Source organism: Telopea speciosissima, chromosome 7 (assembly GCF_018873765.1).
Source record: "Telopea speciosissima isolate NSW1024214 ecotype Mountain lineage chromosome 7, Tspe_v1, whole genome shotgun sequence".
Taxonomy (NCBI): Eukaryota; Viridiplantae; Streptophyta; class Magnoliopsida; order Proteales; family Proteaceae; genus Telopea; species Telopea speciosissima.
The window spans coordinates 17,987,636-18,059,724 of record NC_057922.1 but is presented as its reverse complement, the minus strand read 5'-3'; the positions used below and the strand labels follow the sequence as shown (position 1 = coordinate 18,059,724).

The window sequence follows — 72,089 nt, the reverse complement described above, 5'->3', positions numbered from 1 at the left end:
TCAAGCCATGTTTTATTTTTTCTCTATTGTTTCTCAAGTTTTAAGAAGAAAATTCAGAAATCGAAGAAGAAATCGAAGAGGGAAAGAAGAAATCGAAAGAAATCGAAGAGGGAAAGAAGACAGGAAGAAGAAATCGAAGAGGGAAAGAAGACAGGAAGAAGAAATCGAAGAAGAAATCGAAAGAAATTGAAGAGGGAAAGAAGAAATCGAAGAGGGAAGAAGAAATCGAAGACGGGAAGAAGAAATCGAAGAGGGAAAGAGAGTCGGAGGAAGAAATCAAAGAGGGTCGCCATGGCGTAGGTCGCCATGCAGCCCTCTCCAGCGCCAGGACGCCATGACAACTATGGTAATACCTTATAGTCCGTGAGAGTCATAGCAACAAACTCATTAGGTAAAGACACAATAAGGAAACCATGAAGATCAAAAGAGCAACTCATGTTTTGAAGTGTTTTGCCAAGAGAGCGAGGGCACCCTTCTGGGGTGGGGTGTCTCTTTTCAAATGACAATTGCCTCTTCCTGCTGTGTGGGCGTTTCAGAAGCATGACAAAAAATTAAGTGTATCATCAGTAAAAAGCAAATGTGAATTTCATTAATTCATACATTAGTAAAAACTTTCAAGAGATTTAATAATAAGTTCTACTTGTCTCAAAGAACTACATATGTAAAGCAAACTATCACTACAAATAAGTTCTACTTGTCTCTAGAGGTAGACATGTTTCTTGGGGGCTGCCATATGAACTTTTAGATATGTAATGATAATGAGTTTCCACAGAACAGTTTTAGCAAATCCATGTAATGATAATGAATTTCCACAGAACAGTTTTAGCAAATCCATTGGTTTGAATTTTGAAGAATGTGAATTCAGGATTCCTTATTCACAGTTACTTCACTATCACTATCAACGTCAATGGTTACCGAATCTCCATCTTTGATCTCCTCTGCTAGTATCTTGTCAGCCAAGTTATCTTCCAGAAGCCTCACTATGGACCTTCTCAGTGTCCTACCTCCATATGTTGGACTATAACCATTCATATGTTGGACTATAACCATTCTCAATCACTTTATCAATGAAGGTATCTGTCACCTTGAGATAAATATTCTTCTTCTCAAGTCTTGCAATCACCTCCCCAAGCATTATTTCTGCAATCTTCCTCACCACTTCTTTTGTCAGCTGTTGGAATACGATCACGTCATCCAACCTGTTTAAGAACTCCAGCCTGAAAAACTTTTTAAGTTCCTCCACAACTTTGGCATTTACCTGGCGTGAATTAATTTGCTGCCCACCCTTCACAACTGCAGAACTCCCAATATTAGATGTCATTATGATAACTGTATTACAGAAATCAGTTGTTTTCCCCTTGCTATCTGCGAGTCTGCCATCTTCCAAAATTTGAAGCATTATATTGAAAATATCACGATGTGCCTTCTCTATTTCATCAAAAAGGACAATAGTAAAGGGATGTCGACGAACAGCTTCATCAGTAAGTTTTCCACCTTCTGTATAGTCAACATAACCTGGGGGCGAACCAATGAGCTTTGATACCGAGTGCATCTCCATGAATTCACTCATGTCAAACCTTATCATGGCTTCCTTAGAACCAGGTACTCAGCAGCCAACACTTTTGCCAATTGTGTTTTTCCTACGCCAGTTGAGCCAGCAAAGAGGAGGCTGGCAATTGGTCTGTCAGGATCACTTATGCCAACACGGGCACGACGGATAGCCCGACAAATAGCCTTCACAGCAGCTTCTTGACCAATGACATGTTTACAAAGAGACTCCTCCATCTTCAGAAGGTATTTGGATTCACTGGTGGAAACCTTCCTGACAGGTATTCCAGTCCAAGAAGAAACAGCATGTTGTGTGTCCACTTCTGTAACAACTAGGTTCGAACCGTTTGCATTGATTCCCTTTATCCATTTTGTCGTCGATCTTTAAGATCTTAGTTTTGATGTTTTTTTCCTGAAAACTTAAGGATTGTACCTGTAAAGAGCTTTGAACTGTAAGAAAACAGAAGGGAAGTGAAAGTATATTACATAGATTTGGTCACACCAATGCATTAATGTTTAATACCTTCGAAGAGTTTTGGTTACGGATAGCCTCAGCTTTTTCCTCTGTGATCTTTCGAAGATCTTTGTAAAGCTCCTTGGTTTCCTCAGGAAGCTAAAACAAGCAAAGCATTTCACATTCAGTTCTATAGGTTTAGTGAATATGGAAATAGTGATGACAGCAAGAATTATTTATTTATTTGGAGAGGGTGGGGAACTGGGGAACCCTACCTGAGGTTGATGAATTCGAACAAAATCGCCAGCTTCATCTGTCAAATCAATGGCTTTGTCACATTATAGAAAGTTAATCAAGTGTAAACTCTCAGCGTCGTAAAAAATGGAAGCAAGACAATCGATAAGAAAAATATTAAGCAATGAAACCAAAGACTGATGTTTGGAAGAAAAAAAAATAACAGAAGCATTTGTTTGGTAACAGGGAGATCATTTTCAATTTAACAAACCTGATAAGTTGTTTTGACAATTCTACAGAGGCAACTAGAGCTTCATTAGTATAATGGAGCTTATGAAAAATCTCATAACGTGGAGAAATCTGTTTCAGAATCTGTATTGCCTCACTAATGGATGGTTCATGTGCCTTTACTGGTTGAAATCGCCTTTCTAGAGCTCGGTCTTCCTGAATGTACTCCCTGTATTCATCTTGTGCTGTAGCACCAATACACAAGATTTGCAAAGTAGATGTAAGCCTCAAATGTTTTAAGTTATTCTTAGATGGATAAAGATTAATAAATCAAGAATTAAGAAAATAATGATAGAGGACAAATTAAATACCTGGAGTTCTCCTCGAGCAAGGGCTGGTTTCAAGATGCTTGCAGCTCCTGTTATCATTAACATATGCACCTCGTCAATGAAGAGTAGTATCTCACCATTACTTTTCCTTTTCCTGAAACATCCCACGATGTTTTGTACCAGCCACAAGCCGTCCCACATCCAGGGAAATCACCTGATCAATCACATTAAAATTTTTATAATCAATGCCTCTAAAACCAATTTTGCAGAGAAAGCAATACAGCAAAGTGTAGTGATCCTTAAATTTGAATTTTTTTCTACTTTCTTCCGCCTTTAATGGTTCTGGGACATCACCACTGACAATAAGCTGAGCAAGCCCTTCAACGATGGCTGTCTTCCCAACTCAAACTTAAACCAACTCCCTCCCTATTTTCAGGAAATATTCAAAATCTCACACCTCTCTCCCTATCTCCCTTCGTCTCCCTCCCTCACATTTAGTTTAGCAGCACTTCCCAAAAGCATTCTTGTCCAATTAATCATAACAAACTCTCTTATAACTAAAGAAAGGTTTTGAATGAGGAAATGAAGTAACAATCCATGCATTCCTTTAATGGCGCCCTTCTCAAAGATTGTTGGGACGAAAAAATAAATTAATTAAGGTCGAGCTTTCTTCATCCAAGGTAAATCAAGAGTCTCTTTACTCACTATTTTTATTATTGTAGAATGAGACTCCTAGAAGTAAGTATAGGGGCATTTCGGATGTCGTACCAAGGCCTAAGGGAGGAGTAATTATTGTAAGGGTATTTATGTAATATCCCTTCATATGTTCTAATATAATCCTACTTGTATTAATACTCAGGCTGTGAGGGGCAATCTAGTAATTAGCCCATTTGACCTAAACCCTAGTTTTCCTATAAATACTAGCTGGAGGTAGCAGCCTGGGTATTCCAAACTAGATACTCAGGGTGTAATGCTTTAAGCAACCTTGTGCTTAAACCCTAAACCCTAATAATCTTAAAGCATTAAGGATTTTTAATTTTCTCTCTTCGTTCGTACAATCGATTTTTTATTTTTAGATTCATAATTCTGTTTTGGAGATCGCATACGGTTGGAAGATCGATTCTTGATTCGGCTTTGCATAACCATCCCTGTAGATATGACACTCTTAAGGTTTGGGACTGTATAGCTTATGTTAGGATATAAGATCCTAGGAGACCTAAGGTGGGAACTAGAACAAACACTTGTGTATATCTAGGTTGTGCAGAAACAGTGCTGCAGACCGATTTTTGGATCTATCAACCAATGTGATGATAGAATCTAGGGATGCTATATTCTTTGAAAATAAAACCCTCAGAGATAATGGCCTGACCTTGCCTAGTCTGACAGAAATGGTTACAAAATCACCTTTGGATTCTGAACCAATTGTTTCTGACACTACTCCCACAATACTCCCTAAATCAGAACCTAGAAGAATATCTATTAGAGATAGAGTACCCACGAATTTTGGTGAGGATTTTGTGACCTACCATCTAGAGGCCGATCCATCCATCTATAACGAAGCGATGAGATCTAGGGACTCACTGCTATGGAAAGAAGCCATTGATGAGGAAATGAGCTCTTTAATGCAAAATGAGACCTGACACCTTGTTGAACTGCCTAGAGGGGCTAAGACAATAGGATGTAAGTGGGTACTGAAGAAGAAACTTAATCCAGATGGATCTATAGCCAGGTATAAAGCACGGTTAGTAACTAAGGGCTATACCCAGGTAAGAGGGATAGATTATTTTGACATCTACTCCCCGGTCTGGCATTTGGCAACAATAAGGATTCTTCTTACCATAGCATCTATTGAGTACTATGTTGTGCATCAAATGGATGTAAAAGCGGCTTTCCTTAATGGAGACCTAACAGAATAAATCTACATGAACCAACCTGAAGGGTTTGTCATGGAAGGTTCTGAAAAAAGAGTTTGTAAATTAAACAAATCTCTCTATGGTCTTAAACAAGCACCTAAATTGTGGCATGAGAAGTTTGACAAGACTGTAAAGAGCCTTGGTTTTCAAACCAGCAACTCAGATAAGTGCCTTTATTTTTTGTCTGAGTCAAACAAGGTCGCGATTATTTGCTTGTATGTAGACGACATGTTGATTCTAGGTTCTGATATCTCCGTAGTGAGTGACATTAAATAAACCTTATTCAAAGAATTCGACATGAAAGATCTTGGTGTGGTAGACACCATTATTGGAATGAGAATAAGCTTCGATGAGCAAGGGATCACCCTTAGTCAGTCTCATTACATTGAGAAGCTACTTTCTAGTTGGGGATACAGTGATTGTAAATCGATTGAGCTACCCTATGACTATAACAAACGATTGAAACCTAACACAGGCGACACCGTGAATCAGTTAGAATATTCTAAACTAGTTGGTAGTCTCATATATGCAATGAGTTGCACTAGGCCAGACATAGTCTTTACGGTAGGCATGCTGAGTCGTTTCACCAGTAATCCTGGAAAAGAGCATTGGGATGCCCTGACGAGGCTGATGAGATACCTTAAGTGTTATACCCGTACCCCGGGATATAATTAAATATCATTTCTTCTCGTGACGTGTAGATACCGCTGCCATGTATGCTGGTGACCTGTTCTCCATGATGGTCAAACCTAGCTACAAAATCGTTGACCACAAGACGGGTTTGCCTGTGGAGGAAAGATTCCTCAACCGCCAGTGGGGAAAGTTCGTTGACGGCGACTTCGTCGATTACCCTCCAAGTACCAGCCCGGGAAGCGAGGAGTTCAGGAGAGAGCATCCTGGACCGTCACCTCAGTTGGATATTTCGTTCGGTGATAAGCTTAGCATTGCCGTGGCGAAGCTGTTCGGGGTCATGGGTAATAAACCATGACAGGGGGAAAGGTAAGTTCTAGCCTCAAGACTTATTAATTATTAGTGCGGGTCCGGGCTTGAACCGCTCGAGCTATTTCATGAGAGAAGGGAATAATTTAAGTTTGGGTCCCACGTACCTTTAGGGAGTACATTGGGGACTTATACCCATCTCATTTGAGCCCATCTAAGAATGGGCTTTTCCCTAATTGAGGTTGTGGGCAGGCCCATTTAACCTATTGACCCAATGATGGGTTATTCCATCCACTTACCCACCTAGGACTAATGGGTTGACCCATTAGGCCTCATGACCCATTTGACTAGAGGTACCCCAAATACCCATTTATTATAAATGAGTCCAAGAGGGAGAGAGAGAACATTACTTCTCCTTCATCATTCTCTTCTACCCTAAATCGTGGAGGAGAGAAAGAGGAGAGAAAGAGGAGAGAAAGAGAAAGAGGAAGGAGAGAGAGGCTTGGAGGAAGGTGGAGACCCCATCTCTTGGGCCATAAATCGTGGAGCTCTCTCATCTTGGGGGTAGGTAAGCTATTGAACCTTCTTCCTTCTTCTATTTTGGATTTTAAAAGGGGTTGGGTAATGGGAGAGATTGACCTAGATCTCTCTTGGAACCTAGGGAGTCGATGGAGCTTTAAAGCCAAGCTATGGTGGAGTTATTTCACTCCATTATGAGCCCTAATGTGAGGGTTCTCATTGCCATTTGAGAGATTTAAGGTTGGACCCTAATGAGCTTAGGATGGAGTTTCCTAGAAGTCCTTGAACTTTAAAATCACTTGAAATGGGGTCCTTGGAGGGAATCCTTCGGATTTTGGACCGAAGGTGTGAGGGTTTACATGTGGGTTCGCACTGCAAGAAACCACCCAAATTACCTTCCCGAGAAGGATTCTGTGGAAGGTCGGATTTACACTCGGTTTCGCTTTCAAACCACATCTCGCATCCGACCTTGACCAAAATTGTCCTGAGTCCCCGTGAAGGTCGGACTTACACTCGTTTCGCTTTACGAAACCACATCCAGCATCCGACCTTGACTACAACTCGTCCCGAACCCCGGTTTCCTAGGATTTACATGTGGTTGCGACTGGCATGAAACCACTCCCGCAACCACTTCGCTTCTCGAAACCTTATACTTAAGTGTTTATGGGAGCCCTTTTGGGGATCCGTTCCTTCGCTCGTTTAACCTTATTTCACTCTTTGTATAGGTTAAAATATTCACTTTTGTGGCTTTTTGCTTGATCGAGGCGACAACTGATAATCTTGGTGCTTGGCGTATACGTAGTGAGTGGGTTTGGTTGTTTGGGCTTGTTATTATTATTGCACTCGTATATTATGTACTCATTATAATTAATAAGCATGTTTGCGCATATTGCATAATTTTATATCCATTTGTTATAATGTTGATTGGTAATGTTGTACCTTAATGGGTCTCGGTGCGGTGGGTACCGGTGCTAAACCCGAACACTATATACATTTATGAAGAAATTTTGTTGAATGTCATGTTGAATCGTATGCGCCGTGCCGGTAACCGGGCACTAAACCGATGAAAAGTTGATGCGCCGGATTACCTCTCGGGACGATAGGACTTGCATGTAGTATATTTGTGGCTAGGATTTCACACCCTTATGCTACGACCCTTACCAACAGGGGTTTAGGTGTTGGGTAATCAGTACACCGGATTCGTGGAGGTGGGAGAGGCCACCATGGTAGTATTGGTTATCGGGTCCGCCACCGAGTGGTCTTGGAGGCTTCGATCGGCGTAGGTCCCACGTGACAATTGAAGTTTCATTGTGGCGATAAGTTAAGTGACCCACGTTGTCTCCCGAGTTGTCACGAGAGCATATGCCATTGACTTAGTTGTTTGATAGATGGAAAAATGGACTTAACATGTGCATGCATCATTGGACTATGTGAATTGCGTGTTTGTGCATTCCCATCCCCTCACTAGCTCAGTGGAGCTAACCCCCCGTGTGCACACTTTTTAGATTATGGTGCGTGTGACGGATATCTCGCGGGACTTGGAGTTCAGCCCTCGGGATACGATGAGATCGGTGAGGAGGAACCGGAGGCCGTGTTTGAGGAACATGGCGACGGGTGTCCTTGCGATGATTGTGCCTACGGGCCGTGAGGATATTCGGGACTCGATCCCTTTTTGATCACTTTTGAGGCTAAGGCCTATGGTGAAATACTTACTCGTAATACCATTTTTGATAGTTATTAGATGGTCATTGGAAATGTAACTAATTCTGTATTTATCATCTAGTTTTGAACATCTTGTAACTATTCGATTTATACGCTCCGCAATACTCATCGATCCTTGGAATGTAATATTCCTCTTTCTCGCATTCTAATATTATATTGTGTTAATATTGGTTATGATCGGCGCTGGGACACCGTGTCGTGATCCGGGCGGTTTAGTAGGATGACATGCGTCGTCCTAGTCACCCTTTATATGATATTATATTCCTTGTCTGGAATAGGGGCGTGACATTAAGGGTACTCTTGGTAATGCTCTATGTTATACTGGATATCCTCCAACTTTAGAAAGATATTCTGATGCACCTTGGTGCTTAGATTTAGGGGACAGCAGATCCACCAGTGATTATGTATTTACACTAGGAGAAGTAGCTGTAGCATGGAAATCCAAGAGACAGACTGGTATTGCTTTGTCATCTATGGAATCGAAACTTTATGGTCTAGCTTCTGCAGGAGATGAAGCAGAGTGGATAAAGGATCTGATCATGGATATTCTATTGAGGAGTTTCAAGTTAAACTCTATATCTATATTCTGTGATAATCAAGCAACAAAGGCGATAATGAATAACTCATTCTTTAATGGTAAGAGGAGGCACATCAGGCTGAAACAGGTCATGCTGAATTATCGAACAGAACAAAGAATTATCACTTTAATTGATGTGAGATCGAAGGATAATATGGCAGATGCCCTTACAAAGGGATTGAACAAAAATCGAACATTCAAAACTACAGGGGAGATGGGGTTAAAGACCATTTAGTCAGGTCTTAACCTAACCCAGTATTATTTTGAATTATTCGAATCTCATCTAGCCTTAGAAAGCATTCGGAACAGTTTACATGTTTCAGATAACTTAGTTAGGTTACTAAGTATAGGGGTTTGTGAAACCATTCCAAACTTGATGGTGTAGCAAGTTTTCATGTAAAATTTCCTTACTTTGTTATTCCACAAAGGAATATGAAAAATGTCTAATATGTTTCAATGATATTGTGCTAGTCTTTATGTCATTCCAAATTTGATGGCATGTCTTTCATAGTATGGTGTACTATTCCAAATTTGATGATACAACATAAATCTATGACTGATATAACGAACAGAGTATTCCAAATGGAAACATGGTATGGTCCTTATGATAGAGACTATATAGGATCGAGTTCTTGTAAAGAAACTTGATGATGATGCTTATTGTTTTTTATTAACCTTCAGACATATATGGAATATACTAAGTTCTTATTGTTGAACTAGATATTATTGTACAAATGATTGAATTCATATTATCTTATTAAATTTATATTTGACAAATTACAGAGAATGGCGAAGATGGAGGAGAACGGTTGAATCTGGATCTCGATGATGATGACTTACTTGATGAGTAAAGTCGCATGGATTACAAAGACTTTACTTGTTTATTATTTCTTTTGGTTTAGCCACTTGCATGTGGAACTTCGGATTTATTGTTGGGTTTAGTTTTGATCTAAAACCCTAGTTTTATTTCTGAAAGTTTACTTATTTGATTTATTGGATTATTGACATTCAACTTATTCAATTTATATTGATTCAATTACTGATTGAACAATGGTTTCTATACATGTGTGATGGATATATGTAGAACATAGGAGGAGATTGTAAGGGTATTTATGTAATATTCCTTCATATGTTCTAATATAATCCTACTTGTATTAATACTCAGGCTGTGAGGGGTAATCTAATAATTAGCCTATCTGACCTAAACCCTAGTTTTCCTATAAATACTAGCTGGAGGCAACAACCTGGGTATTCCAAACTAGATACTCAAGGTATAATGCTTTAAGCAACCTTGTGCTTAAACCCTAAACCCTAACAATTCTGACATTCATTTTAACTTCCTTTTTAGGCGCTTCATGTATTTGCCGATGGCTGAAACTTGAACACTAAGATATTTTTTAAACAATAAGATGGATACCACCCTATCAAATGGATCCACCAATGTTTGCCATTTGACAAGAAAAAAAATCCACAAACTTGTGAATTAAAAATTTAAAACTTAATTAATTTTTTAATCTCTCACACCCTTTTTTCAAATCCATTTTAAAAGTTGGGCAAGAGATCGTTATTTGGTCGTGTAGTGCTTGTACCAGTGTGGGCAATGAGAGTGCACTCAGGAGCATCAACATAGATACGATTTTTTTTTATTTCATGGGGACAAGGCAATATTTTCACGCACTTCTATGTGTTGGCGCAGGAGCCATGGGACCACGTCGTGTTCTTTTTCTCCTTAAAATGTTTTACCAAACATGGTTCTTTTCAATATTACCTTCTAGTTCAAAGTTCAAGGAGTTCAACAATGAATTGACATAAAGAAATGTGCAAGATATCGTTGTTCGGTCGTGTAGTCCTTGCACCAGTGCAAGGGTCAATGAGAGCGCATGCAACAACATCAACATGAGTGGAATTTTTTATTTCATGGAGGGTGGGATGGTAATTTCACCCGCTACTGCGTCAATGCACAGGGGCAACATGACCAAATTTTGTTTTTGTTTTCCTTAAAAAAATATTGGATCAGAAGTCAGTCCAATTGGATGGTTTAAGATTTGCATTTCATAATATAAATCATTTTGAAATAAAACAGGGTTTGGACATTTCAGCAAATTTTGCCTAAAAAACCCAAAATTCCATGTGGGCTGTGCATAACATTTGTAAACAAGGCGACTCCAACCACTCTCTATTGTAAAGTAATGCATCAACAAAAAAAAAATGATTTAATATATGAATGTTTTATTTTTTATTTTTAATGGGATTGAGTTCTCTATGTATCATATGCTAGCACAGAGTTATCTCTCTCCTCCCACAACAGAAGGACAGATATGTCATCTCATAATGGGAGAAGAGAGAGATAGACATAGGGAGGCACTAACAGACTCTACGCTCTTGAATAAAGTTTTTTTTTTCCCTTTTTCTATACATAATATGTAAATTCTAATATTTTATTATATATATATGCACCCAATGCTACTATGTTAGACATATTTTTGTGAATGAAATGCCCAATTTATATTTCAGTAAATATTTTGAGTTATTCTTTACATTCACAATAATTCTTTCGTGGTTTTTAGACAAATCTTGTAAAAATTTTCATCGAAACAAATGGAGCCTTACTGCCTAACAAATACTTTTAATTTTTTCTATTTGTTTTAATGAAAATATATTACAAGAATTATCCAGATGGCAAAAAGGAAATTGTACATGTTTTAGTGCTATGGAACTTTTATGGAAATGCAGAAAATAAGTTCAAATTTTATTTTTTGGATGTTACTTTTCAACAAAAAAAAAAAGTGGGAATACCTTTGACTAAGATACAATTTCAACCAGGCTTAAGTGGTGGGGGTGGGATTATCCGCAATCAGGAGGGTAACCTGGTCATGGCATTTTTTCAATTATTATGGCCATTGTTCTAATACTGAAGCTGAATTGAGGGCGATGCTGGATGGGTTGCGCCTATGTGATAGGTTGGGATTACAGGGCTGCCTTGTCAACTCGGACTCCAAGGCTATAGTGCAGTATATATGTTCGAAGAGGTGCGAGGTGTGGAAGTGCTGGTACTGGTTTGAAGAGGTAATACAGCTGGTGGAGGCATTAGGTGCCAATGTGGCGTTCTCTTTTAGAGAGAGTAATCGTGCGTCAGACTATTTAGCAAATTGGGCCTGTGTTACTCAAGGAAATAGTGTTTTTCTGACACATGGTGAACTCCCACCTAACCTCTCTCGTACTGTTAGAGAGGATAAGACTGGGCTGTCTGTGTTTCGTTTGTAGTTTGTTTGGGTGGGGTTTCTTTCTTTGCTGGAGCGGTCGAGTGAGTGATGTGTTATGTATCTTGGGTTTGGGGTAAGGTGGGCTATGTCCCCCCGTGTAATGTTTGGTTTTGGTTATTCTAATAAAATCCTAGGGGCCGGCCCGGGTCTTAGAGAATTTTCGGGTTTAAAAAAAAATAAAAAAAATACAATTTCAACCCCATAGAATATGCCACCCCATCATAAGGAAATTGTACAGATTTCAATGGTGCCTTTTTCATCCATGACATAATTCGCACCTATAGAGGACATCAACCCCATCACATAGTTTGGTTCTTTCTTGATTCATCCATGCCTACCTATATTTCTTGTCAGTTCATAAAAGGACAAATGGCAACAACAAAATAAAACCACTTCAAGCAAATTTCTACAAAATTTTTTCCTTTGCAACAAATGGATATTAGTGAAAATTTATTTTGAGAGATAAATCAAGAGTCCTATTTAAGTGCCGGCAAGCAAATTAGATTCTCCAAATTGGATCTCCATCATTCATTTTGGAGCGAGTTATCCAATAATCAAAGCCTATGTTTTGGTTGTCTACCCACTTCTCTAGATTAACTTATGCTGAGTGCCTGTTTGAAGGACCTTATTAGGCTTCTGCTTACGGGCTTTTGGAAGCTAGCTTCTAGGAGGCAAAGAGGTGGATCCAACCAGGTGAATCAGTTTAGAATCTTTACAGCCTCCAGCTTGAGAGGCCCAAAAGCTCTTCCCCCCCGCCCCCCACCCACCCAACAGCTTCTTGGTGGACAAGAATCCAAACTGACACACCAATCAGATCCACTTTCTTGCATCTTAGAAGCTGGCTTCTGGAAGCCCATAAGTTGAAACATTATAAGCTTAGCCAAATATGCCTCAAGTCCTCATAACATGACTTGGTCTTTGCTAAACCACTGGAGAACAGATGGGGTGATTATCCTTTAATTCTCATTCTTATTATTCACTTAGCTCATACTTCTTCTGCAGGAAATAACAAAAATTAAGGGTACAGCATGTCCATGTTGCAGCAACACTTGATATGAACCTGCTAGTTAACACCAGGCTTGGAAAGAAACCAAGGATGTAAACAACCAATGGGAGCTGTGTTGTGTATCTGAAATACTCTGCGTTGATAATGTTTCTGTGACCATTTAATACCACCACACCAAGATTAATTAGGGTGCCTGAACTGTAAACATGTAGTTGTTGATACGACTCACAGCATGTTAGCATTCTGGCCAGTATACTCATGAAACAGACCTTGCATTCTCATGTGATCACCTCTTTCATTCATTAGGAAGTATTTGGGTTTGATAAGATCCAAGATATTGAGAAGTAAACTGCCCACTATGGGGGTTAAACAGATGTTCTTATCCCTTTAATTAAGCAACAAATAGGACAGGTTCTTGTCATCAATATGTGAAAATCCTAGGACTGCCATCCAAGCTCAAGCCATGAACTTGAGTAAGCACCAGCAGCAAACAATGCAATGATCAGACCGACCGAGTGCCATAGCCAAACATATATAAGTTGGTAGCCTGTCCCAGTATAGAGTTCTATAATAGCATCTCTGTCGCAAAATTCTGGAAGACGAGAAAACTGAGTCTTGGATAATTTTTTGTTGTCTGGTGAGTAACCAAAGAACAGTGAACTAAATCAGAGTATGGTAGCCATCCAAACCACCACATCTATATTTCCTGTCTAATCCATCCTCATCCTTGCTTGTCATTGTGATTTAGGAGCTGACATCTGAAATTTGTTCAGCCTACGGAAGCCAATGCCACTTTAAAGAAAGAGGCAAAATAGAAGAAGAAAAAATGTCATCACCAGTAATCTCTGCATGAACAGGAGCCATCTCTGAAAGAATGAAACCGACTTCGGTCCCTCACAACAATTTCCCGTCCGTACACCTTTGATATCAGCTTCATCACAATATGGCAGTCCTTGCATACCCTCAAATTCTTCACGATTCTAATGACGCTTTCCTGACAGAGTCTTGAAATCCCAAAAGCAACTGCAAGTTTCTCACTGTGCCTAGAAACTGCATCTTCTTTTTCTTCATCTTCTATATCATGCAAAACACTCCCAACCTCCGGGATGTAACCTCCTTCAACCTTGAGTCTCAGCATTATCTCCCCAAGCTTCTCATAAGCCTCCTTTGTAACCTCATTTAGTCCTTCCCCCACCATGAAACTGTACATGACCTTGTCAACCTCAATCATGCTCCAACCAGGTGCCTTCTTAATATTACGATCAGCCATTGACCTTCTTACCATGATGACATCCTTCCATTTCCCTGCAACAGCATAGATGTTTGACAAAAGAACATGATCACCAGAGTTGTCAGGTTCAAGTTCAAAAAGTCTCTCCTTCACTTTCTCAGCCAATCTGACATTCCCATGGATACTGCATGCCCCAAGAAGGGTTCGCCAAATAACTGCGGTTGCTTCGATTGGCATTCCATTTATAAATTTGTAAGCCTCATGAAGAAGACCAGCCCGGCCATATAGGTCGACCATGCATCCATAATGTTCTATGGATGGTTCTATCCCATATGTCTCCTCCATTTTGTTAAAATACCTACATCCTTGTTCAATCATTCCAGCATGGCTACAAGCATACAAGATTGAAATGAAAGAAATTCCATCAGGCCTGATTCCAGACTCCTCCATCTCGTGAAAGAGTTGTATTGCTTCCTCACCATAACCATGCATTGCAAACCCAGCCATCATTGAAGTCCACGAAACAATACTCTTTTCAATCATCCGATCAAATAACAAACGAGCCATTTTTACATGCCCACATTTCGCATATGTATCTAAGAGTGCATTACTCACTGAAACAATCCAATTATAGCCTACCTTCTCTATGTACCCATGCAAGATCTTCCCAAACTCAAAAGCACCTGCCTGTGCACATGCAGAGAGGACCCCAGTCAGGCTCACCTCATTAGGCCTCATCCCCAATCGCCACAGCTCTCTGAAAGACCTAAAAGCCTCATCTAAACAACCATTATGAGCAAACCCAATAATCATGGTACTCCAAGAGACTGAATCTTTCACAGGCATGTCAGCAAAAGTACTTCTCGCAAGGTCCAGCTCGCCCGCTTTCATGTACCCAGCAAGCATGACATTCCATGACGTCAAATTCTGGAACGGCATCTGCTTAAAGGTAATCTCTGCACCCTTTATGTCTGAGCACCTAAAACAAGCAGTAACAATTGCATTCCAAGCAACAATATTTGGTTGGTGCAATTCATCGATACAATGCATCCACATTCTGCGTACATACTGATGAGGGTTGTTCGAACGAAGAGGTGGGTATCGAGGCCATGGATTAAAGATTGACAATGGAGTTGAACTCCGGCAGTGAGGGACTTGTAATTCGCAGTGGCTTTAAGAATGAAAGCGAAGGTGAAGCTATCAGGGGTTGTCGTCCTTCTCCGACACATATTGATGTATGTAAGGAGGGAACTCTGAGGGGTCTCGGATTCAGAGAGTCCTCTGATAAAGGTGTTGTACATGAAAACATCTGGTGAAGGGATATGAAGTAGGAGACGGCGAGCGTAATCGAGAGCATTGGAGATGGAGACAGAAGAGAGGAGGAGAAACTTCCCAGCAATAAAAGGGTCCCTTTCTAGTCCAGTTTTAAAAGCGAAGGCGTGAATCTGCTTGAGGCCGTTCAGGGTTCTGCAATCTCTCAATAAGGCTAGACAGAGCTGTTCGCTCATAGCTTCTGCTCGTTCTTGCTCAACCGTTTTAACTTCCTCTGTAATGGGTGAACGTGAATCTGTTCGCTCTCTCCTGATAAAACGGCCGGACCATCAACCGGTCGTTCATCAGGCCAAAACGGTCAGACCTCCGGTTTGAGTTTGAACACTTCAATTTAAGCCGACCCAAGGTGCACCGCTTTCAAGTTTCAACTCTGCTAGGCCAAAGCATCTCTCGAGGAGATCACCCCTTGCTTAAATCAGAGCTTATGGGAATGGACGAAGCCAACACCGCCCATCAACCAGAACACGAGGCGACGACGCCTGATAACGTGGAGGCATTGCTTGAGGTACAGTTACACATAAAGACTTGTTTTTGAGGTGTTGTAGTTGACGTGGCCTTTGTTGCTCTTCCTAGTCAGCGGAATATTTGAGTTCAAGCTAAACAGTATATATTGCTGGACAATTTTGATATATAGAAGTACAAAGAGGTATTATGTTGAATTGTATGTTATGGGTCACTGGCAATTTGTTGTGAGATTATCCATAGCGTGTACTTTTCGTTAAAATCTCGGTTGAGAGTGAGCAATGGAGTTGCCTGAATCTGCCATGATTTCAAATGGCGCAACAAGATTCTTGAGTTTCTAAATCGTTAAGCACTGAAGCTCGTTTTGGCTTATGTTTTCGTCCTTCTTTGAGTTTTTGCTTGTGAGGAATATTTACATACAGTTGGTGTGGATATTGGAATTCTTATTAGTTGATCTTGTTTACTGATGAACAGCTGCTTCTTGTTGTGCCAATAACCTGCATTTGGTGGTTTTTTGGCTAGTTATCTTGTCGTTTGGTATATCATCTAATGATACAGTGAAATTCTCCGTTGCATCAAATAGTTACCCAAGTAAATGTGGAGACATTTAATTCAGAAACAACATTATTTGTTAAAGGTTCTTATTCTTCAAAATATTATGATTTTATCGCCTCTGGAGCTCTCACAGAATGGCTGAAGGCCATCTCTCAAAGAGACAGAAATTACCTTCAACTTTTTGGTTTACCAACAATTGCTAGCAATAATGAGATATACACTGATTTTCTTTAACTTATTGAGCAGCTTCCTCAAAGGTGCACGGCTTTCCTTCCCTCTAGGGGGACCATGATACTGTAGCTGAACTAACCTCCACTATCTGGCTTGCCTAGTCTTTAAAGCACATGAATGCAATTCCTTCAAAAGTCTACCAATTCCAGATGGTGTCACTCTTCATATATACTCTTTTGATAAGTCCCCACATATTTTCATTTGTAGTTAAGATCCCTTCCTAAACTTTGGTAGCATATCACATGAGTAAAAAGATGGGGGTTGTTATCTACAATGCTTATGCATATGGGAGTCATCCAATAAGAACCATCCGGTTAACAGATCTTCAACAATTAGGATTTTGTCCCATGTGGTTGTTAGTACGTAAAAACTATATTTTAGAGAGGGAGCACACTGGGCCCAAACTTCAGCAGTTGGGAACTTAAAAAGCAGGGAGGGAGGATAGGAGGGGGATCTTGAACAACCTGATAGTGAGATCTAAGATTTTTTTTTAGAAAATCCCTTGGTGTATTGCAAGAGAACGATGGTGTAATGGAATTCTTCTAAATCCTGCTGTTGCTTGTTAGTAGGAGGAAACCCTAACTTCTTTACCTATCTGCTATTTTCATCGTCATTGTGCCTTTCTATATTTTTCATTGTACTGTACAATCTAATCTCTATCTAAAGATTATTTAACCATGGTTTTGACAATAGATATATGTTCTCATAAAAGTTACTGATCTGCAAATTATTTAATTACTTCATTGATTTATTTTTTTTTTAATTTAACAGGCTGCTAGATATGATGATATTGATGATGTCATAAGCTTAGCATCTACAGTTGTTTCTCTTGATTCTAAAGATTCTCAAGGAAGAACAGGTTGTTATCATGTTGGCCATACCTGATACCTCTACTGTCAACTGATCTAGTTGATTAGTGATCATGCTTATTATGATGGGTTGTCTCGCATAATATTTAATTGAAAAATGTATCTTAGCATTTTTTTCTCTATCACTGAATGTTCATACCCTAAAGAGCTCCATATCTTTGTTGAGGAGTGGTGTAAAATGTGTGTAAGTGAAAAACTATGGTTAATAAAGCTTCTGCTTCTTTTCAAGATCAATATTTGATATCTAGGGGTCCCATTCCATGATGCGCATGGTTTTGTTGGGAAGAAGGGTTATGCTCTTTCGAAAATTATTTGAAGATAGAAACACTGAGATAGAGATATTGTCTCTCCATAATGAGCATGACCAAAGTTATATTAAGTCAGAGGATGTGGGTTTGGGACTTTAGTTTGAGCACTAGTTTTGAAATAAAAAGAATTTTATTTAGAACCTTGAAAACCTGATATAAAGAATAAGCTGAAATTTACTATTAGTAGTACTTGAAATTATACCCAACAAATTATCCCAAGGGCAGCCCCAAAACAGAACAGAACTCAAAAAACCACAAAACCCAAAGAACTATCTAGTAGACCAAATGGGGTGTACTCTCCATAAGGTATTGAAGCATCTTTTGGCCAAATTTCCACCTATAGGTCTGTTGTGATGAACTTTGAGATATTCTTCAAGCAGAAGATGATATGGCCACCACCAAATCCAAACTCCCAGCTTTTTTTATATTTTAATTTGATACTTTAAACATATGTAAACATGCTTAAATAGCAATCCCTATTAAATGGTCGTTCTTCATTCTTAATACATGTTTTCAATTGCTTTTATTGAATGTTGTGTTTTCTAGTACTAAATTATGTGTAGAATAGGTTTTATAAAAGAGAGAATATTGAAACATAGCGTACAGTGAAATATTTTCATTATTTTGGTTTCGACCCAGTTTGAAACCCAAGTCGAAATCAAAATCTCAAAATAGGCTAGGTGCCTAGTCACCAAATGTACTCTCTTCCTCTTCTTACGATACCGGAGTTAGAGGTGTGATTTTCTTTGGGGATTGGTTTTCAAGTCCAGAAATATGATTAAGTAGATTGGGGTTTCTTTCAAGAAAAAGCACATGGAGGATTGGGAAACCAAAGGATTCCTCAGGGGAAAAAACTTTGCTGTACAAATGGCTGTGAAGAATGATGATATGAGTCATTGGAGGACTGTGGTGGCACAAAAAATGGATTGGTTAATTTTGGAAGGCTGAACAAGGTTAAAACTAGTTATGGAACTTGTCTTTGGAAGGGAGTCATGATTTATAATTGGTATTCATTTGAAGTGTTGGTTTTGAGATGGGCCTTAGAAACAACGTACTTTTCTGATGACATGGTGTTTTGAGGATCCTCTTAAACTCCATCTTGAAGATTTACAATAGACTACTAATAATAAGAAAGTAATGGTTTCTAAGTATCTGGACTTTAATTGGGCCAGCCAGTTTCATCTCTTATCCTCAGAAAGCACTTAAAGGACTTTTTTTTTTTGTTTTTTGGGGGGTGGGGGCGCTTTGAATAGAGTGCTAATAATAAGAAAGTAATGGTTTCTAAGTATCTGGACTTTAATTGGGCCAGCCAGTTTCATCTTTTATCCTCAGAAAGCACTTAAAGGACTTTTTTTGTTGGGGGGGGGGGGGAGCTTTGATTTCATTCGGCTCCTTTATGGAAGATGGATAGACTCCCTGATCTAAGTCATGAATGTAATTCAAAAAATTTAGATCCATAACATCTATGTTAGCTTTTCTGTCTGAATCTACTTGACGGCTATGCTCATCGTTTTTTTTTTTTTTTACATTACATAAGGTAGCTTGCTACTTAGCGCTTGCGCTAAGGATCTAATCAGAGTCAAACTTTTTTTTGGGGGGGTGTGTGAGTTAGAATATAGGTTTAGGAAATAAGAAGAGAGAAGGAAGAGGTTGGAGGAAGAAGAAGATAGCAAGAGAGAAGAGAGAAGAGTGTATTGGGCTGCAACGATTGTGAATGGAGAGACTTCTCCATTCACCATATATTCATTTAATCATCACTAATAGGAATTACATCCACCTCCCTAGGGAGGTATAAGGGAAATAAATAAGAAATAGAAGAATTACATAATAAGGCAACTAGTGATAGACTAGTTCCTAAACTACCCCTATTACATGACTTCTAACACTCCCCCTCTAGCTGGAGAAAATATATCATGCATTCCCAGCTTGCTTAGGAAGGAACTAAACTGAGGAGAGCCAAGAGCTTTGGTGAAGATATCTGCCAACTGATCCCCAGTCCTCACAAAAGGAGTACAAATACAACTAGAGTCTATCTTCTCCTTGATGAAATGCCTATCAACCTCAATGTGCTTAGTCCGGTCATGTTGCACAGGATTGTGGGCAATACTGATGGCAGCCTTGTTGTCACAGTACAGTCTCATGGGCCCTTCAATGTCAAATCCCAGTTCTTGAACAAGTCTTTTCAGCCAGATGAGCTCACACACTCCATGTGCCATAGCTCTAAATTTTGCCTCTGCACTAGATCTGGCCACAACATGCTGTTTCTTGCTCCTCCATGTGACTAAGTTACCTCCCACAAAGGTACAATAGCCGGAGGTAGATCTCCTGTCTGTAATGGAACTAGCTCAATCGGCATCTGTGAAGCCTTCCACTCTCAAGTGGTTGTGCCTTGCATACAACAATCCTTTCCCTGGAGAGGACTTCAAATACCTTAGAATGCGATACACAGCATCCAAATGGCCACTCTTGGGAGCATGCATGAATTGACTGACAACTCCCACTGCATAAGAGATATCTGGCCGAGTCATAGAGAGATAGATAAGTTTCCCCACTAGCCTTTGATACTTCCCCGCATCAACAAGAGAGGGACCACAATCCTCTCCTAGTTTATGATTCTCGCTCAATAGGAGAGCTAGGCTGGTTTGCACCTAACATCCCTGTCTTTGTCAACAATGTCAAGAGTAAACCTCCTCGACATATGTTGATCCCTTTCGTCCTTGATACTTCTATTCCTAAGAAGTACTTCAGGACCCGGATCTTTGATCTCAAATTGCTGTGCCAGTAGCTCTTCAATTTACCTATCTCACCTGTATCATCTCCTGCGACCACGATATCATCAACATAGCCAATGAGAGCTGTGATAGTACCATTACTCCGCTTGGTAAAGAGAGTATGATCAGCTTGGCTTTGGGAATATCCATTCTTCAGAATGGCCTGTCGGAAGCGCTCAAATCATGCCTTTGGTGACTGTTTGAGACCATATAGAGCCTTCTTAAGGAGATACACTTTCCCTTCAGCTGAGGGCATCTTGAAGCCTGATGGAGTTTGCATGTACACTTCCTCTTCCAAATCACCATAAAGGAAGGCATTCTTCACATCCAACTGATATAAGGGCCAATCTTTGTTGGCAGCTAAGGATAAAAGAACTCTTATTGAATTATGCTTGGCCACAGGGGCAAATGTCTCCTGGTAGTCAATTCCATAGACTTGACTGTACCCCTTGGCCACCAACCTTGCTTTGTATCTCTCAATACTGCCATCAGATTTATACTTGATTGTGTAGACCCATCTGCATCCAATCGGGACACGTCCCTTGGGAAGGTCAACAAGTTGCCAAGTACCATTCTTCTCAAGTGCCATCATCTCCTCGAAGGCTGGCTTGTCTCCTTTGGGTCGATATAGCATCAATGACATTCTTGGGAATGGAAGCAGAGAAAGAGCGAGAAATAAAGGCAAGTCCTGTAGGAGAAATTGCATCATAGGAAATAAACTGGGATATATGATTGGTACAAGTTCTTTTCCCTTTCCTAATAGCAATAGGAAGGTCCAAAACAGATGGAGGAGAAAGAATGTCACCTGATTGAGAAGGATGAATCTCAGGATGTGGATCTAGATCTGAAGAGGACTCTTGGTAAGTCTTCTTTCTTGTATTATGTAAGCTTTCACCTTTTTGGTATGTAATGTGGTAATCCTTCTCCTTACCAGAACCACTTTCAACTACCAAATCTATATTCCCCCCTAGTTGATCATTAATCTCAACCACATCTACAGTCCTGTGTTTTCCAATGTCAAGCAGAAAAGGAGATGTAGGTATAGGAGAAAGGAAGAAATCATCAGTAGCCTATTCACTCCCATAATTCTCCCCCTGAAGAGGATGCTGAGAAAGAACAAAGAAAGGGACAGATTCAAGAAAGGTAACATCCTTGGAAATGAAACTTCGGTGGGAAGAAGGATGATAACACCTGTACCCCTTGGTAGTAGAAGAGTACCCAAGAAAGAGACACTTAAGAGCTTTGGGATCAAGTTTAGTGCGAGCAGATTTGTTAACATGCACATAACAAACACAACCAAAGACTCTAGGAGGAAGAGAAAAAACAGAGGCCTTGGGAGATAAGATGCCCAAGGGAGATTTGTAGTTAAGAAGCTTGGTAGGCATATGATTGATGAGAAAGGAGGCTGTTAGAAGAGCCGCAGACCAGAAGGTCTGGGGGACATGCATGCCAAGCAAGAGACTACGGGTGACCTCTAGGAGATGGCGATTTTTTCTCTCAGCAACCCCATTTTGTTGGGGCGTGTCAACACACGCTAGCTGATGGATAATGCCATGAGTAGTAAAGAAGGCTTGAAGGCCACCAAACATATACACTCCCCCTTTATCAGAATGCACAATTTTGATGCAGGTCTCAAATTGGGTAAGAATCATTTGGTAAAAATTCTGAAAGGCATCACAAACATCACTCTTATGCTTTAGAAGAACAGTCCATGTGGCACGTGAAAAATCATCAACAAATGACACAAAGTAACGATAGCTAAATAAAGAAGTAGTAGGGGAAGGACCCCACACATCAGTATGCACAATGTGAAAAGGAGCAACAGTTCTATTACCATGATAAGGATATGACAACCTATAATGTTTGGCAAACATACAGGTTTCACATTGAAAAACATGAGAAGAGGCAATAGATGAAAATAAGTGAGGCAATTGTTTCCTCATTACAACAAAAGATGGATGGCCAAGACGGCGATGCCATAACATAACAGAATCCACAGAACTACTATCGTTTTGGCCACACACATAGGAATGAACTGTGGGCAAAAACGGATTAAAAAAGTAGAGGCCTTTCTCCTCACGTCCACTACCAATAATCCTCTTCGTCACCAAATCCTGAAAAAGACAATGAGAAGGAAAAAATGTGACACAGCAGTTGAGAGATTTAGTCAGATGACTCACAGATAGAAGATTCAGAGTAAGGTTAGGGACATGAAGAACAGAAGAAAGTGAAATAGATGATGTCATAGGGATATTACCCTTATCAGATATGGAGGAAAGGGAGCCGTCAGCTACCCTAACCTTGTCCTTACCAGAGCAAATGGTATAGGAATCATAATAATGAGACGTACCAGTCATGTGGTCCGTGGCAGCCGAGTCAATGACCCAAGACTAGGCGGCAGTGGAAGCTGAGGTGGAGACCTGCAAAGCTGAGGATGATGAGGATCCAGCCATACTAGATGTGCTCAACTGTGATACAACCCTGCGAACCACTGCATCCATAAAGGTCGAGTCATCTTGTGGGGCATCAGCATCAGTCGCCGCTGCGGAATGAGCCCGAGCTCCCCCTCTACAGCTACCACGACCACGCATACCAGGAGGACGACCATGGAGAGACCAACACCTATCCTTGGTGTGTCCAATGCGACCACAATGATCACATTTAAATTTGTCTCGCCTAACTCTACTGGCACCAACTGTCGCCACAATACTAGCTTCCTCACGGTTAGGCCCTGGGCCTCTACCACCTCCACGGGTGTCTGGAACAGAACTAGAATTGAGGGCTGACCTCTCAGATGGTGCTGGTGGTGGTGCCATAGTAAGTCTCCTGGTCTCTTCACTCTGTAAGTAACTACAGACTTCACTAAGAGAGGGAAGGGGAGACCGGCCCAACAGTTGGAGTCTAACTGGCTCATAGTCAGAGTTCAAACCACCAAGCAAAGAGAAGACACGCTCTTTTTCAAGAGTCAGATACACCTTGGCTTCATCCTCTGGGTTGGTCAAATGAAGGTCTCTGTAATGATCATACTCTTCCACAAGACTAAGGAACGCACTGTAGTACTCAGAAATAGTGTTGTCACCCTGTTTCAATGAGTGGATTCGTTGATGGAGCTAATAGACCTTGGCAGTGTCACCTACTCTGTTAAAGGCCACAGAGACATTGTCCCAAATAGCTTTGGCAGTTTCCTTCCTTATAAATCTTCTCCCAATCTCGGGCTTCATGGAGAAGATCAACCAAGTTATAACCGTAGAATTTTCGGTCTCCCATTTATCAAAGGCCGGTGAACCAGCCGTGGGGGCCTTGATAGCACTTGTTATATATCCAAGCTTTCCCTTACTCCTGAGGGAAAGTCTCACAGAGTGTGACCAATCCAGGTAATTAGTACCATCAAGCTTCACAAAAGAAATCTGTTGATGAGTACTCTCATAAGCCAACTGAGGGACAACAATGGGAGGCTGAGAATCAGCAGTACCAAGCACAGATGTATCCGAACCAGCCATGATGGATACCAACAATAAACAATATCACCAAAGGCAAGTGGGGAGTACACACTCAACCCAAACAAGCAAGAAGTCCTATAAGCAGCCTAGGATAGCACACTGCCGAAGCAGTCCTAGCAGCAAATGTCTAAGAGGACTTAAATCAAACACTTCACGGGCAGTATAATAGCAGCCCAGTAGGTCAGTCCCTAAAAAGGCCTCACAAAGGCTTGCAAGTAGTAATAAAAGCTTCAAACAAGTGATAAAACTGCTCAAAGTCTATGCATATCCAATCCTCAACTAAGAGAGCATCAACCTTCAACTCGAAGCAAGAAAAAAAAGGAAGAAAATTACTCTCGGTGTTACCTGGGCAGAACAGAGGAACCATGAGATTGAGTTTTATCAAAGAGAAGCACTCATCCAGCCATAAGGAGCACAAAAGACAGGAAAAAGGATCCTTCTACGATCCTAATAAGCTGCTCCACCATCAAATCCATGCCGAAATGAGAAAGACATAAGGGAATGAAGTCTGCAACATCAGAAATCTGGGCAGAAAATGATTCCCACGAAAAAGAGTTGTGCTCAGATGTAGTCTTCAATCAGCAAGAAGCAGTACATGGCCCTTGAACACCATCCTTCCACGATTCTAATGACCCATTCCAATCCACAAAACCAGGCCAATCGAAGGAGATATAGGAACTGCAGTGGAGGGCTGGCGGTTACTCCAAACAGTAGCAATCTGAACTTTAAATCACCAAATGAGCTGCATCCAAGCTCGAATAGCAGTAGGAATCACTAGAAAGGTTATTCCAACCCTATTTCATAGTTTTCTCACAGATTTGTTTACATAGGAGGCTTCTCTTTGAAATAAATGATTTCAAAGAGAAGCAAAAAATGAGAACAGGTAGCTGGATTCGACTCTCAAACCCTAGGGCTTTGATACCAAGTTAGAATATAGGTTTAGGAAATAAGAAGAGAGAAGGAAGAGGTTGGAGGAAGAAGAAGATGGCAAGAGAGAAGAGTGTATTGGGCTGTAACGATTGTGCATGGAGAGACTTCTCCATTCACCATATATTCATTTAATCATCACTAATAGGAATTACATCCACCTCCCTAGGGAGGTATAAGGGAAATAAAGAAGAAATAGAAGAATTACATAATAAGGCAACTAGTTATAGACTAGTTCCTAAACTACCCCTATTACATGACTTCTAACAGTGTGTTAGTGTTGTGAGATCTGGCCTGGTTCACCAAATCAACTCAATACACACCAAAATGTTGTATTAAATCCCAACCTCGGCACTTATATTTTCTGAAAGTTTCGTCGACCTGCTTCATGAAAGCAGTTCCCGAATGAGTTTAATGGTTTTGTTGACCAACTGAGCCACTTTGTATTCACTAAAACTGGTCGAGGGCCACTCCAGGTTTCCACCATTGACTGCTTGTTGCAATCCTACATCCTATTCTTATGATATGGATATAGGATTCACGGTGTGCAGATATTTCTACCAAAAAAAAAATGGTGTGCAGATATGGTTACTAGGGCTAGTCAATGGTTGTAATCTCAGTACGAGCTGTTTGTTGGTACTGATACTTATCCTTTCTCTTAATATTGCTTTTGGGGCTTCAGTCCAGTTGTTTGGTTGGCTGCCGATTGTGGTTGATCTCTTCCTAATGCATATCTTATTTGCTATTAATCCTTTAGTGGTATACAAGTGGTGAAATTTTCTCGTTTTAAATAACCATGGGCTATGATATGATGGAAATAATGCTTCTTTTTTTTTTAAAAAAAATCTCTCGCTGAACCTAAGATTTTCAATACTTTGTTGTGCTTCTGCTGCTCTCTCACTTGGTCTCTACTCCTGTAACTCCAAACCAATTGCAAGCATGTTTGGGAAGATATGATTTTTTTCTCCTGTAGTTATACAACAGTAATGTAATGGTTAACATTTCATGATTTAGTTCCTTGTTTAATTTTGTTGTTATCATCTGTGCTTTCAGCACTTCATATGGCAGCTGCTAATGGACATATTGATATCGTGGAGTATCTTATAAAAAATGGAGTGGTGAGGAAGCCTTCTCGTGAAGATTTCTTGTATTTTCTTTCAATTGGCACTTTTGTTTACCTTATGTCATATCTGTTCTTGGGAGTCCATATTCTTGGTAGGTTATCTAGGTGTCTTTTTTTTCAACTCAACTCAACTCAGCCTTGCCCCAACTCAGTGGGGTCAGCGACATGTCTTCTTTCTAACAGATAATGATATTTATATACTCATACCTTAACCCCTTAAAGTCAAGTTTGGATTTCTTGGAATTAAATTTCTGGAAAAGAATATAATGTAAGATTGCGAGCAGGCTGCACTGGACACTTGATGGTAAGCCCTGATTGCCCAAAATTGTCTTTTTCACTAAGATGTTTTTGTCAGAAAACATTTTGTGTGAGTTGAGTTGATCCATTGTCATGCTCCACAGACTCTATAAATAACCATTTCAGTGCCTTTAATATTGGTAAGCTATAGCCAACTAGTTCTCTCTACCGAAATGGATCTAGTGTAGTGGGCGTGCAAGTGAACTTGTCAACCTGTGCATGCTTCTGGTCCATGGGCATACTAAGAACAGGTTGATATGGTTCTAGTTGGAGGTTCTGACAGGGCATGTGGAAGCTAAAACAGAGGTGGGTTGTATAGAGAGGATTGGTTGCCTTGTTCTTTTATGGAAGAAATTACCCCAAAGAAACACTAACTGTACCTTGTCCCAAGTGCCATAATGGAAGATGTCTCTTTTTTTGAAAGATGTGGAAGGTGTGTCTTGATAAACTAAACATCTGAAACAGAATTCATGAATGAACCCGGATTTTGTTGCTTTTCTATGATGCAGGATCTAAATGCTTGTAATGTGGAGAAAAATACAGCTCTTCACTGGGCTTGCCTCAACGGGCATATTGAGGTATTGGTGTTATCCAGGTTATGGCAGTCAATTTGATTCTTCATACAAGTTTATTGAACAAATGGGTTTTCCAGGTGGTTAAGAATTTGATTCTAGCAGGAGCCAATGTAACAATGCTAAACAGGTCTGTTTTTTCTAACCTGGAAACCAGAGTTTCAACTAGAAATATTATTTTTTCAGATAAAGATTTAGATGTAAGATACTCCTTTTCATTAATGTTTTTCATTTGGGTGTATGGCTAGCTATGAAAAGACTCCAATGGATGAAGCAGTAAGCAGGGGGAAGATGGAAGTCATTGATGCAATCAATGCAGCTGTTGCACAAGTTGAACTTAATGAAGTTAGAGTTTCCTAAATGTTGGCGTTTTGGCAATAGTAATACAGGAATGTAGCAGATTATCATGTATATCTTTCAGCTTACGTATTAGACCTCCATCATTTGGGAAAAAGTGTATCTGGGTGACTGTTGCCATTGAAGTCCTGTTCCCTCCCTCTCTCTCTCTCTCTCTCTCTCTCTTGTTACATTTCTTTCTTTTCTTGATTCCTGTGATTGGTCCCTTCACTAGTTGTAATCCGTGGATGCCACCCCAAAGGTTCTCTAATGTATATGTAGATTGGACTGATTCAAGGACCCAAGTGTCCGTGAACTCATTGAGGGATGCTATTGCTGTAGTAGATTTCCTGGCAAGGAGGGCCTAGTCTCTTGCGGATAGGACTGTGTGGCCCAATTCGGATCCTTGTCTATCTATAGATGCTGTTACAGAAGACTCGAGTTTAATCCGTTAATCAATTGCTTACTCTTCTACCAAAAAAAAAAAAGAGAAGAGATCAAAGCATAGGAAACAATTCCTGATTTACCTATCAAACCAATTATATATTGTTGGAATGAGCATTTCCGACCCAATATACAAGAAGGTTGCGTTTGATAACGAAAAATCAACTGTTTTCCCTAGGATTTTGGGTGTTCTCTGCTCATTCTGACCAGAAAAAATTTGGCCATTGGTTAGACCCTTAATGGTTTCCAAAGTTTGGTCAAATTTGATCTGCAACAACATTATTGAATCTCTGGTCAATATGTGTCACAAGCTGAATCCCCACCAAAATATATCTTTTACAAAAACATTATTACATCATGATGACGGCGGGCCTTTGTGCGATAGTAAAGGTTGCTCCATTGTGACCAAGTGTTCACGGGTTCGAGTCTAAAAACAGTCTCTTTGAAAAAACAAAGGTAAGGTTGCATACATTCTGACCCTCCACAGACCTTGCCTAGCTGATTTCAAAGTAATTCTAATATATGATAAGCTACGAGAAAGTCGTTTTGAGATGGCATGAGTATGTTCAACGCAGACTTTTGGATGTCCTAATAGATTGAAAGAACTAAAATTGCCAGAGGCAAACCTAAAATGATCTTAGGAGAAATGATGAGGAATGACCGTTTAAGTCTTGGATCAAGTGTGACCTTGAATCTCTAAAAGTTGACATGTGGTTAATCCGGATAATGACCTTTATATCCAATGGTTAGAGATGGCCCCATCAGCTGTCCAGATGGTAAAAACAGGTGGGTGTGTGGGACTAGGTCTCTACCACAATCCACAAGCATGAAGATTTGTTTGGTTTGGCCCGAACTTGACCCACGTAAGCCTGATTGTGGAGCTGGACAAATGGTGCCGGGTCGGCCCGATTGTCCGGACCAATGATATCCTCTTTGGTGTCTTGGACTCTTGGTCTCAAGTCATCGGAGGTCGGAGGAGAGGAATAAGGTAACTTCTGGCTCCGAGGGGATGAACGTAGCCGTCTTGGCCAGTCGAGAACGAGCGGAAACCCTATTTTGGGTATCTGCTCTTCTGCAGCTTTTGGTAGATGCCAAGTGCTTGGTGGAATCTATCAGAGACACAGAGAGATTTTCGAAACGTTGGGAGGTTGAGACCGGTAGAACGATTGAATGGAGGATTCCGTATTGCAACAGCCGTACTGAATTCTGAAACTGTTGGGAGTTTCTCTTGTTCCATTTTTTGGCGTAAAAACATAGAATAAAGAGAAAACAGAAGAGACCAAGCTCTCCTGAGATCCTTTGCTAATGGCCCTCTGTTTTAGAGCTTCGAGAACCTTTGCCACTGTAACAATCGCAAGCCTTCCTAAGGTTCGTTTTTTCTTCCCCATCGCTTATTCTTTGCATTTCTCTACCTCCAAAGACAATGCTTTCTCAGAGACCCACTACGACAACCTGGTATCTGAGACCCTCGACCGCAACCCATGCGCATTTATGCATGGTTTCTGGCTCTCCGATCGATTCCGTGCTGTAATTCTTGACCCGGAGTTGTTCGTTCGCGTCCTTAAATCGATCCGACGGAGACCTAGAATCGCGTTGAGGTTCTTTAAATGGGCAGAGAGTCAACCCGAATTCAAACACTCTGAATTTGCTTTCTGTGTCATTCTTGAGATTCTAGCTGAGAACAATCTTATGCGATCTGCTTACTGGGTGATGCAGAGGGTAATTAGTGTGAATTTGCACGGAATTGTGGATGCTTTGGTTGATGGGTACTTGAGTCCGGAGGCTTTGATTAAGCTCCTTGATGTTTTATTGTTGGTTTACACCAAAGGATCCTTGACTGAGCTGTGTTTATCAACTTTTGATAAGATGGTGCAACATGGGATATGCCCAAATGTGAAAAATTGTAACCGACTCCTCCGGGTTCTTCGAGATGAAAATCTTGTGAGCAAAGCAAGAGAGATTTACAAACTAATGGGCGAGTTTGGTATCCAGCCGACAATTGTTACTTACAACACCTTGCTAGACTCTTTCTGCAAGGAAGGTGAGTTGCAAGAAGCTTTGGACCTACTGTCGGAGATGCAAGAGAGAGGGTGTGCCCCCAATGATGTAACTTATAATGTTTTGATCAATGGATTGTCAAAAAAAGGAGAGGTAGACCAGGCCAAGGGTTTGATTAATGAAATGCTGAACTTGGGGTTGAAGGTCTCAGCATTGACGTATAATCCTTTGATTCATGGGTACTTTAAGAAGGGCAACATTGTTGAGGCTTTAGCCATTGGGAGTGAGATGGTGCGGAGAGGTGCCTCTCATACAGTTGAAACTTGTAACACATTTATTGATGGGTTCTGCAAGTGGGGAAGAATGGTCAAGGCTAGGGAATGGTTCTCCAACATGTTAAAGAACAATTTGGAGCCCGATATAGTGTCGTATAACACTCTAATTCATGGGTATTGTAGAGTAGGAAACTTAAGAGAAGCTTTTCTATTGTTTGATGAACTAAGAAATGGATGGCTCATTCCTACTGTAGTTACATATAATACACTTATAGATGGCCTTTGCAGATTGGGGGACTTCGAAGGTGCGCAAAAACTCAAGGAAGAGATGATCAATAAGGGAGTTCTCCCAGATGTGTTCACTTACACTATTTTAGTGAATGGCTCTTTGAAACTGGGAAATTTAGCAATATCTAAGGAACTCTTTGATGAAATGCTACATGTGGGATTGCAGCCAGATGGCTTTGCTTATACAACCCGAATAGTTGGAGAGCTGAAGTTTGGTGATTCAAATAAGGCATTTAGTTTGCAAGAAGAAATGCTAGCGAAGGGTTTCCCACCTAACATGATCACTTACAATGTTTTGGTTGATGGACTCTGCAAATTGGGCAATTTGGAAGAAGCATATGGGTTGTTGCAAAGAGTGGTTGAAGATGGGCTAGTTCCAGATCATGTGACATATACTTGTATTATTCAGGCTCGTTTGGAGAGTGGCCATCTCAGGGAAGCTAGGGAGGTTTTTTATGAGATGCTAAGTAGAGGTTCGTCTCCTACAGTTGTGACATATACACTGTTGATTCATGCACATGCTGGTAAAGGGAATCTTGAACTAGCCTTTAAGTTCTTCTCAGAGATGCAAGAGAAGGGTGTATTGCCAAATGTGATCACCTATAATGCTCTGATAAATGGTTTGTGCAAAGTGGGGAGAGTGGATCAAGCTTACAAGTTTTTTATAGAGATAGAGGAGAAAGGGCTGTCGCCCAATAAATATACTTACACTTTACTGAGTAATGAGAACTGCAATTTGGGTAAGTGGTATGAAGCTTTGAGGTTGTATGGTGAAATGCTGGAGAGAGGGATTGAGCCTGATTCATGTACGCACAGTGCACTACTAAAGCAGCTCAACAAAGATTATAAAACCCATGCAGTGCGATGCCTCGAGAGTATAATTATAGACAGTGAAGAATCAATCAAAACAATGATTTGATAAGTCTAATGAAATAGCATATTTTATGGGATCACATTCAGATATTTGGGAGATATATGCTTCAGCTGAGAGGATTGCCCGTGTCTCATTGACAAAATGCTCTGATAATGTCGAGTACATTTCTGAACCGTTGTTTTAGCATTTCTCCCTTCTGGATTTACTTTGTATGGAATAAACATTCACTTTGAAAGGAATAGCTCCAATGGTCCATGTTCATAGACTACCAATGGAGCTGGATGATGCAGCAACCAGCGAGTAGATGATCATACCTGAACAGTTGGAGTTTATGCTTGAGGTACCACACATAGAGACCTTAACTTCTTTTTTTTATAAAAAAAAATTACAAACTTTTTCATCTAGTTGGAGTTTATGCTTGAGGTTCTTAATCTTCTTCTTGTTTTTGCTCTTTTTTATTCATGAAGTTGCCATGGCCTCATCACCTAGAAACTTTGCAGAGCATGTGACCTAAATTTTAGGAGAAAAAAAGTTTGATATGACGTTATGAAGTAACAGAAATTCGATATTGAAACTACAAAGATGCAATACTTTGATAGCTTAGGATTGCAATAATGACAACTGTTTTCCCTACTCATAATATCAGTTACAACTTCAAGTATAACTTATGCTTGAAGTCGGTAGATTTGAGAGAACATAGTGTTGGCTGTGTTGCACAAGAAAATAATTGGCACAGGAATATGCTTCTTGCAAGAATATAGAAGGTAACTCTTGCGACAAATTATAGGAGAATGGTTAACTATGATACTTAGAATGTAGTCTCCAATTGTTTGACTACTTCATTCATGCATTTGATTGCAAAATATGATCAATAAGCTGCAAACCGGATGTCCAATAAAGAGGCCGTACCCAGTGCACGAAGCTCCTGCCACTGCGGGGTCTTGGGAGGTTCATAATGTACGCAGCCTAACCCCCGCTTTTTGGAGAGACTGTTTCCTGACTCGAACCCGTGACCACTTGGTCGCTGTTACAATACCAGGACCTTGTAATTAGATCAGAGAGAAAGGAGAAAGAAGAGAGAATACAAGCTATCCAAGGAGGGGGTGACAGCCTGCGGCAAGAGAGTTGAATTACTTGTTGCAGATTCTCCCCTTATATTTATAATATCTCAGCATTGGAATAAAATAGGATACAAATAGAACAATACCCCTATACCCACAACACTATACTAAACCCAGTAATAGAACCAAAAATAACCTAAGAGAATGAAATAGACTAACAAATCCAAGATTGCTTAAATCTGATTTATATTGAAGGAGTTATGTTCCGGTCAAAGTTAATTTGGTGTGTGCAAATGTTGCCAAAATGGCTCTGAATGAAAATAATTTTTTAGAAATAAAAACAAATGAATATTTTATCGCACTTTTGGTTTTTAGGATTGTTTTACCATATTAAGATTTATGGAATTTATAGATTTGAGAAAAACCCCAGAATTAGAAAGTTGAAAATTTCACCTACAGCAGAAAATCTAGTTTTTATTCTTGAATTGGGGGGGTTGATTTCTTATCCTCTTGGAATTTTATTTTTTGACTATTTTTATTGGATTCAAATAGGGGGGGTATTTGCTTATTTATGAATAATATCTTAAGTAAGTGGAAACCATTTACTTAAATGATCTTAGGCATAAATAAGTGTTTATCCTGGTTTCCAGCCAATATCCAAGAACAATATACACTATTAAACTTGGGTAAAAAACCACAAGTACCATTTTGAGTGTTTTTTGTGTGAAAATACTTCATGCATTGTGTTTTGAATGTCAAAAATAGGCTGTATACAACAAATCAGATAATAAAAAGCATTTCTAGGCCTTGAAACCGACTCGAGCTGGCTGGGAAAAAATCACTGGTTTCGGTCGATTTCTGGCTGGTCGAAACCCGAGTTTTAGAACCTTGCTTAACACCCACCTCAAGCTAGAGCATATATATCACCCATGCACAACATGCTACAACAAGAATGAAAACTGGGAGCAAACAAAGACTTTGTGAACACGTCAGCAAGATGCTCTGACGAAGGAACAACAGAAGTAATGTAGTCCTAGATAGGTAGGAAACCTACTAGGAGCCAAGCAATAGGATCTAAAAAGGGCTGCTGGTTTGATTGGGCAGAATTAGGGTTTTTAGGTTAAATTCTAGGGTTAGGTATGGGGGAATGGGGTAATGTATATCTGATTTTAATAGGCAGGCTTAGGGGAAGCTATTAAAACAGATTTTAATAAGCTTTGATTCAAAATTCAAATTTCAGAATTTTAGGGTTAGGGTTAAGGTTTGAGGTTTTAGGATCTAAGTTGAAAACTAGGGTTTAGGATGGGATTTTTGGGCTGGGACTGTGGTCGAGTTTTACTGGCAAGGGGAACAAGGTTCGATCAAAGTTTAGGCCAATTCTGATGGTTAGAATAGGCTGTACAGGTTTTAGACTATTTTAGGGTTTTGGGATTTTAATGGTGGTAGGGGAAACCAGGGTTCTGACTGATCAGATTGTGCTGCAGGTCTGGTTGAGTGGAAGGGTTGGTATGAGGAGGCTGTGGTTTGATTTTTATGAAAAACAGATGAAGGATGAAGGCTGGACAGGTTCTAGGGTCTCACAGAGACAATGTCAGATTAGGGTTTATGGGGAAAATCAAATAAAAATAAAGGGGGAATCGATTGGGGGGGGGGGGAGGACGAATGGAAAACAAAAATTAAGATCCAAATTTACAGCAGAACTCCACTAGCAGCAAGTCTGAATAAGGGATGAAGGATAGAGCCACCTTCAAAGAGAGAACCTCCCAGCCGTTACGGCGTAAGGAGTCATAGGAGATCCACCTGTCTTTCTTCCTTGATAGATCCACAAGGCAACACTCCAAGGAGTAGGAGCAGCAGCAGCAGCAATCGGCAGCCAGCAAACAGTCTTTTTGTTTTCAAATCTTCAATTGTGGGGGAGCCTCCACGATTTATCTTATTTATAATATGGCTAATGCCAAATCCTAATACAAATTAAAGACTTCTCCTTCACAAAATCGTGGAAGGGAGAGGTTTAAATCTAACTTAACTAATTAAAACAGTAAAATGAGTAAGATAGCCCTACTAACTTAAGTTAAGAACTAATTAGCTAAATAACTTAAATTGGACCACTTGAACCAATTGGATACAACCAATTCTAAACCGGTTCAATCTAAAAACAGAAAAATTAAACTAAGTATGGAGAATACTAGCAAATAAACCTAACCTATGGCTCCCTACTTAAGCCCTAAGTTCAGGACTTCTTCTTCTTCTTCCTACTTGGAGCTGCATCAAGGAGTCTCAGTTAGCTTCTTCAAGACTGATTTCTGAACAAAGTGATAACCCACTTCAATATGCTTGGTCCTCTCGTGAAAGACAGGATTATTAGAGTAATGTAGATGAGGTGAATAAAGTGTAGTCACTGAGTTGGATGTGAACCTTCCTTGAGATGAGGTGTGACTTTTATTGGTTGAACTGTCTTTTCTATTTATCAGAAATGTCTTGATGAAGCATTGCTAGAGGCCCTTCTGTTGGTTTTTGGAAGCCCTTTTCATATTGTCAGAGAAACATACAATGGGAGGTGGTATAGTAGTGATTCTACTTAACTATACTGCTGCTGTTGTTTTTTTTTAGGGGCTGTTGGGGGGGGGGGGGCACTCAATACTAATTATCTATCATATTCATAGCCATTATTGGGGGCGGGCCTCAGTGGCAACGGTAAGGTTGCTCCATTATTGCCATTATTGTTATTATTTTTTTACCACTGTACCATACAGCACAATCTATCTTGAGAGGCTTACTTTACCATAGCTATCATATAGTCCAATGCTCTGTATTCCTTTTAATAGTTTGAAAGTTATTTGGTTACTTATGTTTTACTCGAATATTTGTTTACAGGTTGCTTGATGTGATGATATTGATGACTCATAAGGTTAAAGCTAAAAAAGTATGAGGTATCTATCTTCTTTCTAATGGTTCATAAGGATTACCAGGTTGCTATCTTTGTCACCATAACTCTGGTGTGATCTCTTTTTGTGGTGTTTCATTTGATTGCTGGCCATGCTTTTTTATGTTTTTTTTTTTTTTTTTTTTCATACTAATGTAATTTAGTAATTTTCCTTTTTTTTTTTTAAAATCATTTATTGTTCATCAAAAGCTCCTTAGTTTGTCTGGTAGTAGTGTATATTGAAAATTATTGTCCATAGGTGATGTAGAATTGGTGAATAAAGCTTCTGCTTCTATTGAAAGATTAAGGTAGGGTCTTTACGAAAACATATAAAAGAAAACGTTGGGTTTTTAGCATTCTTATGTGGTACTATGCACAGTTTTGTAGGTAAGTACGAAGGATTAAGATGTTGTTCCTATCACCAAAAAAAAAGGGGAGGGGGGAGGATTGAGGTAATTTTGACATTAAGTTACAAACAACTCTAAAACAGGGATATATATTTCACCGCAGCCATTAGGTGAGGTTGCATTAGGGTTTAAAGGATGGAAGTGCTGAACAATGGCTTAGACTTAGAGTAAGCGTCTATTTGTATCTTCAAGAGTCCAACCTGCTGGAATTGAGAATATCATCATTTAAATTTTATCAGGTGCAGCTAATCCCAAAATTGAGGAAGTGACATGACAGCTTGTGTTATCTCCCCAGTGAAACCCCGAGGATTAAAGAAATCAAGCTACCACCAAAATCACAGAATTAAATCCTCTTGAAATATGGAAATTATTTATTACCATGGGTATTCAATCTGAAGCTTCATCTCGAAGCATAGTTTAAATTATTAACAACTCACCTAAACTGGCAGAAGCTTTAATTCCCTCAATCCAAACATAGTTAGGTAGAACAAATTTAGATCCTCTAAATCGATTGCAGCTAGTATGTCATGATTTTCTGCAGGGTACGTCAACATTTACTGTAAATAGTGACTCAAAATTTTACTAAAAATGTTGTTAACGATGAATGGTGGAAAGTAATTAGGTAAGTATCGTGAAGTTCAGTGATAATGGTTTTTTATTCAAAGAATTTATATTGAAGCATTCTTTAATTTTACTGATGTCATAGGGTTGGAATGATTAGCAAAGCATAACTTTTCAGCTAATTAAGAAATAAAACTTTTAATAAACTATGAAAGGTTATTATCCTGTAATAATTGGTATTTGTAAACCTCTCTCTCTCACTTCCCCTCTTTATCTGTATATTTACCGAGGGAAGGAACAACTGAACAAGGCCCTTTTTAATCAACATGGTCTAAGGGAGTTACCAAAATACTGATTGTTTCAATACAACTTTCTCAAAATTCCCTGTTCGATTATCAAATTGAATGGACAGTACATTCAGTTATATTGTTACTGTTTCAGTATCTTTCAGGTGGAAAAAACATACATTCAGGAGACTAAGACCCTTTGATTTTAGATGATTTCTAGTTAGTATATGGTCCTTGGCACTAGAAACATGCATGGGTAGTGTATAGTATATTGTAACTGTTTCAGCATTTTTTAGGTGGAAAAGGCATACATTGAGGAGATTAAAGGCCCTTGATTTTGGATAAGTTCTAGTTAATATATGGTCCCTGTCAGTGGCCACTTGAAGAACTCTTTTTAGCCTGGCCTATCACTTGAGCAATATTTGGGACTGTTCTTTGCCAATTTAATCGAGTTAGGGTGAGCGTGAGACAAATTCCTGGTTTAATTTTATCCTGGTAACAGTTTTGGACTTGGTACAAGAGGACAAGTGCTGTGGATGTCTCTGTCCAGTAGTGGAGAGTTGGCTAAAGGGAAGGAATTCTAGGATCTTTTAGTGCATGAAGACGACCCTGCTGGAGCATTTTAATTTTATCCTTTAAACTAGTGTAGGAACCATACATAGGTATAGTATATTGTAACTGTTTCAGCATCTTTCAGATGGAAAAGGCATACATTGAGGAGACTAAAGGCCCTTGATTTTAGATGAATTCTAGTTAATATATGGTCCTTGGCAGTGGCCACATGAAGAACTCTTTCCAGCCTAGACTATCATTTAGAGCAACATTTGGGACTGTTCTTTGCCAATTTAATCAAGTTAGGGTGAACGTGAGTCAAATTGATGCATTCTAGGTTAGATAAGTTAAAAATAATAGAACACAATTGTCCACAGGACAGAAACACAGCAATCCCAACAGTACACAATATGGCCGAATTAGAAAGTGTTAAGTAAAACATGATCCCACAGTCGGATGAGGTTGATATTTGGATCGAACAGCTCTCTCAATATGACAATAAGACCCTCCAAATAATAAATTGATCCAAGCGTTGGATCTGTTGTAACTCATGGCTATAATATTAATTAGATCCCACAGTCGGATGAGGCTGATATAGTACTAACTCATGGCTATAATATTAATTAGATGATTACCATTTCCTCTGTACATTCTTGTATTGTTTATGTGTGTTGCCTATCTTCTTTTAATTCAATTATATGTCAACTTATCCTCCAAAGAGAAGTGTATGGAGAGCTTGAAAACTGGATGAAGTACAAAAATTGACCTGATTGATTGGATTAGGTGAGCGTTGGATAACTGATGTAGATCACAAGTCCATATGTACCCACAGGAACCAGTCCCAAAACCGGCCCAGCAAGGTTGTGGATTCGACTGCTGTGAGAAGCAGCCTGGTCTGATGATGTGACAAGTTAGTTAATTTGTTCTTCATTATTGTGTTGATCTTGGCTGCAATCGATCTCTTGCTGGTTTTCATGGTTCGATTGCTGTGAGAAGCAGCCTGGTCTGATGACGTGGCAAGTTTTTGTTGGTTTGATGGAGCATCACCTAAGGCAGACCCAGCCCAGAGAGAAGCATGAAGAAGACAGACAGAAGTTTCAAAAAAAAAAAAAGAGTTACTGTTCACGTGAACAGTGATTTGGGGGCTGATATGGACAGCTGGTGTGAAGATCTGATTTTATTTTGTTACTATTCTCTTAGTAGTACCTAGTTACTAAATCTATTAGTTTCTATTTTTGTTTCCTTGCTTGTTTAGAAGGTTGGATCTATAAAGCCTTAATAGTTTCTATTTTCAGTTAGTTTCTAATTTTCATTAGTTGCTATTTTCCTACCTTCTATTTTGGTTTTAGGAAGTTTCTATTTTCTACCTTCTATTTGTAAGCTTGCCTAAGTTATTGTTGAAATTATTTATCCACCCGTGTCCTCCTTTGGATAGTCTATCGTGTTAGAGCTTCTGTTTGATATACATATTGTTTCCTCCCTTTCCTAAAAGGTCGGCCTTTTAGAGGAAGTGGTTCCAACATGCTATCAGAGCAGGCAGGGGTCACGGTATTGAGTCCCCCTGGGAGGGGACAGGTGTTGAAATTATTTATCCACCCTTGTCCCCCTTTGGATAGTCCGCCGTATTAGAGTTCCTGTTTGATATACATATTGTTTCTTCCCTTTCCTACAAGGTCGGCCAGGAAGCGGTTCCAACAGTATCCATGGCCAAATTAGGCTCTGATACCAAGTTGATGCAGCCAATCAAATCCTTGGTTCCTAATTTGGGATTAGCATTGATTGGCTGCATCAGTGGGCCTGGCTTGACATCCAAGTTCAGCCCAACAATAAAATACATAGTATATTATTTACCATATTATATATGAAGTATATGTATTCAATTGTACCCATATTTGTATGTATGCCTAATGTTCAATGATGAATATGAATTCATGGACACATGAATATGCGATTATGTCTCAATTCTCTTAGAAAGAAAATACTCTCCAGATAAACTTTGAAATAGAAGAGTGGTATAACTTATCTAATACTCAATGCTCAAGAAAGCCTGGCCTGACTTTGGGTGGGCCTAGGCCTAGCATATGACTATCCTTATACCCTATGCTAGGCCTGCTCCACAATTGCGGTCTATATGATCATCAGCTTGTCTTGGATCATCAACCAACTTTCAGTTAACTCTAAGGTCATTCATTAGACTTACTGCTTTCCCCTAAGCTCATGATTCTCCTATGGATGATCCTATGTCTGTAACTTGTGGGAACCAAAGGAACCTGTGGAAAATCAATTCATCAACCCTACATTTGATGACTTACCCCCTCCCCCCCTCTAAAAAAAAAAAAATCCAATGCAATTCTATGAAGGAAAATATCATATACAAGGGGCATTTTACATAAGAGGTTGCAGGATCCCTGCACTGGCCCTGCACTGGCTTGGGGTCCCAATAACTACTACCCATGTGTACCAAGTTCAGAGCATAAGGATCTATGGTTAGTTATCTGTGTCTAACCTTAAAGACCATTAAAAAAAAGATGTTCATATTAAGCATCTGCTATGTAATTTTTTTTTTTCACATCTAGCTGAATACATTTCCATGATTGATTAAATGACACACACACTTGCACTCTAATATCTGAACTTGTGGTGCTAAACAAATCATATTCTGCCATTCTAGTATCCTCTTTGGATGTTTCGTTTTTTTTTATTGTTGTTTTTCATCATGATTCCAATTTTTTTTGGTGAGTATTTTGGGGCACTCAGGGACAGACCTTCAGTGTGTTAGACTTGCGTGATATCCAATTACACCACAACACCGCAGTTCATGATTCAATTAATCAGAACGTTGTATGGAGTTGCTGAAATCTTGGGGTGATCCCTGCGTCCGGATCCTCTCCTATGACCTGCCCCACCTCCCTCCCTCCTACCAGACACAAACAGGGACAAAAGGACCACCCTGGAGTCCACCCCTGTTTGTGTCTGGTAGGAGGGAGGGAGGTGGGGCAGGTCGTAGGAGAGCAGCCGGATCCGTGATCCCTTTGTGATGCAGTCAAACAAATGCTGAGCTTTCTCACCTTGCACTCATTCAGATCCTTTTAGTAAATCCTCCCAAGTTTCGGAGCTTTTCTGTGGTGAAGGATATCGATGCTTCTGACCTGGAAGGAAAATAAAAAAAGCACCAGTATACTGCACTCGCCTCAACGGTTATACTGAGGTACTATTTCCAAAGTTCTGGTACTCAATGTGGTTCACCTTAAGAGTTAATCAACAACTATTTCTTTTTCAGGTGGTTAAAAATCAATTCTATGAGGGAGTGTCGCTACTCTAAACAGGTCTGCTGTTTCCATCACCTTGAGTTTGCATTGGCATCATTATCCTGATAAAGATATAGACCCACTATGCTCTACTCCAAATGCCTGTGATTGGGTATTAGCCTAGCTAGGAGAGGACTCTGTTTGACCAAGCTATGAGCCATGGGAAAGGGAGGCTGTTGATGCAACCGGTACAATTGTGGTGCACCATGAACATAACGGAATTAAAGAGTTTCCAAATGTGTGGATACCTGGGAATATTACTAAAGATTGTTGCTGTTCATTGTGTGTTATTTTTATATGTATATTAGACCTCTCCTGGTTGGGTATGTGGGTGACTTCTTTTAATGGAGTTCTGCTATATTATTTCTGTTTGTCCCTGGGGTTGCAACAAATGAATCTAGCTTCTGCATGGGGTTTTGCCCATGATTTGGCTCTCTCTTCTTTTTGTGTTTTTTTTTTTTGGGGGTCGGTACTCTTTCTTGATTCAGTTGAAATGTATAGAACATGAATGAGAATTACCAATCTACCATCAAACTGTTCAATATGCCCTTTGCTGCATTGAAACAAATGGATTAATGGTTCAACTCTGTTTGCAAAGTTTCTATTCAAACAAGAAAAGGAGTAGAATGAGAATTTTTTTTTGGGCGCTTGAGGAACATTATATAAAGAAAGAACTAAAAGCAAAAAAGATCAGAGTATAAATCCTCCAACATACTCCCCTATGTTTTTCGGACCTGGGTTTATTAGCCAGCCTGTGTGCAATTGATCAGCCATCTAACCTGCTTAATCACAGAAACTAAGGTAAAACACTTGAGCAAAAAGGTATTAATATCCAAACACAAAGAAAACAGTTCCCAATGCCATTTACAGACTCTGCCCTTCTCAAACCTGCTTACTAACTCATAATAGTCAGTCTAAACATCAATGGTTACATATTCCAATGACTTTGCATCTTGAAGTCCTTGCTGAAATCCCTTTGCTTGTGCTTCTTGTGAATATCTTCCAAATCCAAAGTCCATGAATTCCAACACAATTTTTTTCAAAAAATATTACAGAAGATCAACCATCCTCTCAAGTATTATGATCATAGCTCCCATCACAGATGATGAATGAGAGATCAGTAGTGGACAGCTTCATTAAAAACTGGAAATGTAAGGTGGATGCTACCACGGGGTGGGAGGAGACAATTATAGATTCGCATACTAGTATCAATCTGATAATTTTAGACATAATGATAAAAGGGTTAGGAGGTACATGGTTAAAACAGAGTAGTTGCGAGCAGACCAAATAAAATAAAAATAATGGATGTTACTGATAACATTAATCTTTAATCTTTTCGAGTGAAAGATGATTCATTAAGGAAAGATATCAAAGATTGTAGGAGCTTGAAGGAACTCAATTCTTAGCCCCAGAGGACTTGCAGCTCAAATTCTTTTGGAGATGGGGCATGCGAGGAACAAATTCTAGTCAGTTTCATTACCAGATGAACAAAAAACACAAAAAGTGTCCATATTAATAAACCAAGATTCGCGCCAAAAAAAAATAATATTAATAATAAACCAAGATAGTTTACCTCTGGTGTGTACCCCACCAACTAAAACTCTCCATAAAAATAACCGAAATTTTGGATGGATTTGTAATTTCCAGATAAATTTCCATATTTTTTTGTTGGCACTGATGTCATTGCAAGTGTTGCAAGATTGAGAGATAAAATTGCCCCGTATTTCTATTTTGATCGGCCGAAAACCAGATTTAGTATCAGAGCGAATCCAGAAGCCTTGATGAGGAGTTAATAAGAGGCGTTTCAAAATCGATTCAGCAATCAAGTGGGGAAATATTGAATAAATAAGATTAAAATTGCAGGCCCAATTACATATAAGCTCATCAACCTTGGAAAAGGCAAGATTGGGAGTAAACAGGCGATGGGATATGGAAATGTGATAAACTAGAAATCCAAGAATCATTCCAAATATTGATAGATAGAGTTTATTTGATATTGTTCCATATCCTATCCAGGATCCATTCTTAATAGACAGCTTTACATCCAATAAATTGGTACGAAGAAAATATTTTGGTCCACAAGGCTGATGGAATGGTTAAGAGCCTCTAGCTAAGCTTAAGGAGCAAGGCTTATGTTTAATTTTTTTTTGGGTGAATGAGCAAGGCTTATGTTACGTGTCTTTATTTTAGTAATTAGGATATTTTTAATAATTAAGATTTTAGTTATTATTAGTTATTTATGTATAACTAATGGGAGGGAGTTAAAAGATAATTGAGGTTATGTTTTATATGGATGGTTTTGTGGAGGAGTCATAGGATTTATAACTACTTGGTGCATATGAAGTGAATGAATCTGAATTGAATCTCTAAAAGTTTTCTATTGAGAAAGAGGCATGACTTTTTCCATAAAGTCAAGAGGATCGGCTTCCTCCTAATTAAGCCAAACTCATCCCTATTATTTTTTTTTTTTTTTTAAATTATTCACGCACTTATCAGCTTTATTATGATCCAAGCTAAACCGAAAACCAAGACCCCCATTGGCCTTAGTTTGACAAGTATGGATCGATGGAACGAGAGTCTTTAATTCTCTTGAAAATCTCCTCTCCATAAACTGGCATTAATAGATTCTAATGTATAATAGATTAATAGACTTTAAGAATAAACAAAAAACAAGACATCATACAGGTAGAAATTGCAGTAGGCACTGATCCACCAGTTTGAGAAAGAAATGGAATTTTTCAACTCATCAGTATTGATTGCTCTCTATTAAAATGTGATTCAAAGCTAGGCTCTTAGCTTGGGGGAAAAAACAGATTTGCAATCAATTTTTTTAATAGAGGCAGGTGGAGCTTAAAGCTTCCTGAAGAAATTTGCTATCAATTTCTTTCTTTTTTTTTTTGGTTGAAAGAGAATTTATTGATAGGTAAGGCAAGTAACACTCGAGACATCCTAGTTACAAAGATCCAAGAGCCAAGGATTGAAAATTAGCCAATTTATCCTATTTACAGAGGATAAGGCCTTTCGAGCTAGGGAATCGGCAATAAGATTCCTATCCCTAGAAACATGATGAAAAGAAATAAAATTAAACTGATCAGCCAAACAGCAGATGTCATGAATGAAGCTTCCAATGGAGACAGGAGAAGGACGAGCATTAGTGATATAAGAGATCAAGGCTGAGCAATCAGATTCCACCAATATGTGATTCAGTCCAGCTTCTGCGACTGCTAAAAGACCTGCTCGAACTGCCATGGATTCGCCCATAAGAATGTCATTCATAGCTACTGGATCCGATACAGCTTGGAGGATATGACCTTGAGCATCTCTTATAATGAAACCAATTCCACCTTTGGATTCAATCTCTAGGCAAAGCTGCGTCACAGTAGAGCTTAAAATGACCATTTGGCGGAGGAATCCACTGCCTCGGACCGATGGGCTGGCTCGATTCCTGATTGAGAACTGTGTTTATGGAGCTTGGCTATCAATTTCTATGACTCCTAAAGCTCGACATATTTGGCTTCTCAAAATCGGAGGTGTATTTTTACTCAACTCCTATTAAAATTAACTTGTTGGCTAATCAAATCTTGAAAAAACTTGAATATATGCATGGATGGTGGAGATATCATCCAGAAAAGACTCTATAAAAGATGAAAATATCATCTACAAAAAAGTTTAAGGGGATATTTCTATAACAGTTATAGCAACCTTAATCCCTAAAAAAATATTATATTTGCGGCATGGTGTCAATAATCTGAAAAGGGTTTTCATTGCTATGATAAACAAGTAGGGACTGAGCGGCCGGCAACCTTGCCTAACACCTCTAGAGGGTCAAAGGGATCAAAAGAACTACCCTTGAGCTTTAATAAGCTAGGTACATTAGAGACACCAGACAGCCAATCAAATCACATCACAAGTTATTAACCTAAAAATTCAAAAAGGCCTTGAAGGTAGCCCCATTCAAGATGATCAGAATGTGAAAATGTCTCGCAGATGATCTACAAAGATTTTTACCATGGATGGTATATCCGAAACCAATATACCAGTTTCATCTTTGAGACAGTTGCTTGAATTATTTCTTAGTCTCATTTTAGAAATGGTATGGTAATACTAAGTGTTACAATCCCATCATCATCATCATCAATATAGAGGTGCCTTGATTGATTTCTAGAATAAAAAAAGTTTTTCAGCCTCAAGTAGCCAATGGAGGGTATTGGAAATCTCAGATAGCTTAGCTGCATCATCAGAGATAGAGGTTCTTTCCCTTCCAATTCATGGTACTGTAATTCGGCGGTTAACCTTTTGGGATTGGTGTGCGATTTGTATGATTACACTTTCATCAAAAAAATAAAATAAAAATTCATAATACTGTTTAGAAAGCTAGTGAATCTTTTAAATGAAATAAATTTTCAAAAACCTCTTTATTCCAATGTTTAAAGTAGACCATAATTAAAATTTGATTACCAAAACCTTTCCACTTTGAAACCAAAAATGGTCTCAACCCTCTCCCTATTTATTATTATTATTTATTTCATAAATTCATTTAAAAAATCCACTTCTTTGAAATCTTTGTTAATGGATGTTGATATATTAACTTAGATTTTAAGGATCAGAAAAGCTATGCAGATGTGTGTAAAATAAAGTAGTAATCCAAAGATCATATCACTTAAATTTCCAGAGTAGTGGTTTCCCATTATCATCTAAACCAGAGATGGGATCATCTGCACGAATGTTAGAACTTAGAACACCATGATAGGTCATTGAATCGGCCAATTCGAATTAGCCATGAATATTCTTTTTGTTTTTATTATTTTATTTTTTCTATTTTCATTTTTTCTTTTCTATTAATTAGTAAAAAAATATTTTATCAATTACTCACCTCTTGCAGCTAGATCTATAGGGTTTTTGAATTTTTTTAAAAAAAATTAAAAATAAAAAAATATGTGACAATATTTACCTTTTTCTTCCCGATTCCATAACCAAGGACTCTGTCTAGTCAATTGCAATTTCCAATTCATTTTAGATTGGATTCGGATTCATATTCGGATTCGGTTGAAGCCGATCACGTATTTGGTTCCACTTCTACTCGGTATAGAGACTATAGAGTGAGAGAAGTTGCACTAGGGTGTCAATTGGTGGGTCCTAATCGGGTCTTTTTGGTCCCCACCACTTTAAGACTCTATACGCCTATTCCATGACAACACTGTTTAACTAATCAGCCCTCATAGGTCATACATGGATCTAGTGTAATCGGTTCAGTTCATATTAAGGCTAAGCGGGCTATGCTGTTTTGGTAGAGGCCAATCCGGTTCATAGTTAGCAAAAACGGGAATAAAAAAGAAAAATTGGAAATCGGTGGTACTATGTTTTAAATTGTAAAAATTTGCAGATAGATGGTCAAATAAAATGGTCAAGAAAACAAAGGATGATAAAAAACGAAAAACGAATGAAACGAGTTTTAAACATTTATCTTTCAAAAAAATGACACTATTCAGTCTATTCTCACATAAATCGAGGAATTTCTATTTGAAATACATGTTTCTAATGCTCAAAACAACTATAACATCCAAAATTTATCTATATATATATATTCCACAACTCATTGTAAGTTATGTCATCTAATATCATCCATTATTAATTCTCAATTCATATGTCATAATGTTCAAAGTTAATGTGGCTTGATTATGGTGTTGCCAATACACCCAACATAATCATGAATTGATGCATGTTTAATTGGAGTTAGGAACCATCACTTTTTTTTTGTTTTTTTGATAAATAAGAACCATCACTTTAGAAACTTTTTTTAGTAGATACATTAGTTTGTAGTTCAATTTCTAGATCATTATATTGATCTTGATTTGAAGGTGATATCATGAGAAATGTAATCCTTCAAATCATCTTTATGCCGGTGAATGAACGAGATCGATCAAAATTCAGGAGACAGATATATGATCAATTAAGTAAACTAATGTTCAACAAATCTAAGGTCTAAAAAAACACAGAAACCTGTTTTAAATGCGTTTAAAGCGTATCGTTTGCCGTTTTTTGCCCGTATGTAAAAGATGTTTAAGATTGAAGAAAAAAAAAACAGATACACATTTAAAAGTTAAAACAGAAAAAACTCTTTTGAAATGCGCTTTTGCTAACTAGGTCCTGCCTAACGATGCGGACCATATTTTGAGACCCCTAGGTTGCAGCAACGGCCCCTAACGTGGAGCTAGGTGCCAGTTTGTTCTGGGTATGTCTAGTCAACTCCATGATCAACCATGGCCACAAGGCCCCACAACCAAAAGCTGAGAACCCTACTACTCAGTTTTCAAAAACCAGTATGGGCAGACAGCATTACCCTTACAGCCATTAGTTTCTCTTTCATTGATTACCCCCCAGTCCATTGTGCTTTCCTCTCTATATGTAATAATGATATATACCCATTAGGGCCATTAGCCCCTCAGGCTCATAGCCCATCTCTCTCTCTGTGTTGGTATGTGTGTGTGTGGGGTCCTGGCATTAATGGTTCCATGGTACTACAGAGATTTGCAGATAAAAGAAATGGATGGAGAAAAGTAGAGACCCATCTTGCCTTCCATTTTTTGTTATGGTGTCATTCATTCAGTCCCTCTTTCGAACGAACACCGAACTTGCGAATCTCCATCCACGATTCTCAGTACAATTATGGGCAATATGTAGTTAATGAATGAACACTCTCTCTGTCTGTGTGTGTGTCTGTTTTTTCATGCACATTGATTGATTGTTTCACTTCTAAAGCACTTTTGGGTACCTTACTGTCTTCTGCTTAGCCGTCCTTCTGATTGCCTCTTTTTCTTCTTCAACTGCAGTCAATTCCAGTCCACACTCCACATTCAATGAACATTCACTTTCTCCATGAGTTGACCTTCAATGAACTCTGCAATCAAATTCCATCCTTCTGCCTATATACCTTTCATGGATAGGAAAGTCATTCACTTTCCCAGAGAATGGAATCAAGCAATTTAATACCTGCTCAATATTGATTTTCTACATCCTGCACAAGCATTCAAATCCCTCACCCCACCCCGTCCCACCCCGTCCCACCCCACCCCACCCCTTGTTGAATTCCCATCTAAATGTAACCATGTCAAATCCATTCTTGACACCATTAATTTTCCAATTTGCAGTTCAGACTTATTCACAGGTAAAGGGGGGGAGGGGGGTGTTCTTGAAGTAGTTGAAATTTTGAATGTTCACCCTTGAAAATTTCCCCAGCCATCAGACTGCGTAGGGGTGGAATAATACCATAGATATCGTCTACAGATGTAATTTTACAATCATACATGAGCTATGACCAAATTTCCTCTATCCTCATCAATTCACCACTATCAGGCATGAAGCCATACAATTCATCACCAATTGATTTTGTCAACAACTACTGGTTGATTTTGATCCAGAAAACACTTCAACAAAGAGAAATACATGGTTGCAGTGGCAAAAAGAAAGAGTTCAATTCCAATTCTCCTCTGTACATTTTTATTGAGTGCAAAATCCCAGAGACTCCTCTACATCTTCTGAGACCAAAACAAAAAATTTGGTACAAAAAGAATTCCTCCCGGTACAAGTTTACCCTCAGGGATATTCATTTACAATTTGAATTGACTTGCACATTTCCAGGTTATGAAGTTAGTCTATACCTTTACCAAAACATACTACATACCAGAATAATATAGAGGGAGTGATGGACAGAAGCAATGACAAATTATCCAGCATGCAACTCTGGCAGCCACAACTGATCCTCCAAGGGCCATGTCAATGGCCACAATGGCAACCTTTTGGGCGGTGAGCGCATTGCCAATAAGACTGACTATACATTGACCCTCAAGCACAAGCACTTGGCATGCCCCGGCTGGTAAAATGAGGCACCGAATCAATACATATGCAAAGTTTGCAAGCTGCTTTAAGCCGACTCTTCAAGTATCTTCTGTGAATATTTTGAATATAAAATCACGGAAGCGTTTTGAATATAGTCGTGGATCAACAGCTGATATTGAGGTTGGATCATACTGGAAGGATTTGTATGCATGCTCAAGCTTCTTGCTGATATCATAGTCTTGTAGTATGTCGATGATACCAAAGTACAAGATCACATCATAGAACTCTCCTGTTGGCTCTCCAACCAGAGTTTCAAAATCACTTCTTTTAGTCTGTTCAACCCTTGCTGGCATGTTCAAACCCAATCTGATGGTTGCCCACCTGACAGGACTCAATATAAACATAGTGTTTGTAAGGAGAAAATTAAAACGAGTACACCCCAAAGAAGAGGAAAAAAAGGTTTGGACTAAATAAAGGTCCTATGTAAATAAATTGTACCGGCTGGGATCAAGGAGAAGCTGATCCATGTCTACTCTCGAAAGACGGGGAACTGCAGACTCACCATCAGTGTCACCATTACCTGTAAGAAAAGGTTAAAAAGTTTATCCTCTGTTGAGCAGAAGATTGAACTGAGATTTAGGACACTGATATTGCATGGGATAGAAAATAACCAGTAGGGGTTCGAACTCCAGAGAGACGACCCTCATTTGCTTGGTCCCTAGTGTATGATGTTGTATCTCTGAAGTGAAGGCCCACCAAGAGACTGTAATCCATAATCCTTTCCTGTTCAAGAAACTCACAGTCCCGATCCACTTGCCTGCAATGAGCAGAGTTTTAAGGCAAAAGAAAAAAATATATGGAAAAAAAAATAACCATTGAATCACGAAATATTAAGGGATCGTAGAGGTCACGTGATCCTGAATTCACCTGTGAAGTTCTTGGTACCATGCTTTCTGCAGTCGAAATATAAAGTTAAGATCCAGGTCCTTGAGAGTTGTATTTGCATCAATCTCTGCTTCAGGTTTATCTGTTATACGGCCATGGGACGACCCTTTCAAGTCAAAGCGCCTGTGAATGGGGTACTCAGAACAGAAAAGATTTCCCATTATAACAAAGCGAACCTGGTTCAATAGCCATTTATATGTTTACAAGATGTTAGCAGCAGGAAATTCCAAATCTCAGAAAAAGAACTAGACTCAAAGCCAGGATTTCTTATCCATGTTCTTACCTTCTTCTGAGTAGCCCCAGTTAATTTTACACAATGCAAACCAAAAAATTTGGTAACTAAAGTATTTTCAAAAGCCCGAAAATGATTATAGTAGGCTGGAAGCATCCTTAGAAGTACCTGTATCATAACAGTAAATGAAACAGCAGTCTCAGTTCAGTGCTTATCATTCTTGGTTTGAAGCAAGAAATAAGCCACAAAATGGAGAGCACACCTTTACTTCTGACTTCTTCATTGTCTTTATCATGTAACGGTCATCATTGGTCAAATAAAAGAAGCTTCCACTTTTACCAGGAGATGAAAGCTCCCGGAGTGCATCATTTCCACATATAGATAGCATATAATCAGCTGCATCCACCTTAAACAACTTTCGCAGAGTCCTGAGCACAAATTATTATAAATACTTTAATAATTAATGGCAAGAACATCAACCTCAAGTCTCCACATTTAAATGATGATCAAGTAGTTCCAACAAGAAATATAAATGTCCGGGCCTACCGGAAAACCAAAGGACAATAATCCTTCCATTTGAATTCACAAGATTGGTGTGGCGGCGTCTGTTTGCTTCCCTCAGTAGGGAACTTTGTCCAGACTTTTTCCTTGGGGTCAAATGCTGAAGCTTTCAGATCAAGGGATGTAGCTGGTGCAGGTTTTCCCACGGAATGCCTGTTCAATCACATTACATGTTATACAGAGAGTGATCAAATGAGAAAGCAAGCAGAGGCATCAGATATAAACAAATAGGATCATTAGAGGATCTGAGAACGAAAATGAAAAATTTTTGAATTCCTCTTCAAGTATATTTCTCCACCCCCCCCCCCCCAAAAAAAAAAAAGCTTCAAAATGAAAATGGTAAATCCTTCAAACTTGTTAAAGTGGTTGGTCCTCCAGTGACTTTCCATCTGCCTTATCTGCTGTCAAGCTATGTGGTATGGCTGGGCTCTACATAAAGTCTACAAGCAGCTCTGGTTACTAAAGTGACAACGCAAGGAAGGACGTCTCAGAAGAATCTCGACTTAACCAACTCCTAGCAAGAACTTGGGATTGGAACAGCCTGAAAACTGGAGTACCACTTGAATGGTGGAGATGTGATAAGTAATAAAATTGTTTTTACCTATTAGCAGGTTAAAAACTTGGCATCAGGAGATAGAATTTTGATCTCAAGATATTATGTCAAAGAGCAGAAATGCTGAAAATTATCAAATTTTCTCAGAACTAAAACCAAATTAATAGATGGGAGGCTGGTGATGCAGGAAAACCTCCAAAATTTCTGTCATATAAAGTTCTGGACTGTATTGATCTAAACATATTACTAGCAGCTTAAAGAAATTATAGCCACCCTTGTTAGTTCTTGTGATATTGTATCCATAATAAGGAGGACTAAGAATATAAACAGAAACTGTTCCATTAACAGTAGAATGATTACAATCTTTTCCAAAAGCCGATGAAGTGAAAAAACCAAAACATTCTACTAGTGAAAGCACTATTCCCTTTGATTAGCAAATGAGAGAAAACAAGGGAAATGGCGGAAGGATCAGATAAGGCATTCCAATGACTTGTCTCATATATGTGAACAAGGGAACAAGAGCAACGAATACTTCCAATGCCAACATGAAGGAAGAAAACAACATGGGGAAGGAAAATAAAAGAGAACAATAGAAATTCATAGTATGTAATTTTATCCAGTAATTGATGATTTCATGATTCAAAGAAAAGAAAAAGGACATCAGACTGATGGCATGTATTCAATCATTGAGTTTGGAAACAGGGGAATGAATTGACTGAATAGTTCCAAGTCTTTCCTCTACTGTTCGCACTAGGTCTTCCACAACCCGCAGGCCACAGGATTATATTCCGCAAACAAACTGAACCATTTGGTCAGCATATAAGAAAGGAAATCTTATTGATGATGGGTTTCAGCTATTCCATCAACCTCCGCTAAAAATCCTCTTTAAAAATATTATAGGCCCAAAACAGTCCTAAAACAAACGAAAAACAGAAAGACAACAGAAATCAAAGCATACAATATAACAAAATAAATAAAAATTAAAACAAAAGGGTGAGTAAAAACAGAAGAAGAATAACAGAACAGGGAACAGAGGTTTCTCTGAAAAGGACAGAAAAAAAAAGGGTTACTGGATCAGTTAATACCTGATCCCCAACTGCAGATTGAGCATGAGCTCATAATTCTTATGCCCCTTAGAAATTGTCTGACCCTGCTTCTTCATTTCCCTGGGTAGCAACCTCGGAGTCTGTACCTTTGTTCCCCAGGTCTCTGTATCTTCAAGCTGGAGAGCCCCCAACCCATCCTCCACTTCTCTCCCTCCCATCTGATTTGCATCAATAATATCACAAGTAATGTCCCCATCTGATTCCCAAATACAGAACCTATCAAACCCCTTATCTCCGCCGACATTATTGATCCTGCCATCGACGGACATCCTCCTTGGCTTTCCTCCGGCATCGACATTTTTTAACTTCCATGTCGGCTGCTTCTGCAAGAGATCCGCCTCAATTCCAGCCCAATTCAGCACCTTCTGGGAGGGTAAAATCGAAACCTTCTCACCAGGACAAATCTTACAATCACTCAAATCAACAGAAAACACATTCTGAGGATCCCAATCGAAATTCCCGGTCGGTGAGGCTGCGGAAGGATAATAAGTCCCGTTCTGTTCTTTCGGGTCCTTACTCCATGTACCCACATAGAAGCTCCCATCGATCCACCTAAAAGTACCATTCCCTTTAGGCAAGCTATCTTCCCAAAACCCATCATATCGATTCCCATTAGCCCAAATCAGAGTTCCATTGCCATAAATCACACCATTCTTCCACTGTCCAATATAATGGTTGCCATTCTTCCATTGATACCTGCCATGCCCATCTTGTTGGCCACGGCGCCACTCACCATCATAGTAATCGCCATTGGCGTAATGCTTGGTGCCTTGGCCATGCTTGAGGTTCATGACCCATGAACCTCTATAGGTGTCACCGCTTGAGCCCGTGTAGGTGCCTTTACCATCCATGTAACCGCCCTTGAATTCGCCTTCATAGGTAGCCCCTGAAGGCCAACTGAATTTGCCCTTGCCCATGGTTTTGCCTCTGCACCATTCGCCAACGTACATGCACCCATCGGTCCATAAGTATTTGCCATGGCCGTGAGGGACGTTCTCTAACCACTGGCCTGTGTAGAAGTCGCCATTGGAGAGGACTCGCTCTGCGTGGTAGACCTCGCCGGGGGCGCCATCACCTCCGTCGTCGTCGTCGACATGGGCTACTGACATTGCTGTGAAAAAGCTCGTCCCTCGCCTTCTCACAGCCGCTTGTGACTTCCTAACCGTTGCTTCCCAGGCTTTCGTCACGCCACCGCCTTCTTTGCTCATTCTTACAAATACTCACTTCGCTGCTTCTCCTCACATCGTCATTTCATTCACAGAATCCCTTCTCCTATCACCCACATCGAAGAACACAGAAAAGCCGTGGACGACATCAGAGGAGGAAACCCAATTCAGAGATAGATTCTAACAATGCAACGTTCATGAAAGAATCAAACTCTGCTGTAAATCTCTCCCTTCCTTCTCTCTCTTTCCAGCTTGCATTGAATGTTGTTTCAGTATTTCATTCTGCGTTTGCTCTGCGAATTGGGTCTCTGGGTATCTCAACTCAAGCGTTTTGTTTATTTTTTTCTGGGTCGTACAAATTTTGCTGTTTTGATTAACGGGAAAGCAAAAAGTGCAATGGAACCAAGAAGTGGCTTTTTCTTTTCGAACCAATGAACAAACAAACGTTTGTGAATGATTTTTTCCCTCAGATTTTTCTGTTATTTTTTCTTTAATTTTTTATTTTTTAATAAATTTTAAATTTTCCTTTTTTCTTTTTTTCTTTTTTTTAGATTTCAAGGCTTCAACGCATCGGTCAAGTCCCGGGTTCATCTCCTACAACTACTGTCAGCCCTACCATTTGGAGGGATAATCAAAAAACGGGTAAGGTGGCGTTAATGGAGTTTGCTATTTTAAGAGTTTAGAAAGTGAAAGACAGATGAGAGACAGAGGAGAGAGATCTTTATCAAAAAAAAAACAGAGGAGAGAGATAGATAATGATATTAATGGATTAGATTCAGAATTTAAGATTCATTCAAGAACTTTGAGTGGAATAACAAGTCTACCACTAAGTGGGTTTTCTGGGTATTTTTTTGTTTAATTTGTGTTGTGGAGGTTTTAAGGTTATTAATAAACTGTAAACCGCGTCGCACGGTGTAGGTCGTGCCGGCTGCTTCTGTTTGTATAGGGTGGGCCTGTGGAAGTGGTGGTGGTGGGGGCCTTGGGTTTAGGTTTTGGTTTGACCTTGTCTGAATTAGAGGAGAGATGTTTTAGTTGTAGGGCGCAACGGTTGTCTTTCTTGTGTGATGATTGGGTTAATGAGAGATTTGCTATTATTACAACTATAAAGTATGGCTTATATATATATATACTTATCTTCCTTAAGAAGTCAAAAGCTTTTGGAACTCTCGGGTTTGGATTTGGGTCTTGGGTTGGGATATGGGCATATAGAGGTGTGTCATGTATGGTGGAGGAAATAGCTATAGCATTAGTACCTTAGTTAGTAAGTTCGGGAACGGCAATTGAACGGGAACGGAACCACCTAATAAACAAAATAATATCATGATTTTATAAACTAAAATAAACACAATAATATAATATCTTATATTACATCTCTAAGATTAGCACTTAAAATATCAAAATATCAATAAAGTAATCTCTAAACGAGAGAGACCCACACCCCATAGTGGAGAAGGTTTTTTTTTTTTTGGTTGAACCATAGTGGAAAATGTGAGAATTTTCAACCAAAAGTGAAGTTGAGGTTAGATTTCCACAAAATTCCAATTTCAGACAATGAGAATAAGAATAAAACAGAAATAAGGAGACCTGCAAGGCATCTTAAAACGAGAACACAACAACTGAAGCTAAAAAAAAAGGAAAAATTATGTGATTAACTACAAATGAGAATAGGGAAAAAATAGGAAACTTGCTGTTTACCAAATTAATTAATCCTTGTAGATAAGAGTGAAACAGAGGATAGGTGAACGTGGATTGGGGTGAGAAACGAAAATAAAAAAGGTTTCCCGTTTCTATTTTCCATGGAGATGCAGTTGGAACTTGTGATTTTTCGTTTGATTAGCAAACAATACGAAATAGAGAAAGGGATACTAACCACAGTGGAAGAAGTTCTTCCGAAGAACAACAATGGAAGAAGAAATAAACAAGGAGAAACGCCGCCGCTGCCGCCGCTGCGCCATCGCCTCTGCCGCCTGCTGCCGCCACGCTGTCGCCTTCTGCCGTCATGCTTGCCGTCGCCACGCTGCCGCCGATGTTGTTGCCGTTGAAGCTTTGACGATAGCAGTGTTGAACGGAGATGGAGGGGCTGCGCCGCTGTTGCCTTCTAGGTTGGACTTTGGAGTGAAAACGCAAATCACAAAAGAAGAGAAAGTGAAATTGTGAAAAATTCTAATCTTTGGGGGTTTTTTTTTTTTTTTTTTTTTTTTAAAACATTAGAGTAAAATTTAAAAAGTATAAAACGTATAATACCCGAATTATACGAGTATAATACGCGATCGATTAAAAAACGCGTTTTTTTATAAAAATACGGGAAAGTGCGGGGACGGGAGTATTATGCGTTCAAAAATTTGGGTACGCGTATAATACGCGTATTATACGCGTACTTACTAACTAAGATTAGTACCACTGAGAAGGAGTGCAGGACTTGGGCTGTGAAGGAACAGGGTTAGATTGGGGTCCTTTGGGGCCAAGGAAGGAATTGGTCCTAAAGTTGTTGCAGGAGTGCAGGACTTAAGCTGTGGAGGAACAGGGTTAGATTGGGGTCCTTTGGGGGCAAAGGGGGGAGGAATTGGTGGATCCTAATGTAAGAAACCCATATTTATCTCTTAAATAAAATCTAAGGGATCAGATCTGATGGGGAAAAAAGGACACATGTCGTCACGAAACCATACGTCAAATCTTCTCACATAGGGAGTTGAGTTGATCCAGACTCGAATCTAATGAATCAAATCCCTTCAAAATTCACCATTATGTTTGGATAATAATTGTAATAGGTTGGTTCTGAGCATGTTGATAGGTTGATCACAAGGTTTTTAAGTATCATGATTGGATAAAATAGATGGATTGATAATCCAGATTAGAACTGTTTTTATCGCCTGAGAATGTATAATCGACTTAGAATGCATTCCAATAATGCATACCAAACAATGCATAAGTCTAAGTCTGTGTTTGGTATGCATTCTCAGAATGCATTATAGGCCTAGAAGACATTCTAATGTGATAAGAACAGAGTTTGATATTCATTCTCGTTATTGGGCCTTGGATTGTGCTAGAGAACACGGTCCATTATGGCATGTACCATCTAACCCATTCCACGTTTTACGATAGGCTGTGTTTGTTATGCATTTTTTATATTTCCTTTGTTAGATTTCTTAATCTATTATTATTATTATTATTATTATTTCAATTCTTTCTACTTACAACTTCTCCACTCTTTAATTCCTCAACTCAACCACTTGATGAAAGTGGGATTCAATCCTTCGGATCTAACACCAATTTTCAAGAACTTTATATTTTATGACGTAGGAAAACACATTTGAACTGAAACTCACTCTATGGATATATGTTATATGGACATGTAAAAAAAATGTAATTAATTTCCTTCAACCTATGACAAGCTTGAATGGGGTTATGTTCGGGGCCTCCTGGGTTTTTGTGAACATTGGTGTGATTTAATTAGTTATCTAATTTTCTCTATCTCTTATTCTATCAAGATTAAAAGCTTTGCTTTAAAATTTTTTAAACCTTTTAGGGGTATTTGTCAAGGGTGTCCCTTAAGTTCTTTTTTATTTATTTTAGTCATTGAGGGTTTTTCGCATTTAATGTTTGTTTACAGGGAGTTGGACATGTTTAGAGGCATTAAGATTGCTAGATCAGTCCCCGAAGTGTCTAATTTACTTTTTGCATATTACACTTTTGTGTTCTGTCGTGCTAATTGGGATGATGTACTCATCATCTAGGCCATTTTAACCTTTTTTTATGATTTCTCGGGCTAGCAAATCAATACTAGTAAAAGTGATGTTTTTCTTTAGCAAAAATACCCCTACCAGCCTCAAAACATAGATCAACACTCAGCTCTGTATGAAAGAAATGTCTTCTGCCTTCCTTTACCTTGGTTCCCTTTATTGGGAGATAGGAATAAGAGTAGACTTTTATCTTCTATTGTGATTAGGATCCAATCTAACCTTGCTAATTGGGAATTCCTCTATTATCTCAAGTTGGCCGTTCAACTCTCATTAAACCTGTTTTGAGGTCTGTACCTACGTACTTAATGTCTTGTTTTTTTGTTTCCAATGAATATTTGTCTTACATTAGATTCTCTTAATGCCAAATTTTGGCATGTTGAAGGTAACAATAAGAAGAAATTGAATTTAATTCCTTAGAAGGATTGTTGCAAACCCAAATATCTTTGAGGTATGGGATTTAGATTGAATTCCATTCACAATGAAAGCTCTTAATCAATCTTGGGTGGCTTTATGTTCGCATTTAATCAACAAAGGATAAGTTGTATCGCTTTTTATCCATTGATAACTCTTGTGTTTTGTGTAGTGAAAATTGAGAATCCATTTAGCATGTTTTTATATCTTGCCTTTTTGTCAAAGTCAATTTGGGCTGTAGACCTATTGGGGTTAAGAACTGAGTTTTCAACAGCTCCCTCCTTATTATCTCTTTTTGATAAATTTTTAAAAAAAATCTATAGATTGATGTAAAAAAGCCAAATGTAATCTCTTATCTATTTTTGCTATTACGTGCTACTTTATTTGGACTACCAAGAACCAATGTATTATTTCTTCTTCTAAGCCCAATCCAGGAATAATTTTAAAAAATAACGAGAGATGGCTAAAGGATTTTGATTATGGGAGTTTAACCATAGTTGCAATAAGGTTCCTAATAGTGACAAACAATAGTCCGAGTCTTTCTTATTATTCTTCTCTATTTAAACTTAATGTGTTTACAATCATTGGTGATGGAAGTTTTGTTTAAATAATCTAATGAGGTTGGATGTGCAATCATTTGTGTTCGTGAGAATTGTATTATCACTGTAACGATGGATTTTGGTTTTGCAAAAAGGGCACAAGAGTCCAAGACAAGAGCCATCTTCAATGGATTACAAAGAGCTAAAGAGCTCGGTGCCTTAGTCATCATTGTCTGGATTGAGATTGTAAGAGCTTAGTGGATTGGTTGATGGAAGGAAATTAGGAATGATTATGGGAAATATTTACTATTTTGTGGCATATAAGGAATTTTACCAAGTTTATCTCCAAGTTCTATTATACGAAACAAAATCAGGATAGAATTTCAATAGCTCATAACTTATCAGCTAGAGCTAGAATTGATAAGGTTAGTTTATGTGTTAAGGACAATGTTTGTGATGTCCTTTCTATTTAGTTAATATAATTATGTTTCTCATTAAAAGAAATTGTAATTACATATCAATAATATCAATGATTACATAGGTTCCCATCTTAGCAATTAGCCTACATTAATTTATGTTTAAATTCATAAAAGGACATATAATACACTGCTAGTCATAGAAATATGGGCCTCCATAAACCCGTTGAATCTTGTTCCATCACATTAGCAATATTTTGTCTAACTTGTCCCCATGCACATTGTTGCTGCAGAGTAACAAAGAAGGTTAGCCACAACCCTCTATATTTACCTCATTGCCATGGCTATTATCAATGATACTTGAGTCTTCACGACTATATTCTTCAAACTATCAATCATTTGTTTAATGCTGCTTCATGATAAAATTCTATATATAGGGTTGCACAAGCAATTATCATTGAGTAGCAAAAAACTCTTTTAAAAGTGGTTTACGTTAATATTAGAGGCAATTTACGACCGCCTTTGATACTTTTGCTCGTTTATATGAGAGGTGTTTTAACCGCCTCTAAAACTTTTCTCTTATCTTTTAGAGGTGGTTGATAACCGAGAGCTAGCGATTGCATACTATTTTCTTCGTACCAATGTTGGTCAAGGAAGAAGAAAGAGTATTAGCCACAGATGGAAGGAATGAATCGTATATTGCTACTTCTTATACTGATGTTGGTAGATGATGTGAGAAGAAAAAATAAGTTCTAAATTAACGATCAAAAAAAGAGTAGGTGTGTGAATAAATAGGTCTTCTTATAGTTCATTATCATAACCAGTTCAATTGCAATCAAATCTTCCCTCCCCCCTCCCTCCTTCTCCCATTCCATAGGGTCACGATCTGGTTAAAGATTAGTTACGATTTAGCTACATTACGCTATAGTGCGTAAGATCATTGGAATCTAATCCTCAATATTGATGAAGTCACCCCTTCCTATGTGCTTTAGATCCCCAATTGAATTGTTTTTTTTTTTACTCATATTTTTTTGTTCTTTTTCTCTGTTCCTTGTAAGACTATATATATTTTACTTATAAAACTTTAAACATATACTAGGAGCTTTTTCATTTCAATCGAAAATAAACAATACAATTAAATGTTTACGATTTCCAAAAAATGATAATCCTTGTAAATGTTTCCAGAACATCCTCGTACAAGGTTTTCTAAAATGAAACAAGATCCATCTCTAAACTTTGAATAATGCTTGTTTACTATGACAAGCTCTATGATCCCATGCCGAATATTGCACTGTAAAATTACAAGCTCTTTAATTTCATATTGAACAATAAATTGTAGAATTCTTCTCTTAATATTGTCCATTTTGATGGATCGAATCTCTATATGTACTTGCAAAGACAAATAAGTGAGGTGAATAATCATTAAAAACATGAACAATGGCCAATGCCTGCAGATATGTATCAGTCAACCATTTAAAATCCACAATCCTAAAAGCATTGAGATGCGGATCCACATCCTCTACTTCCTCAGCTCTACTTCCATCCTACTTTCATGCGCTCCTAGCGTGCCACGTGTCCTAACAACCATCCAACGATGATTATTTAAAAATTCAATTTTTTTTGAAATCCAGAGTACATCTATTTGAACCACTTTAAACCTCAAACCAACCCATCTGACCGGCTCAAAACAAACCAAATCGAACTTATCTCCCATCAAACTAAACACATTTCACTCGGGTTTCAGATCGAACGAACATTTCCCAGAACCTCTCTTGAATCCCCTCTCTTGAATCCCTAGCTCTCTCACTCATCCCTCTCACAACTCCTCAGTGGCGACGACGACGACGACGGCGACATTCTCTCTCTCACAACTCCAAGGACTCTGTAGCTTTGATGAGGTAGATAAGTTTCGTGTAATCTGAGTTCTGAACATTAAAAATCCAGAAAACCAGCGAAGGAAGGCCGTGAGCAAATCTGGCTGCTACTGCGACGGCGACGGCGACATCCTCTCTCTCACCCTGCTACTGCTGCTCCTACTGCTTTCCGATGTACTCGCCCTACCCTAAATCTCGATCTCCTCTCTTACTCACCCTTGACGGAGCTTGAGCCGCATCATTACTCTCTTTAGCAAGAAGAGGACACCTGCTAACTTCTGATTTTGGTGAGGCATTGCTCTGAGTTTTTTTTGCTGCATTCGTCTTCTAAATCCTCTGATCTTGGTGAACTATTGGCTTCGGTACTAGGGTTTGTAGACGAACACAACGGAGAAAGAGAGAGTCCGGGAGCTAACGCTTACCTGATTCGAAGGAGGAACAGTGGAGGCTAGCAGTTGGAGGAGCAAGTCCAGGTCTCCAACTGTTGATACGAGGTATTTTGAGTTTTTTCTCTGTTACTCTTGTTTTCACCAAAAAATTGCTCGTTTTGCTCATTTTGGCCAGAAATTCGCTCATTTTGGTTTAAGAAATCCCCTTTTTGTATCATTTTTAAAATTAAGGCATTTCGATTGAGAATATCACTCATTTCAATCGTTTGCCCCCCAAAATGGCCAAGTGAAACTGATGGAAAATATACATTGTTTCGATAGATTTCGATATTTTGCTCATTTCTATCTTTACTGAAATGGCCTACCGAAACAAGATTTTGAACTATGAAAATATTTTTGAAAGTGGTGGTCTTCAATTCCTCATTCAGAGCAATATTAGAATAGAAATTCATAAAGTACAGTTATGCTCTTTTCCTTACTGTGCTCTGAAGGATCCATAGGCTGAGACTCATCTGCATGTTTGTCATCAATGGACCTGGCTTTCCAGCAAAACTCATCCCTCCTATAGGACGAACCGCATGATTGCCAAGGGCAATCATACACAAAATCCTTCCCCTTCTTCTTATTATTATTATCATTTCTTCTTTGTTATAGTTGTGGTAAATAGAGAGGAAGGCCTTGCCTGGTTGTTGGGCTATCCTTTTTGTTAAAAAAATTGCAGGAAAAAAGATCAGCAAGTGACCATGACAATAGTGTTACAAATATTTGAATATTGGACGGCATCTAATCTCTCTGAATATTCTGTTATCCTCCTCTCAAATACTCCATTTACAAATTGAAATGCTTAGAGGGCGGATCTCGCCACAATGGTAAGATGATGCGAATCTGAAGACATACTCACGAAGGAAAAAGTCCAAGAGAGGGGGCCAATCCATGGCCTAATGTGCTTTCATACTTGGTTTATTTATTATGTTTTTGTCTTGGTTTAGTTTAATTGAACCAGGTTCAATTTAAGTTAGTCTAATTCTAAGTTTTAAGTTGGCAATTATTCTAATTCTAAGTTTTAAGTTAGCAATAGTTAGTTGCTTGGGTCTACACTTCTTACATGCATGTGAGGAGGTTGTGTCTTGTAAGTGAAATCAGCTAGGGGGTTTCGTACCTCTAATCAGACTTTGATTTGTTGGCCTATTGGCCTATTTAATAAAGCTATGTATGGGGGTCTCTTTCTTACCTCACGATTCTGAAAATTAAAGCTGCTGCTGTTGTTTGTCTTCTGCAACTAGAAGATTGCCTTGTGTTTGATCAAGGTTGAAGGGGTTGGTGTGTGATCCAATTAACAGTTTAATGGTTTTAGTTCAGATTTCTTGGTTTAAGGCTTAACATTTCATGGTCTCAAGGCTTCCTAGTGAAAATTTCAGCCATTTTATGAGAAAAAAAAGAGAACATGATTTTCGAAGTTTAGCAAAAAAAACAGTCCAAATAAAACAACTTGGATTGATGAGTAACATTACTGAAGTTTAGGACTGTTAAAAGATTCAGTTTATGAATTCTATATATATAGATGTAGTGGCCTATGACCTCAGACATGAATTTATGAGTAATATTATTGAAGTTTTCTTCAAGTACTGTGGATTTAGTTCTGGTTCTGTGGTTGCAGACCACACTTGTGGATTCTAAGCCTACAAATTGATTGGATTCCTAATCTAGTTTGCTGTTCTGTCTTTAACCCATCTCTCTTTTTATAATATCTCAACTTCTTCTCTTGTGGTTTTATTCTTCTGTCTTGTTTCAAATTGATAATTGGTTAATGTCTTAAAGTCTGATTATTGGTTAAAATTCTGCAATATTCTGATTTCGATTTGCCTTTCTAGTTTTCTAGTTTCAGTTTCTGTTCTGAACTCCAAGTTATAGTAAACGGTCTGGTTTTCCTAGTTCAACTCAACCTTCTAACTTAACTTTCAAAATCTATTTCATTTGATGTTTTGAATACCCTTTTACTGCTAAATGTTCAACTCAAATCCCTAATCGATTTCCTATTTGAATTCTCACAACTTGCTATCAGTTCTGCACTTTTTGGGTGTCCTAGTTGAACTGTCAAGTGATTCATTGGTATGATATCTAATCCAACTTTTTTAATTTTACAAGGACAATGAACTCTACAAAACCTATGCATTAGTCCTTTTAACAGAAGAGAGATTTTTTATTAATGATTGAATTGGACCATTCAATCTAACAGTGCAATAGGTTGAAATCTCCATTCAGGTTCTCAAATATTGTTGCTATCCAATTTTTTAAAAGTATAGCTAATGCCATGATGTCTTGCAGTGAGGAGTGGCTTGAGAATGGACCAGAACATGACTTCTATCAGTCCAATAATGGAGTCAACTTATGGCAAAGATTCAGCTGTTAAGTGGACTGCATACTGGCGGACATTCTTCATCTCAGTGGCAGAGCTTTTCGGTTATAACAACGGAGAAGAATGGATGGTTGCACATTTCCTATTCAAGAAGAAATGAAGGGCGTCTCATACACTCACACTGCCCTCTTCTATCTCTGTTTTAGTTGGGCGACTGAGATACAAAATACCACAGCTTTGAAAAAATCATTGTTTTGTTGAAACCATGTCAAAAGATATTTCATGCTACCTACCCCAGAGTGATTTGTGATGCAGGAATAACCAGAATACCTGGTAACTGCCATTATGAAATTGTGAAATCTCTGTTTTACTTGGGTGGTTCAAACAATGAAATAATGAAAGTCCCATTTCTTATCCTAGCTTACACACTCATCTCATGTCCCTGGAAGGAAATTCAGACACCTTCCATGGCTCTCTTTCATTTCATTAGATTCAATTCTGCCATCAGCGACTCATGTTTCGATTCATCGGAATTGGGGAGAAATGGCCGTATTCTGCCAAAAAATCATAAGTAATCTTGGAAATAATTGGCGAAAAAGGCCTAAACTCACTGGATTGGATCAGCCTGAATAGGGATCGCCTGAGGTCGATTTGGGTTACATGATATAATTCTGATATTTTGAACCGTGGCGTGAGATTGGGATATATTTCATTTCAATAGTTGAACAGGATAAGAGAATTACAGTATAACATTTAAATCTTTTGTTCTACAGTTCCACAAAAGAAATTCCACAAGAATTTTTCTAATCCTCCTCTAGTTTCATGTATCAATTTATCCTTTTATATAATAACATTTGTTGGAGTATCAGAATATGCTGCTTCACAAGCTTAATTCGATACACTTTGATCAGTTTCAACAGGACTAACAATGGCAGGAAGGGCATTAAAGGAACTCCATTCCTGATTCTTTACTCCTTCCTTGATTCCTCCAAGATTCCTCCAAAGCTAAGAAAACTCCGAGAAAAAAACTAAAAAGTTAAGAACAAGAAGTAGGGCAAAACAGATTAAATCGAAGGAACGCCTGCGATATTTTCTGGGAAGAAGCGGCATATCATTCATCAACAGTGCTGCCTAGGTAGAAATAGAATCATCTCATCTAGGGTCAGTCAGTCAGGAGGATTCAGGAGTATAGACATTAGCTTCGGCTCCAAGGAAACGACTGAGATGTTTATCCTAAAAAATGTTGCTGTGAAACGAACGAAAGATAAGAAGAGATATAATTAACAAAAAATCACAATTCCAATTCTCAATTACAGCGAAGAACAAACACATTCTAATATAATTTTTTTTCTTGAAAAAAAAAAAACACATACAGAAAGGCAAGCTCTGTATTTCTGCCACTCGGATACGAGTTCCTCTTTGTCCCACTGACCCTTCAAGAATTTCTCAGAGTACCACCTGCTTTATCATATCAGAAACATTCATCAAAGAACTGCAAACAGAGAGAGAGAGAGAGATTTAGATTGAGATTTGACCTGTTGAAGCATTGGTGATATGCAGCTCTGAGATGAGCACAGGGAGATGTTGAAGAAGAAGAATCACTCCTCTTATCTTTCTTAATAATCCCCATACTTATTCATCCAAAAAAAAAAAAAAATCCCCATACCATACAGAGAGATACAGAGAAATCGTGAATCGCCTTCCTTGATCTGCTGTCGATCTCCTCCTATTCAAACTCTATACTCTCAAACCCAGTTCTTGTTTCTCTGCCCCGATCGGTGTTTACAATATTCAAATCATAATCTCAGAACTATTGTTCATTGGGGGTGGGGTTTCAGGGGAGATCGAGAGTTAGGTTAGGGCGAGTACACCGGAAAGCAGCAGGAGCAGTGTGAGAGAGAGGATGTCGCCGTCGCCATCGCAGTAGCAGCCAGATTTGCTCACGACTTGGCCTTCCTTCGCTGTTTTCTTTCCAAATAGCTCTTGTGTTTTGTAGATTTTTACTGTTCAGAACTCAGATTACACGAAACTTATCTACCTCTAAAAATTTTCAGAGTCCTTGGAGTTGTGAGAGAGAGAGAGAATGTCGTCATCGTCGTCATCGCCGTCGCCACTGAAGAGTTGTGAGAGGGATGAGTGAGAGAGGGAGGGATCCAAGAGAGGTTCTGCAGGGAATTTTCGTTCGATTTGAAACCCTAGGCAAATGAGTAAAATGTGTTTAGTTTGAGTGAGATAAGTTCGGTTTGGTTTGTTTTGAACCGATTAGATGGAGTTGGTTTGAGGTTTAAAGTGGTTCAAATAGATGTAATCTGAATTTCAAAAAAATTTGAATTTTTTTAATTAATCACCGTTGGATGGTTGTTAGGACACATGGCATGCTAGGGATGCACGAAAGTACGATGGAAGTAGAGCTGAGGAAGTAGAGGATGTGGATCCTTGAGATGCAATACAATAGTACTCTGTCCCAAAGCGAATAGAAGTTCTAATTAATCTACTGTTGCATTATAATAGCATTGCAACTTGAGAATTTGCCAAAAAGCAGAATATATTAATACCTCTTTGAACATTTCACTGGCACTACATAAGATTCTCTACCTGTTCCATGTAAAATGTTCTACCTACAGTGTTTTTTTTTTATTTTTTTCCAAATCCCAATTGAGAGACAGTACTCTTCATAAGAAATCGCGATTCAATATATATATGAATAGCACATTTTTACAAGTTGATAATGTTAGAATAAATCGATCCGAATAGGGACAAAATCTCATGAGCCAGGATCTCCATAGGACGTTCAAGAATACAATCAAATAAATAATAGAAAATAGGGATAGAACCGCTGACCTTGTTTCGCATCCATAGTGATGATGATTGCAGCGGAAAATAAAGAACAAAGATTTAGGTGCTTCCCTTCTATTCCTAAAATAACTGGCTTGATGAGAATACCGAATGCGCAGGGACGACGAACACTGAATATCTCCCTCTCTTTCAAGAATGCACTTCTCAATAGCAATTGAGAATAATAAGTTGTGATGGGTAGAGGGGGGACCTAGCTCTCCTTATATAGTAATCCCTATAGGATCTGACTCATCACAGTCCCAATAGGAATCTATCTGGCCCACACTAAGCCAGTCCACATTAGACTTCTAATATAACTTAATGACCCCACTTTATTAGATCAAAACCCTAATTAGCCTGGTTTAGAGATTTAATTATATCCATATGGAATTTTATTATAACTAAAATTCTAACATTCTCCCACTTGGACTTACATTAAATTCTTTATTTTTAAAAGGATTTAAAAACAGTTTTGATCAAAACAAATCACAGGCTAACAACTCTTTAAGAAAACTTTATGTGCATAATTTTTAAAATAAATTAGTCTAGAGGTCATATTAGAAAGTCAATCCTATCCCATAGAGTTTTAGACACCGAATCATGACGGTAACTGCATCTATGATCAAGCGACACAGAGCCTTCCATGGTCACGAGAGCCCTCAACTCTACTAACATGGATGCAATATGGTAGTGTGGCAATGAGATAATACTCACGTAGTGATTCCTTCTGTATTATCCATTTATCAATCCAAAATTTCTCTTCTTTAAGTGGCACAAGCTCACTAGAGAAATAAACTTTGTGATTCTAACGAATTTGTATGTCTCATCAGAAATAACTCGAGTTAGGGGTGCAAGTTTGGCCCTGTTGGCCGAACTCCGCCCCGAGCCCGAATAGGGTTTGGGCCGAGATATTTGGCCCTCGAGGCGGGTCGTGGCAGAAATTTCTCGCCCCGAGTTAGGCGGTGTTAGGGTGAGGCCTCAGCTAGCTTGCCGCCGCCGACCGATTTAAGTTATACTATAAATATATATTGACAAAATTTATACATTATAAACTTTAAATTTCACCCACATTTCTTTATATAATATATTATATATGAAGACAATAAGTGTTATAATATAATTTATTATATTGTTATTTTATGTAAAATTAATAATGTTCTTCCAATTACTTCAATCATCTTTCTCTCCCCATGATTAGCATCGGGTTGATTTTCTGCCAATCCTCGAGTTATACTTTATGTGTTACAAGACATACCTTTAAGCTAACAACTTAATGCCCCAGCCTTGCTTAAGGTTAACACATTCCTTAAGACTTTAAAATCAGAAATATATTTATCATGTCAATAAATAAAATACTCATGTGTTTAAAAGAAACTGCATGCAATGACACCTGATATATATATAAATCAAAGTTTACCATAAGGTAAAAATACAGATGAAAAGAAACTTTAAATTACAATGAAGCAAAATAAAACAAACTCCCACTAACTAACCACATCCCATGATGCAACTAAGCCCATGCTCATGACATGTCTCTCAAAAACACAAGGGCGAAGACCTTTGGTTAGGGGATCTGCAACCATATCATCTGTACCAATATGCTCCACTGTAATGTCACCTTCCTTTACTCTCTCTTTTATGGTCAAATACTTGACCTCCATGTGTTTAGACCCTCTAAGTCCTTTATTGTTGTTTATAACCAACATAGCAGAACTGTTATCATAATATATCTGGATGGATCTATCCACAAAATCTATAATAGGCAACTCCTTTATGAGATTTCTGAGCCAAATAGCCTAAGTAGTAGCCCCATAGCATGCTACAAACTCTGTCTGCATAGTCGAAGTGGTCACCAATGTCTCTTTTACTCTTCCATGATACCGCTCTCCCGCCATCAAGAAAACATAACTGATGTGGATTTTCTGTCATCCTCACACCAAAAAGTCGAGTCCAGATACCCCACTAGCTTGAGTTCGGAACGTGTCGTAAGTCAGCATATAATCTCTTGTCCCCTTTAAGTACCTCAATACTTTCTTAGCAGCAACCTAGTGGCTAAGACCAGGATCTGACTGATACCTGCCAAGAAGTCCTGTCACAAAAGCAATATTCGGTCTGGTACAGACCTGAGCATACATGATACTACCAAGTACGCTAGCATAAGGCACCTTCTTCATTTCATCCCTCTCAGCTTCATTTTTTGGGCACTGTGTCAAACTTAGTTTGTCACCCTTGAGAACAGGAACATTCCCAAGTTTGCAATCCAGCATACTGAACCTCTCCAGAACACGATCAACATAAGCCCTCTGAGAAAGACTTAACAAATGGCGAGAACGATCCTTATGGATCTCAATCCCAAGAACAAAAGAGGCCTCACCAAGGTCCTTCATGTCAAATTCCCTAGATAAAAGTTGCTTTGTATTATGCAACATCCCTAGGTCACTGCTTGCAAGCAGGATGTCATCCACATCAGAATGAGAAAACAGAATTTGCTCCCACTGACCTTGTGATATATACACTGATCCACTTTGTTTTCCATAAAACCAAACGAAGTCACAACACTGTCAAATTTCAGATACCACTGCTTAGAAGTTTGTTTGAGACCGTAGATAGACTTCTTGAGTCTACACACAAGATGATCTGAATCATCCACTGCAAAACCCTTAGGCTGAACCATATAGACTTCCTCATCAAGATTGCCATTGAGAAAGACGGTTTTAACATCCATCTGATGCAGCTCCATATCAAAATGAGCTACCAATGCCATGATCACCCTGAAAGAATCCTTCGAGGAGACTGGAGAAAAAGTCTCATTGTAGTCTACTCCCTCTCTCTGAGTGAATCCCTTGGCTACCAGTCTGGCTTTAAACCTCTCAACTTTTCCTTTGGAATCTCTTTTGGTTTTATACACCCATTTGCAACCAATGGGCTTACAACCTTTAGGTAAATCAACAAGCTCTCAAACATCATTATGTTTCATTTATTGCATTTCATCTCTCATCGCATCTATCCACAAATCTGACTGAGGACTAAAAACAGCGCCTGAATAAGTAACTAGATCGACCACACAACCAATGTCATAGTCATGTTCTCCCAGATAGACCTCATAGATAGGTGATATAGCTGACCTTCTCTCCCTGGTGGATCTCCGTAATGGTGTCACTACTGCCTCAACCTAAATCTGAGGAATCTCAGCTAGAACTGCATCAATGATAGGATCCTCAACCGCATCCTGAATAAGAAGAATCTCATCAGGTGCTACATGAATGTCGGGGACGGTATCAATATCAGGCTCCTGAACTCCAGCAGGTGTAACCAATGGCACAGTATGCCCCACATCCGTCTGAATAGGTAGAAGAATAGGTACTGATGTACCAACCATGTAACTATCTTGAACAGTCTGAGAACAATCATTCTTTTCAGCCACATCAAATTCCAGAAACTTCGTTGTTTGTGACTCCACAATCCTAGTACCTCCGCAGGGATTATAAAATTTATATCCCTTCGAATGATCTGGGTAGCTGACAAAGTAGCAACGATTAGTCTTGGGATCCAACTTGTTTAAAGTTGGATTATACAACTTCACTTCTGCAGGGTACCGCCAAACTCTAAGATGGTTTAAACTTGGTTTACGGTCGGTCCACAACTCAAAAGGTGTAAGAGGAGTAGCTTTAGTAGGTACATGGTTAAGGATATAAAGAGCAGTTTTCAAGGCTTCACCCCATAAGAACTTAGGTAAATTTGTCCTACTAACCATACTCCTCACCATGTCCATAAGGGTACGGTTACGCCTTTCGGCAACCCCATTTTGTTCAGGACTTCCTGGTATAGTAAACTGACTAACTATTCCAGAGTCCTCAAGGTATTTGGCAAACGAGCCCTTAAGCTGTCCAGCATCGCCATGTCTGCCATAATACTCATCCCCACGATCAGATCTAACAATTTTAATAACTTTCCCTAACTGTTTCTCAACTTCAGTCCTAAAAATCTTGAACTTGTCAAGAGATTCAAACTTTTCTTTAATTAAGTACAGGCATCCATATCGGGAATAATCGTCTGTAAAAGTGATGAAATAAAAATTTTTACACAATGTGGCTGAATAGGGACCACTGATGTCAGTGTGAATGACCTCTAGCAGGTCAGAACTACGGACTGTAGTTTTCTTCTTTATTTTGGTCATCTTTCCCTTACAACAGTCTACACAAATTTCTAGATCACTTTCAAGAGTAGGCAGGATGTCAAACTTTATCAGCCTTTTCACTCTTGCCTTAAAAATATGGCCTAGCCTCTTATGCCACAATGTGAAAAACCGTTCTTTAGGTAAGGGTCTCTTAGAAACAACGCTTTCAACATTACAGGAGACGTAGATATCAGTGGGAGACAAACACAATCTGTACAATCCATTGGACATAAAGCAGGAACCAATTTTAGTTGAATTAAAAAATAAATTAACCATAGTATTCTTTATTTCAAAATAGAAACCACTAATGTCCAAAACTAAAATCGAAATTAAATTCCGCCTAAAGGACGGTACATAAAAAGTGTTCTTTAAAGTCAATTTAAAACCAGAATCTAATAATAAAATGACATCTCCCATAAACTCTACGTCAGAATGTCCATCATTTCCTACGACCAGCCTTGATTCATCCTTGTTTGGCCTCCTTCGGTTTATGAACCCCTGTATGGTAAAAGCAACATGGTTAGTTATACCGCCATCTAGCCACCAAGAACTGGATGGGGCTTCTGATAGATTGGATTCACAAACAAAAGCCAAAGAATCATTATCTGATGGCTGCTTGGGCTTGAGTAACCAAGCCTTGTATTTGTCGCAGTCCTTCTTCATGTGACCCTTCTTCTTTCAAAAGAAGCATCGATCACTCTCTTTCTTCAAAGAGTCTTTCTTGGGTCCCAAATTGTTAGTCTGATCGGACTGTTTATTGGCAGACTTATGAGTATGATTTTTAGATGTTTTACTCTTACGAGCTTTGGAAGTAAATAGGACAGCAGGCTTTTTCTCTTTCTTCAGTTTCTCTTCCTCAGACACAACTCTAGAAATTAGGTCATTAATACTCCAGACTCCATCTTGGGAAATGGAGTTGATTTTTATGATGCCAAATTCAGAAGGTAGGGTATTTAAGGCTTGATGGACAATTAGGGCATCTGGAAGAGGAATGTCTAAGGCCTTGAGTTTTGTTTGGTAATCAACCATCCTAATAATGTAATCCCTAACACCCCCAGAACCATCATATTCCATATTAAATAACCCTTGCAGAAATGTCACAATCTCAGCATTCGATGAAACTTTGTATCTCTTGGAGGTTGCATCTAGCAATTCCCTGGCAGTACATTTCTCAGGCAGACCACTTTTTAGGTGTTTCGGTATCGACCTCTTTATGGACAGTATACTGAGTCGATTACTCTTTTGCCATGCAGCATGCACAAACTTTTCATCCTCAGTACTATCAGCAGTTAGTTTCATTGGTGTATCCATAACAAGGGACGTGTGCACATCTGCCATTTCCATAGCAAACATAATATCCTCTTTCCACTTCTTAAAGTTTGACTCAGTGAGGAGCTCAATAATAACCATGTTATTATTGACAGAGAAGGTGACTGAAAATTTAAATAATGAACAGTACAATAATTAAAATGATGCAAGTACAGCTTGAAAACTTTATAAGCTAATGAGAATTTTACACACATCATTGTGAAAACACCTTTGGGCTGAATTCTCAACATGCAATTGTAAAAATCCCTACATATCAGTGGCCATGGGAATACATCTCAACTTTCAAAATCCACCACCTTTGGGTGTGCAGAATTCTAGGGTCAACCTATTCACATGCATACTGTATATGTACCCCTTCAAGTACCAATACATGATCACCACCTTTGGGTGTATGACCACACATCAGAGTTGAAGGACATCCCATAACTGTATAAGACCGGTGTTTCACAAATCCAACAAGGAAGATCGCTTTGGCAGCTGCATCCGTACGGGTTTTTTGAAAAATTTAAAAAATCCTAAAAATCTTGATTCAAATCAAAAAAAATTCGATTCCCTTAGCATGTTCTATTATTTTGAATCCATATAGGTTCAAGAACGGATCTATGGAGGGTCTGATACCACATGTTAGAATAAATCGATCCGAATAGGGACAAAATCTCATGAGCCAGGATCTCCATAGGGCGTTCAAGAACACAATCAAATAAATAATAGAAAATAGGGGTAGAACCACTGACCTTGTTTCGCATCTATAGTGATGATGATTGCAGCGAAAAATAAAGAACAAAGATCTAGGTGCTTCCCCTCTATTCCCAAAGTAACTGGCTTGATGAGAATACCGAATGCGCATGGACGACAAACATTGAATATCTTTCTCTCTTTCAAGAATGCACTCCTCAATAGCAATTGAGAATAATAAGTTGTGATGGGTAGAGGGGGGACCTAGCTCTCCTTATATAGTAATCCCTATAGGGTCTGACTCATCATAGTCCCAATAGGAATCTATCTGGCCCACACTAAGCCAGACCACATTAGACTTCTAATATAACTTAATGACCCCATTTTAGTAGACCAAAACCGTAATTAACCTGGTTTAGGGATTTAATTCTATCCATATGGAATTTTATTAGAACTAAAATTCTAACAGATAATTTATAACAAACTTCATCTTCATTGTTCAATAATTCACTAGCTCATTTTCACAAGTTTATAACTAATAACAAACTTAGCTACTTAATATGGCTCTGCCAACTAGGTACAAGTGACACATCATAAATAACAAATTATATCTCCATCATTTATATATATAATTGAAACCAAAAACTTATATTGTCCTCCATCGATCTCATTAAAGCTAGAGTCATTGCATTTCTCACTTAATTATGTTTTAAATTCTGAAATGT

At 38.8% G+C, this 72,089-nt stretch overlaps 4 protein-coding genes and 1 pseudogene across 6 annotated transcripts; 2 read left to right on the top strand and 3 right to left on the bottom strand.

Moving 5' to 3' along the window:
* Window positions 1-825: 825 nt before the first annotated feature.
* On the bottom strand, window positions 826-2,892 carry LOC122668309 (annotated as a pseudogene).
* Window positions 2,893-12,742: 9,850 nt separating this feature from the next.
* Window positions 12,743-15,520, bottom strand: LOC122668895 (pentatricopeptide repeat-containing protein At1g74630-like). Its single transcript, XM_043865463.1, is given in 2 exon segments — window positions 12,743-15,006; window positions 15,009-15,520. Coding segments are annotated over 2 exon segments (1,905 nt in total). The 5' UTR covers window positions 15,472-15,520; the 3' UTR covers window positions 12,743-13,564.
* Window positions 15,521-15,673: 153 nt separating this feature from the next.
* LOC122668896 (ankyrin repeat-containing protein P16F5.05c-like) lies at window positions 15,674-47,503 on the top strand. Of its 3 annotated transcripts, XM_043865466.1 has the most exons (7): window positions 15,674-15,800; window positions 17,315-17,402; window positions 25,972-26,036; window positions 26,848-26,916; window positions 26,991-27,040; window positions 27,159-27,291; window positions 47,488-47,503. In XM_043865466.1, the coding sequence occupies exons 1-6, from the start codon at window positions 15,720-15,722 to the stop codon at window positions 27,268-27,270; spliced, it is 465 nt and encodes a 154-aa protein (XP_043721401.1). In that variant the 5' UTR covers window positions 15,674-15,719; the 3' UTR covers window positions 27,271-27,291; window positions 47,488-47,503. The 3 variants fall into 3 exon arrangements, with proteins under 3 accessions (XP_043721401.1, XP_043721402.1, XP_043721400.1); XM_043865467.1 differs by lacking the exons at window positions 27,159-27,291; window positions 47,488-47,503 and adding an exon at window positions 40,349-40,362; XM_043865465.1 differs by lacking the exon at window positions 47,488-47,503 and having other exon boundaries at window positions 27,159-27,398.
* LOC122668894 (pentatricopeptide repeat-containing protein At1g22960, mitochondrial-like) lies at window positions 28,982-35,462 on the top strand. Its single transcript, XM_043865462.1, has 2 exons — window positions 28,982-31,465; window positions 35,061-35,462. Exon 1 carries the CDS (start codon window positions 28,996-28,998, stop codon window positions 31,168-31,170), a length of 2,175 nt encoding a protein of 724 aa, XP_043721397.1. The 5' UTR covers window positions 28,982-28,995; the 3' UTR covers window positions 31,171-31,465; window positions 35,061-35,462.
* A 190-nt stretch (window positions 47,504-47,693) lies between the features above and the next one.
* On the bottom strand, window positions 47,694-52,938 carry LOC122666549 (phosphatidylinositol 4-phosphate 5-kinase 6-like). Its single transcript, XM_043862563.1, has 8 exons — window positions 51,437-52,938; window positions 49,784-49,951; window positions 49,500-49,665; window positions 49,289-49,405; window positions 48,988-49,181; window positions 48,732-48,877; window positions 48,559-48,640; window positions 47,694-48,441 (listed from the first exon to the last, which is right to left on the bottom strand). The coding sequence occupies exons 1-8, from the start codon at window positions 52,663-52,665 to the stop codon at window positions 48,159-48,161; spliced, it is 2,385 nt and encodes a 794-aa protein (XP_043718498.1). The 5' UTR covers window positions 52,666-52,938; the 3' UTR covers window positions 47,694-48,158.
* Window positions 52,939-72,089: the final 19,151 nt, after the last annotated feature.

Excerpts from the sequence above, each read along its gene's own strand:
- LOC122666549 (XM_043862563.1), bottom strand. The coding sequence starts at position 52,665 with ATGAGCAAAGAAGGCGGTGGCGTGACGAAAGCCTGGGAAGCAACGGTT. Across the intron at positions 49,666-49,783 it reads TATTGTCCTTTGGTTTTCCG|GACTCTGCGAAAGTTGTTTA; the intron begins GTAGGCCCGGAC and ends ATTTGTGCTCAG. Across the intron at positions 48,878-48,987 it reads TGGTACCAAGAACTTCACAG|GCAAGTGGATCGGGACTGTG; the intron begins GTGAATTCAGGA and ends TGCTCATTGCAG.
- LOC122668894 (XM_043865462.1), top strand. The coding sequence starts at position 28,996 with ATGGCCCTCTGTTTTAGAGCTTCGAGAACCTTTGCCACTGTAACAATC.
- LOC122668896 (XM_043865466.1), top strand. The coding sequence starts at position 15,720 with ATGGGAATGGACGAAGCCAACACCGCCCATCAACCAGAACACGAGGCG. Across the intron at positions 15,801-17,314 it reads ACGTGGAGGCATTGCTTGAG|GCTGCTAGATATGATGATAT; the intron begins GTACAGTTACAC and ends TTAATTTAACAG. Across the intron at positions 27,041-27,158 it reads AATGTAACAATGCTAAACAG|CTATGAAAAGACTCCAATGG; the intron begins GTCTGTTTTTTC and ends GTGTATGGCTAG.